Source organism: Choloepus didactylus, chromosome 6 (genome assembly GCF_015220235.1).
Source record: "Choloepus didactylus isolate mChoDid1 chromosome 6, mChoDid1.pri, whole genome shotgun sequence".
NCBI classification, from domain to species: domain Eukaryota; kingdom Metazoa; phylum Chordata; class Mammalia; order Pilosa; family Megalonychidae; genus Choloepus; species Choloepus didactylus.
The window spans coordinates 125,980,726-126,052,814 of NC_051312.1; positions in this window are offsets into that span (position 1 = coordinate 125,980,726).

Here is a 72,089-nt window from a genome sequence, read left to right on the forward strand (position 1 = left end):
TTGCTGTATGGAGAGTATTGGGGAGTGTCTTAGTTTCTAGGCTGCTATGACAAATACTACATGTTGAGTTGGCTTTAAAAATAGGAATTTATTGGCTCATGGTTTTGAAGCTATGAGAAATTCAAAATTGCAATGTCAGCAAGGCAATGATTCTTCCCCAACATCTATAACATGCTTGTATTGGCTACTGGCGATCCTTGAGGTTCTTTGACTTTTATCCCTGCCTGCCGTCACATGGCAATGTCCTGTCCTTTCCCTTCTATATTCCATTGACATTGGACTTCCTGCTCCTCCATATGGCTTTCTCTTTATAAGGGCTTCAATATAGTATTAAGACCCATCCTGATTCAGTTGGCTACACCTTAACTAAAAATAGTATCTTCAAAAGGTCCTATTTATAATGGGTTCACATCACATGGATGGGATTAATATTAAGAACATGTTTTTTTTCTGGGGTACCTAATTCAACCTACCACAGAGAGGGAGAATATGTTTTTGTTTTTAATTAACTGTTTTATTTCTTTACTATTTAATGTTCATATTATTAGAAGGAGTAAGCCATTCCTTCAGTAAACTAGACATTAACTACTTTGCCCTCAATATTGTTCCCTATTAATTTTTACCTTTAGGATAGAAAAAACAGCAAAACATAGGTTACGTTACTTGAGCAAAGAGAAACTTTATATAAATAGAAACTTTAAATATATATATATATTTCCCCCCTCCCCCAATCAAAGGTATGTATGACAGTCACTCAGACTGCAGCATGGGTTTGGAAGGAGGTTGCGTTTTTTTTTCCTTTAAGATGTTAGATGATCAATATTCCAAAGACACAGTAGGTCTGTTACAGCACTGATTAAAGCATATAGATAATTAAAAATTTCTATGAATTGGGGTTGGATGTTTCACTTATAGATCTAGTCCAGGCCTATGACACATCAGACTTTCAGCAATTTTAGTCCTTAATTGCAGAGACTTAATCATCTAACCGCAGGCATCTAGAATCCCACTTTCCAAATTAAGGATTATCATATTATAAAGGCCCCCTCTTTAGAAGACTCTCCCAGAACTGCAATTCTCAACCAGGTCTGTCCTAACCCCAAAGCCCATGCTCTTAACTTCTGTGCTTCACCATCTCCAGACGTTAACAAGTCCAGCCCAGAAGACATAACCGATTCACATGAAACTATTAAAGTGCTCTCTGGCTTCATGTTCCTCTCTGTTCCGATTGTACCCAATGGACCTCATTCTGCTTGACTTTCTGTCAAACTTCCCATATGAATCCCCAGTGCAGGGTCACTCTCTCTATCTGCCTTTGAGCTGACTTCCTGGCTGCTGAGCAGTCCCAAAGAAAGTCTTAGTAGTTTAGGATGCTGCAAATCATGCTTTTTTAGCTCTGCAAATCCTCATTGTGACAGGAATTATTTTGCTCTTTTTGCTGTGGAATATTTAATGGGTATTCTGACTCTTTCCATTCTTTTAAGTTCCCTAAAGCAAGTCTTGTATCCTCTCTCTTTATAATAGAACTAACTTAACAAGGAAAATAAATAAAATTTATCATGCTATTATTAACTTTTTTCTCCATCTAAGGGTTTCTTTATATATTTATTCCTTTTCTCCTCTCTCACTCCCTCCTAGACCTTATTTCTTCAACTCTTTTCTTTCTCTTGCATCTTCAATCTTTACTTCTCTCCTGTTCTTTCCCTGCATTCCATCACTCTGACCTTCTCAAGTAAGCAACTGCCTTAATTTCACCACAGATCCCTCCTGTGTGTTGCACCACTCCCCTCTCCATATCCTCAGCTGCAGTCCCTCCTCAGTTTCTTTACATGTGGCTTCCATTCTACCACCCTGTTAAAACTACTCTCAATGTCTTGAGTGAAGTATTACTCTGAAATCCCATGGCTTCTTCTTAGGCCACATACTGCTTAGCCTCTCTCAATATCTTACACTGTGATCACCATTTCCTTCTTAAACCTTAAATTCCACATTATTCTCTCCTGATTCTTCCTCTATCCTCTCTGACTCCATTCCAGGCCCCTATTATTGCATCTAATCTTCTTCCTTCCTGTGTAAGATACACATCCCCAAAGTGTATTTCTTCCTCCTCTTCTCTCCTCTCTCTACCACTTTCTCCCTCAGTGATTTCATAAAGCTTCTAAATCTTTAACTCTCACCTCTTTGCAGGTAACTAACCAACCTGTACCTTGAGGCCTGGCTGAGCTACCACTGCATTAACTTTAAGCAGTGCTTTTGCCTGGACCCTACTGTTCCTCTATCTCATTCATCATCTCACTCTTTAATGGCCATCACTGACCTATGCTGAAGGGAAAGCTTCACTTATGTTTGGGATGCATCTTCTCGAGTCCTGTAAGAAGAAATTAAAACCATGCTTTCTAAGCAGCAAGAGAACTTCCACCACTGCTATGGTGGAAGGGTTAACTAATTACCAGACTGTTGAAGTTATAGACAGTGGTTAATTTTCACAAAACTGGTCATTTTCCACCTAAGGGATCAAGTTCAATTCCCTCTATAAAAACTAGTCTAACAATATAATATCTTACAATGTTTTACTTGTATTTGCCCCTGCTACCCACCATCAAATCAATTCCCTAAACAGGACTCATACATTTTCCTCTTCCGTATTTACTTATGCTAAGTAAGTTAAATTTTATTATATGCTATTCCTCTCATATAGAATGTTTTTCTCTCAACTACATTTTGTGAAATTCTACTTATTTTTCAAAGCCCAGTTAAAATATTACTTCTTCCATGAATTCTTAAACTCCTTGACAGTGTCCTTAAGATTTCCTTTATTCTTGCTTTATGTATTTGCTTTATGTATTTTTCACATTCTGCCTTGCTTTGCAGTTGTTTACATAAATTTTTCAAACCTGCTGTAAGACTGTATGTCCCTTGGGTGTAAGGTCCATATGTTTTGTTCGTATTTGTGTTTTCTATGACATTAAGCATAGTGCCTTAATAATAAACATAATAAAACTACCCTATAGTTTTTCTGAATTATTATTATTAGCAATATAAAATATTCAAGTCCTATGGGAGAGAAGCAGACACTAATTAATTTGTGACATTTATATCTGTGGCTCTAAACCTTTTTAGGTCACAGACTTTTTGAGAGTCCAGTGAAAGCTATGGACTATACAGATCCCACAAAGCCACACATGAGTTCCAGTATAAGAACTACTGTTTTCGATTGTTGTTTTATTATTGACGTTGTTGTTGCTGTTGTTGTGAAGGTGGCCAGTTGTCTCTATGGAATGAGACATCAAAATGGCCCTATGCCCATGGAGGACTTCTTCCCTTAGGTTGTAGTGGAGCAGAGACCCTTCCTTTGAGAATAAATGTCTATCCCCAGTTACATACTGATCAATACAGGAAAGGAAATAAGTCTATCTGAGTACCAACGTTTAAAAGCAGCAAATGTCCTATGTGATCACCAGTGATAGTTGCTCAAGGCAATGTGGCAAAATAACTCTAAACATAGCTGACTTCACAAAGAAGCAAAGCTAGAAAGTCTAACAACACTCTTTCAAATCTGTGTTCTTACATTTGAATTGTTTGTTCTTCTGATTAAATTGTAACTTTTCATGCTGGTATAATATTTTTCTCTTGTTTTACACAGCACTGTTTATAGTGCCAATACTCAAAATTAATAAATAATAATTAAGGAGATTAAAATGGCAAAGTTGTTAATATTTTGGCATTATTGACATAAATCAGACACAATGCAAGTGGAGGTCTGCTGTGAAAGGGTTTCAGATGTGTTGACTAGGGTTATAGGGTTAGTGACGGTTGTATATTATTATAATAGTAATTTGACATTAGCATGTAGAATGAAATTTAGAAGCATTGAAGGGTGTAACTGTTAGGTATCCTGAAGCTAATTGCTTAGATAAGAACAAATATTTCATTTTCTGTTAAAATAATCGCACATTCACTTATTTAATCTATTTTAGGATATTCTAATAGTAATTGCTATCCCAATTTGCCTAGACTGAGGTGAGATAGTAAAGGGATTTGTCAAACGTCTGTATACAACTCAGAAATCAGAAATATGTCTTTCTATTTATTGTTTATTTCTTCAATATTTTTTATTAATTGTTTTATTAATTAATACCTTCCATTTGTATAGGATTTTACAATTTGCAAAGAACTAAGTGAGGATAATGTAAGAAACTGTTTATCTTGGGATAGAATATATATTAAGTGAAATTAGGAACCCACTACTTAATAAATCAAGCCCTTGACTTGAGGCTTGTTCTTGTGAAATTTAGGGTTGTAAATGGGAGGCTAAGCACTCCTATAATTATGCCTAAGAGGCACCTCCAGGGAACCTCTTTGTTGCTCAGATGTGGCTTTTCTCTCTCTAAGCCCAACTGGGCAAATAAATTCATTAACATCCTCCCATGAAGGACATGACTCCCAGAGGAATGAATCTCCCTGGTAATGTGAAACATGACCCCTAGGAATGAGCCTGGTCCCGGCAGCAAGGGATTGAAAATGCCTACTTGACCAAAAGGGGGAAGAAAGAAAGGCAACAAGCTGACGTCACAGTGGCTGAGAGATCCCAAATAGAGTTGAGAGGCTATCCTGGAGGTTTCTTTTATGCAAGCTCCAGCTAGACATCCCAAATGGCCACAGTATGCTGTGCCCTTACCAAAAGTAGTTCACAAATACCTAGGTCCCTACCTGAGATTCTATAAAAGATTCACTTGCTAAGTTTTATCTCTCAGAAACTTAAATCCACCAGAGTGTTCCTATGCCAGACAAATCCTAAAATCCAGAAGCAACAGCCTCTTTGAGAACAATAATCAGATGCAGCCCCCTTCCTCATACTGCTGACACCCCCTTTCAACATGAACAAGTTAGGGTGCTCACTGCGTAGACACCCCTGAAGATGGAGAAAGAGATTGAGGGGAAAGGGTAGCAACAATAAAAGATAAGATTTAACAAAGGTCTATGAATAGTGAAACTTTATATATATATGTACATAGTTTTGGATGCTGGGGTGTTAGAATAGCTGGAAGGAGGTCAGGTGACATGGTGTAACTGTGACCTGTAGCATCCTGTGAAATTTGCTCTGTAGCTACTCGTTGAATTGTGCTTTAAGTGTCTTCACCTTTCTGTATATACCTTATATTCCATAAGGAGGGGGGTAGACTGTAGCCCATGGCAGTTTTTGAAATTACCTGTATAGCTGCTTGACGGGCTGTTCATTGAGTGCTAACACCTTTTTGAATGTATGATATGTTTTACAATAATGGAAGTGGCTGAGGTTGTGCAACTGTGACCCATGACATTCTTTGAAGCTTGCTCTCTGACTGCTTGTTGAATCGTGCTTTGAAGGTTGTTGCTGTTATGTATATATGTTGAAGTCCATAATAAAAAATATATAAAAATAAATAAAAGAACTGTCATATCCATTGATTATTTCCTTTGATCCTTACCCTTTGAGCTAGGTAAGCTAGATATTATTAAGCATATTTTAAATTAAGAAACTATGCTTTGGTGGTTTATTAATTTTCTTGGGGTATGGTAGGAACATATTGGAAGCAAAGTAGTTATTTTAGGTTATTTGTTTTCCTTAATCCATTGCTTTGTTTGAAATGTCGTGGGGTTTTTTTGGTTGTTGTTTGCCTGTTTGTTTTTAATTTTTTGATAAACAAAGTTAAAAAATTGAAAAAAAATCAGTAGAAAAATGGGAGTAAAAACTAAATGACAAATAGGGTGGGATGGGGGGATGGTTTGGGTATTCTCTTTTCACTTTTATTTTTTATTCTTATTCTGATTCTTTCTGATGTAAGGAAAATGTTCAGAAATAGATTGTGGTGATGAACGCATAACTATATGATCATACTGTGAACAGTTGATTGTATACCATGGATGACTGTATGGTTTATGAATGTATTTCAATAAAACTGAATTAAAAAAAAAAAAAAAAAAAAAAGAAACTATGCTTTGGGAGAATTTGCTCCCAAATCTCTTAAATAGGGACACTGAGTGCAGAACCCTGATCTTACCTCTCCTATTCCAGTCCTGTTCCCACCAAAACATATTGTCTCTGAATAAATCATCTGACAAATTGGGAGTGATTTATATTTGCTCAAAAAGTTAAATAAAGGGCAAGAAAGAAATTTGCACTAGCATGAAAATGAAATCAATGAACAGAAAAGAAAACAATAAATATTTAACTTGATGAAATCCTATGGCCTTTCAAAGATGTTAATCCTCTATTGTGGCTTTCCTTCATCTTAGTCTGTGGTCAAGGGAAGATTATAAAGTGTAACATTCGCTTCTGCCCTGAGATCTCCTGTAGGACCCTCTCTTCTCTGAGATTCCACCCAAGGCAGGCTGCCTTCCTGAAATAACAGCCCTTTCAACCTAATAATAAAAAGGATCTGGAAAGCCTTAGGTGAACCTCTGTTTCTGATACAAAGGGTAAGTAACATATTTTCAGATCAAATATGAGAAGGCATGTTGGATTCAGCAGAAGAATTTTGCAGCACTCAGGCCTATTTTGTACTTAAGAGAAATGCTGAACAGAACTATCTGAAATATGTTGGTTGGAACATAGCCTCTGAGATTGTAAAAATTATTCTCTTATTCATAAATAACCATATTTTGCTTCTGGAGAGGCAAAGGCTATAAACAAAACATGGAGAGGAAGAAGGAGGAAGGGGGTAAAGAGGTAGGAAAAGGAGAAGGGGAAGGAAATTAGACCTTTAAGAAACAAAGAATTTAACTCTGCAGAAATAAAAAGTGTGTTTGTGTAGAATTGATTTGGCAACTCTGGTTATATCCATTTAGTTATGTTTTGCTTTTGTCATTTGTAACTTGATTTTAACAAGTATTTTGAGAGATTAATAAACACAATTGAATCACTTCTATTATGATATAAGATTGTTTCTCTTTGAGCTAATTCAAATTGGTCTAGTATAGTTTGAAATGGATTTAGAAAGATTTCAGAACATCCAGATTATCTGAGAGAAGGATTGTTCCTTTTATTGTTTCTGACTTAAGTGGTTGCAAATCCCTATTCTCAGGATGCCATTGAACAGATCAGAAAGCTTGGTGTTTGAATATTGGCACTCCAATTTTCCATCCCCTCCATTAACTCACTTGCCACTGCCAATGTTAGAAGACTATGGAGGCTACCGGAAATCTTTTTAAAGAAGTGACTAGCCTATAATAACATGGTTGATTTGAGGAGTGTTTAAACCTGCTAGGCAAGACAGAAGGAGGAATAAATAAATGGTTGATGCCATTGTGTAGATGGAGTAATCCAAGAATAATTCTCATGTCTTCTTTCACAGCATCTCCATCTCTGTAAACCTTCTATGATAACTCTGATCATTATTAGAGTCCCCACTTGGTGTCCCTACAGCACTTGTATCCACTTCATCCTAGCGTTCATGTCTTTGGAACAGAGTCTTAAATTTTAATCCAGTTCCACCACTTATTAGTTGTGTGATCTTGAGCAAACTATTTAATCTCTCTAACACTTCACTTCTTTATCTGTAAAATATGAAATGGCACCTACTTCACAAGTTTTTGTGATAATAAAATTATGTGACGTATGAAAACTGATCAGCAAAGTACGTCGCACATAATAGGTCCCCAATAAATGTTAAACTGCTATCATTTTTTGCCCTTATCATGCTATATTTTAATTGTTGGTTTATGTGTATCGTCTACTGTATTTTGAGATCTTCTAAGGCAAAGATCGTGTTCTCTGCATTTTATATATCTGTATCTAGCATACATCCTGGCATACAGAACTAGTTAAATAAGTCAGTCAAAAAGTACCCATTGATCATTATACAAATAAATTTTTCTAGGGACTACAAAAGCCAATCTCAGCTATATCTGAAGGGCTAATTAGAATTTATGATCAATGGTCTCAAAATCTGTTCATTTAACAGTTTTCATGATGTATCTACAACTAGGCATAGGTGGTTAGGAGAAGGTGATGTCTGCCCTGCTCTGGCCACTTGATCCTGTAGGCAGTTGTGATGAATATTTTTGGGTCAACTTGACTAGGCTCTTGTTTTAGTTTCCTAGGCTGCTCGAGCAAATACCATGCAATGGGTTTGCATAAGCAATGGGAATTAAATGACTCATGGTTTTGAAGTTAAGAAAAAATCCAAATCAAGATATCATCAAGGTGATGTTTTCTCCCAGAAGACTGGGGTTCTGGGGCTAGCTGCTGATGCTCCTTGGTCCTTAGCTTTTCACATAGCAAGACACATGGTAGTGTCTCCTGGTCTCTCCCTCCTCATCAAAGTTCCATTAATGTTCAGCTTCTGGCAGCTCCCTCTGTGGCTTCCTCTCTTTCTGTCTGAATTTCATTCTCTGACAAAAGACTCCAGTAATAGGGTTAAGACCCATCCTGACTGAGGTAGGGCACAACCTTAACTGAAGTAACCTCATCAAAAGGTCCTACTTACAATGGGCTCACACCCACGAAAATGGATTGAGTTTCAAAACGTGTTTTTCTGGGGTACATACAGCTCCAAACCATCCCAGCTATAGTGCCAATTATTTATTCAAATTATAGGCTAGATGTTGCTGTAAAGATAGTACAATCAGTTGACTTTAGGTAAAGGAGATTACTGTCAGTGGTGTGGTGGGCCTCATCCAATCACTTAAGGCCTTAAAAGAAAAAAAAAAAAACAAGGTTTCTCAAAGAAGAAGAAATTCTGCCTCAAAATTACATTAACTTCTGTCACGTTTCTAGCCTGCAGGCCTTTCCTTCACATTTCAGATTTAATAGCCCCCACAATTGCATGAGCCAATTCCGTAAAATAAGTCATAGATTCACACACATGTACACAAATACACACATCCTACTGGCTGTTTCTCTGGATACCCCTGACTGATTTGGCTGTGGGCAATCAATGAAAAAGTTTAAGCAAGGGAGTGACATAATCAATGAATGAGGGGGAGGCTGGATTGGAGGTCAAAGAAGCAACACTGGAGTAAGAGAGACTATTCAATAGGCTATTGAAAAAGTTCTGGATTTAGACTAAAGCAGGATTGATGGGAATTAATGGGGAAAAAATTGTGGGAGAAAAATCTAACTCTAAAGACACTCAACAGGCAGAAACAGCCATGATATGACTGGTTGGATGTGGGAAACGAGGGAGAAAACAAATTGAGAGGGCCTCCATTGCATAGCTAAATGAATGATGGAACATTAAAGGGAATGAGTACTTTTCCTGACTGTATTAAATTATTTAAAAAATTTTAAAGATTATAGTGAGGTATTCATTAAATACTAAGACAACCAAGGAGTATTACGGTAAGATCTGGATGGAGGGGTTGAAATCTGGTAACCAATGGACTGTTTCTGAGCCTGGAGACAAGTGTAATTTGACCTGCACAGTATTTTTAAAAATAGTTTTGTTTTTAGTCTTTAGATGGTTCAGGAGCTCTCCAAAGTACACTGTGCCTACTGCCTCCTACTGTCTCATATTTGGCTTTCTTGATTCACTGCTAGGTACTAAAGAAGATTCTTAATTTTCTTTTCCATATTCAAGTATATCCCCCAGGCAATCCAGCTCAGAGCCATTCCTGCTACTTGGACCATATTTAACTGTATATTCAGTTTTGCCTGCATGTATCTATGTATATTTTTTAACTATGTACAGCTCAGATGTGTAAGAAGTATATCTTCCTTCTTTTTTTTTTATAACTAAATGCAGTTTCAATTTATGGCTCCATCCCAGCTGGTAGTAAATTCTGTCAGGTAAGGAGTTTGCCCCTTTACCCTCTTTTCCTTGAAGTTAATTTGAAATTCTGGAAGACCATATAGCATCTGGCATTGTCTGTGCACGTTGGGAGAGAGGTGGGTTTGAGGCTCAGTCACAGTTACCTACCTTGGGAAGCATGTGCTGAGGAACGACCATGTCACCTGGCTTGCAGACATTATGCTTTCTCTACACAGGCATCTACTGGGGCACCAGCTCACACCACATCCTCTCTCCTATCTGTGGGATCCCTTCGGTTGTACCAGCTGTTCACATCCACTAACGTGCCTTCATCACAGCATGAGAAAATTTAGGTATTCCACTGCTCCCATGCTTTGGTGACACAGGACCCAGGTCACATCTGAATTCCCAAGATTGCAGGTCCATTCAGACCGCCACACACAGGAGACTGTCATCATCTATCACTTTCCTCCATTCACCTCTTAGAATTATCCTTTGGTGAAAGACACCTGTCAAGAGCTCTTTCTCTGAATTTTTTGTCTAATCCTCTTCTTGCTCTCCCAGGTTGTATAATCTTTATTTAGTAATCCCAACTCATTGACATGTATTCAATGCCCACTATTTAGGTCAGTAGTCTGCTCTTGATGTTCAAACAATCCAGGCTCTTGCAATTCAACACATTCCTACCCCACCCCCCACCCAAAGTTTTTCTCTCTGCCAGTGGCTTCAGATGTCTATTTTGATACTTAAAGGCTGAACACTGAATCCATAACTTCATTTCTGAATTTTTGCAATAGAGGGCTACATGCAATAAAAGGCCTACCCTAGCTAAGCACCAAGGTTGAGTTAGAAGGGATTGTGAGGGGGCAACAAAGGACTCAGAAACTAATACTGAAAAATGTTATCCTGTCACATGTGCATATTTTGAGAATGAAATTGTCTCATTCTCTTCTTGCCTAGTGTTCTTCTCTAAATACATATTCATGGATACTACCAAAAAAAAAAAAAAAAAACTTTTTGTGCATACTTTATCCTCATCAAAAAGGGAAAGAAAAGGAACTAGTATTTATTAAGTGCCTAGTCTGTGTGCCAGGCTTTTTGCTAGTTTCTTTTATATAAATTACCTCTTTTATTTTGCCAAGGAAGAAAAAGAACTTGCTTTTACATTGTTCCTAAGTGCACTGTGGCTCAATTTTCCCTTCCCCCAAATAGAGAAATTCTAACATTTATCAAGATGTCCCTGCACCAAAACTTTTGTGATTCACCCTCCTTGCTTCTGTTTCCAATGCACTTGTTCAAATATGTTGCTGGAGCTGGTGGCAGGCAGCAGTTATTCCAAGAGGACCATATCTCACTAACCGCTTGACTAAATGATCTGGAAAAGACCCCCCACCCAACATCACACCAGAGATGATCCTGAGGTCAGTTTGGATACAGGTCAGACTCTGAAGCTACCTAAGAACCAAAAAGGCATGAGCATAAATCTTAGTTCAGAGTTAATGTAATCAGTATTAAGCATGTCCTCTGACCCATATGGTTTTTATTCATTCAAAAAATATTTAAACTTCTACTCTGCTCCGTGCTAGGATGCAAAGATCATCACAAACACAGTACCAACTTTTCAGGGGTTCTTAGACCTTTGAAATGGACCCAGGTGTCTCTGTTTCATATAAAAATAAACTATTAAACAAAACCTTTGACCAGTCAAATGATTCCTTGCCTCCCCTCAAGGTATGCCAATTTTTTTTTTCATTTTCTCCCACCAAATTAACTAATTTTCTAATTTAAAAAAAATGGGTGAATCACCAGATATTCTCACATGGTGTAAAAAAGCCTTGGGCTCTATCCCACCCTTGGTCCACTCTAGAAAGACCCAGGATTGACCAAACCCACATCAGGCACCAGGATTAAGAAGGAAAAAGTAGTCAGTAGTCAGCCCACATTTTAACCATCAGAGCTTGAAAGGGCATTGCCCTTGCTGGAGGAGGTTTCATAAGACTTTCAAGAGTTTCTCATTTAGACACTCCCCAGTTAGTTTCTCTAAAATCTTCATAAGTTAATGAATAAATAAACACTAACATTAGTGAAAACGAAAGATAGGGCTGGTGTTTATTACTGCTGCTCATGGCATTTTAATTTTGGGTTTGCAATTACAGACACTTCCTTTTACTTAGAATAAATGTCAATCAATGAAAAGTTATTGATCTTCTTTGAGAATCTTACAGATTCCGTTAATCATGTTTAATGATTTATATCTTTCTTAATGGACCAAGGGAAATAATTTAGAAAACTGTACTATAATTAAAATAGTCTTCTACTCAGGAGCTGAGCGAGTCTAGAAAAAAGTTTTCCTGCTTTCTCATCATCATTAGTTAACTGATATTCTGTTTGCCCAATTGCTTTACTATGGAAAGCCTTACGTTTAAGAGTTTGCTTCTGCTGCCGCTGCTTCCTCTTCCCTTCTTCATAATCTTCAACATAAAAATTTTCAGTGAGTTGGAGCTATGAAATAACGAGACTGACTTTTAATTTTTTCACTTTATCATCTCATTCTCTAAATTGTTTTTATTCTCTTTAATTTAATATGGTACATCAAAAACTTAGAACAGAGAAGTAGGGAGACACAGAATATGAAACCAAAACTGGTCAAACTATGCAAGTTGCAGCCTGGTAAACTGAGAAGACCACAGAGATTTAAAAATAAAAGACCCACATTTGATTTCTGGTTAAGCCTTACACACTTATGACTTTGGGTAAGTTGGTCATGTTGGGGTTTCTTTGCTTGTGAGATGAGAACAATATCCATTTCATAGGGTTCTTTCATGAATAAGAGAGTTCATTAATGGTAAGTGACAATTCCCAGCACCTTCCCAGGTTCATAGAAGGTATGCAAAAATGTTAATTTCCTTCCTTTCTACATCCATTTCTTCCTCTCATCCTTCCATTTCTGACCTATGTGCAAGGTTCAAGAGAAAGAGCAATTTTTTATTTCAATCCAGAGAAACAGACAGTCTTAATAGAATAATAGGGTTCCTAGCAAGTAGCTGGCGTGTAGGAATCAGATATCTAGGGCGAGTGATGGCATTCAGCATGACAGAGGGCTGGGGCTCGGGAACACCTCCAATTCCTGATGCTTAGGAACAAGCTCCAATTCCTATGAGGTCACCTGGCAGTAAACAAGACAGAGCCTCAGTCTAGCAGGACATACGGATACTGAATAGTAACCACAATCATATTGGCAAGAATTAAGACAGAATGCCAGGGATATGTTTTAGAGCACTTGGATTTCTAAAGACAGAGAAAACCCCAGTTAGCAGGACTCCAGAATTGGAGCTTAGGAATGAGATAAGAGCCCAACATGAGAATTTCCCACTAGGGTCAGACTGTCAGTTGGGTGACTCAATGCTAAGCCCCACAATAAGGGCCAGGCTGAGCCTGCAGGTGGGAATTCAATGGCCCTAGCCCGGGAGTGGAACTAGAAAACAGACCAGACCTGATCCTGAAAGCTGTGTGCCCAGATACTACCAAAAGCCTTACAAATAGTCCTATATCTCTAAGACTTTGTTGTGAAAATGAAAGACAACAATGACAGCAGTACTATTGTAGGGAAGATTTATTAGTTATATATTAACAAAACAAGTAAAGAAAAATTTTACTTTTAATGTAAGGACAGAATAAGTTTCATAGTGTTGTGATAGATAAAGAGGGATTCTTGGAGGAAGTGAAGTTTTAGGAGCTATTTAGGTGGCATAAGACAAAGGTATGGAGTGAGCAGTATTTTCTGAACCTGAAATGTAGGTTGAGAGAAAATGCAAGTAAATACAGGAATATTAAGTAAAACAGGCTTTAACTAATTGATATAAGGGACAAGGATCTGAAATAAGTAGGAAAAGATGTAAGAATCAAGGTAATCCAGACACCAAAAGGCATGAAATCTAGTAAATCCAAGACAGTATAATCAGAAAAGGATTCAAATTTAATTATTTTTCTAGGATTGATAACAACCCTGCATTTTTATAGCACCCATAATCCTCAAATTCTTCATAAATTTTGACTCTTTTGAAGGCAGCATATTAGCTGAGGAATGAGGACCATAAATAATGTATTCCATATACACCTGGTCTCAAGATTAGCTCAAATTATATTGCAGTCTAACCCCCTAAGTTATAGAGTGCTCCTTTCATTTCTATAAAAATAGATTTAAGAGCTACATGCATTGTATACTAATTGGTCAGTTCAAAGAAAACATATTCATGAAAATAGTAATCAATTTTGCTGTAGAAGCAGTGTGCCTTTGATGATAAATGATCTCTTTAGAGAAGACATACAGTAGCTATTTAAGAAAGGTAAGCAACTCTTCGTTAAAGACACGGGGTTTTTACTCTATGTACTATTTTAACCAGGTACATGGAATAAATCCTGTCGAAGTCTGCTGGTGCCTTCCCACTTGGGCCCACTAAGCAAGTGTGAAAGCAAAAAGTTCATCCATCTGTGTCAGGAAGAAAGTGCACTAAACTGAGAAATTTGAAAACAAAAGTTTTAAATCCAAGCCTCATAATCGTAAAAGTATGATTTTTGTCAAGTCATTTCACTTTTCCTTTATTCTGTTTTGTTTTGTTTTTTCATCTGTAAAGTCAAGTCTTATCCCTCTGGTACTCCACAAACCCTCTGAATTATACTGTCTTAATTGCCCATTTGACTTTAGCATATGCATGATAGCTTAATTATCTTCTACTGTGAGATTATTAAAATTTCCAGAAAATCCAACTTACATCTTATTGTTGAAAACATAAATTCCACGAAGAGGCAAATTTATTAACTTTTTTACTCTCTATTAAATATATTGCTAATGAATTTGATTATTGTTAGATAGAGTAATGTGAAATTTTGCAAGCAGCTTATGGCTGGAATTAAAGCAAATCCTTGTAACCTCAAGTAACAAAAAAGGGCCACTTACAAAGAATTGGGAATTGGAATGCCACCAAACATCGTATCAGTAACCTTGTAAACTGAAAATCAAAAGAGAAATGCCTTCAAATTTTGAGGAAGGAGAAACTAAGATGGCGGCTCGGTGAGACAGGGCAAAAAAACACCTCCGTGAAAAACACTAGATGGAAACCAGAAAGTGACCCAGAATACCGGTTACAGCGATGCGCCAGCTGGACGAGGTCTGCTAGTTCCACAGGGGCCGTATACTTGGTGAAACCAGGAGCCTGCATTCTGAAACGAGTGAGTAAGCTGGCTGGAAGACCCACAGCTGTGTGGCGGTCTGGGGAAGCCAGGGTTTGGCGTTTGGAGACCAATGAGCTCTTTTGAAAAAAAAAAAAAGGGAAAAACCCAGGAGCGGCTGCAGTGGCACTAGTGGGAACCACACAGTAAAACACAGCAAGAGGGGGCTGGGCCGGCCTCTCGGTGTCTGGCCTGGAAGACAGCCTGCTGCAGATACCCTTGGGGCTGGGGGAATGGAGGGGAGAGCCAGAAGCAGAAAGAAACCCCACAGCTAGCAGCTGGCTCCCCAGAGGGCTGGATAAACTCCTGCCCGGGGCCGCGCCCACAGCCCAGAGCCCCGCCAGTTGTCCCGGAGCTGGGAAGGAGGAACTGTGTGAGGAGTGGGGTGTGGAGACCCCCCGTTCGGCCATCTTTGCATCAGGGTGAAAGCGCTCCGGCATGGCCCGGCGGCCCGGGGCTTCCCTTGAGGGATGGCATGCAGTGGTGATGTAGCATGGCATTCCCTCAGCAGAGGTCCTGGAGGATCACGGCTGGGAGGGGGGACCCGCTCGGAGAACCCAGGGACACTACGCCAAGTCCGGTGGTCTGTAGGACAGTGAGAGAGAGGGTCTGGGGCTGAAATGAAATGAAGGTTTAGACTCTTTCAGTGGCCTTGAATCTCCAGGAACCTGGGGGATTTGAATATTAAAGCTGTCCTTCCTCCCTGGCCATCCGTACACACACCCCACATTCAGGGCGGACAGCTCCAGCAACACACCCAAACTGAGTTCTCCAACTGAACCCCACAAGAATCATTTCCCCACATACCACGGGGACAAGGTGGAGAACTGACTTGAGGGGTATAGGTGACTCACAGACACCATCTGCTGGTTAGAGAAAGTATACGCCACCAAACTGTGTTTCTGAAATATTAGATTGGTATTTTTTTTTTACAATTTGAAAGAACCTTATCAAGCAAAGCAAATGCCAGGAGGCCAAAAACAACAGAAAATCTTAATGCATATGATAAAACCAGACGATATGGAGAATCCGACTCCAAACACACAAATCAAGATAATCGGAAGAGACACAGTACCTCGCACAATTAATCAAAGAACTACAATCATGGAATGAAAACATGGCAAAGGATTTAAAGGACATCAAGAAGACCATGGCCCAGCATATAAGCGACGTAAAGAAGACCCTAGAAGAGCATAAAGAAGACATTGCAAGAGTAAATAAAAAAATAGAAGATCTTATGGAAATAAAAGAAACTGTTGGCCAAATTAAAAAGACTCCGGATATTCACAATACAAGACTAGAGGAAGCTGAACAACATCTCAGTGTCCTAGAAGTCCACAGAACAGAAAATGAAAGAACAAAAGAAAGAATGGAGAAAAGAATTGAAAAAATCGAAATGGATCTCAGGGATACGATACATAAAATAAAACATCCAAACTTGAGACTCATTGGTGTCCCAGAAGGAGAAGAGAAGGGTAAAGGTCTAGAAAGAGTATTCAAAGAAATTGTTGGGGAAAACTTCCCAAACCTTCTACACAATATAAATACACAAAGCATAAATGCCCAGCGAACTCCAAGTAAAATAAATCCAAATAAACCCACTCTGAGACATATTCTGATTAGAATCTCAAATACTGAAGAGAAGGAGCAAGTTCTGAAAGCAGCAAGAGAAAAGCAATTCACCACATACAAAGGAAACAACATAAGACTAAGCAGTGACTACTCAGCGGCCACCATGGATGCAAGAAGGCAGTGGCATGACATATTTAAAATTCTGAAAGAGAAAAATTTCCAACCAAGAATACTTTATCCAGCAAAACTCTCCTTCAAATTTGAGGGAGAGCTTAAATTTTTCACAGACAAACAAATGCTGAGAGACTTTGCCAATAAAAGACCTGCCCTACCTCACATACTAAAGGGAGCCCTACTAACAGAGAAACAAAGAAAGGAGAAAGAGATATAGAGAATTTTAACTGACATATATAGTGCCTTACATCCCAAATAACCAGGACACTCATTTTTCTCCAGTGATCATGGATCTTTCTCCAGAAGGGACCATAAGCTGGGACATAAAACAAGCCTCAAGAAATTTAAAAAAAAAAAAAAATTGAATATACTCAAAGCATATTCTCCAACCACAATGGAATACAAATAGAAGTCAATAATTTTTGAACTGTAACTCCACTGTTTACTTCCTACATGAAATAAAATACACAAACTCTAATGACAAATCAGTGGTTTTGAACTCAATGTAAAATATGTAATTTTAGACAACTATATAAAGGTGGGGGAATGGAGGAGTATAGGAACATAGTTTATGTGTCCTATTGAAGTGAAGGTGGTATCAAAGAAAAACAAGATTGATATGGATTTAAGAGGTTAATTTTAAGCCCCACAGTAAACACAAAGAAATTATCAGAGAATATAACCATAGAGATGAAAAGTAGAGTTTGGGTTAAGAGAAATGGGGGAAGGGGCAATGGGGAGTTAAGAAATGAGTGTAGGGTTGCTGTTTGAGGTGAAGGGAAATTTCTAGTAATGGATAGTGGGAAAGAGCATTACAACATTCTAAATGTGATTAATCCCACTAATGGAAGGCTAGGGAGGGGGTGGAATGGGAAGATTTAGGCTGTATGTATGTTTCCACAATTGAAAAAAAAAAAAAAAGACAGTCTAAATAGATGACAATTGAATGCCAAAGGATGAACTTGGATGGGGTTGGAAGATAGAGAACAGGTGGCTCAAAGTGACACAGTTGAGACATAAGGAAAAGGAAATATAGAATGTAAGCTTCTTATCATTGTTGAATATCTTGTACTTCTTAGCTGCACTTAATGGGATTGCATAAAAAATGTTCTTGTTCATGGGAAGTGTATACGTGAATTATAGTGTATGTTCAAGGCTGTGTGCAGCTAGCTCTCATATGTTCAGAAGACAGAGCAATAGATGATGGATGATAGATAGGGAGGGAGGGAAAGAAATAGCAACGTGACAGCATGTTAAAGTTGGTGGATTGAGCTATTGGGGGAGGGGGTCAGGGTATGGTGGAATTCTGTGTATGGGGTTAGTATTGTTTTTGCAACTGTTCCTATAACTTTGAAATTATTTCAAAATAAAAAAAAATTTTTTTGAGGAAAGTAATATCCAACCTAGAATTTCACACTCAACTAATTTTAATCATATATGCGAGTAGAAAAACTATTTTTTCAGACCTGCAGATTTTCAAAAATTTTCTTCCTTTTTTCCTTTTCTCAAGAAGTTACTATAGCAGAGTCTCAAAGTGTGATCTGGAGACACCTGAGGATCTCTGAGACCCTCTCAGGGGGTCCACAAGGTCAAAACTATTTCATAACAATACTAATATGTTACTTGCCTTTATTGTTCTCATTCTTTCATGAGCGTAGAGTTTCCCTGAGGTTGAAAGATGTGTGATATCACAACAGATTGAATACGGAAGCAGATATGAGAGTCCAGGTGTCTTTTACTAAACCAGACATTAAAGAGCTTTATCAAAATGTAAAACAATTACACTCTCCTCACTCATTTTAAAAAATATTTTGTTAACATATAATGTGTTTATTATTGTTGTATTAAATGAATCAATACATATTTTTAATTTCTAATACATAAAACTCAATAGATATAACCCACTTAAACAAAAGCTTCTTTGGAGTCCTCAATAATTTTTAAGAGTGTAAGAGTCCTGCAACAAATAGTTTAAGAACCACAGTGCTAAATGATGTGCTCCAAAAAACAAGGAAAGAGGAATATGTGAGATCTAGGAAAAGAGGATCCAACAATGAAAAAGAGATGAACAGAATTTTCAGGATGACAGTTATGCAGCTAGCCTAGAAAGCAACCAGTCCAGATCAGAGCAGAGTCCTGAGAGGAACATTAGGAAACAAACATATTGGATATAAAATATATGAGCCTTTGGGAAAGAATAATCACAGGCCTTTAACAATCTAGTGGACGCTTTAACAAATCAGATGGGCCTTTAACAGATCTGATGATAGCTAAAATAAATAATAATAAACAGTTGTGCCAGCATTTGAAGTAAAAAAAATTGTACTTTTGTCCTAACCACAATGTTCCTAGATTTAGTGATTTAGTTTTGGTTTCTTTTTCAGTGTTTTGAGTAACATCCTAAGGTAATTTGTTTAAGAAAGATAACTGGATTGCATATTTTCTGACAATTTGCATGCAAGAGAATTTATATTTGTTTAACGAATATTTACTAAGATTTTAGAAATTCTTTCTTCTCATATACCATTCCCTTGGTGACTCTACAAATTTGCTATTTCTAGATATGTCATATAGTGGAATCAAACGGTATTTGTCCTTATGTGTCTTGCTTATTTCACTCAGCATAATGTTTCAAGATTCGTCCATATTGTAGCATATTCAGAGCTTCATTCCTTTTTAGGCTGAATAATATTTCATTGTATGTTTATACCATATTTTGCATATCCATTCATCTGTGGATGAACATGTGGTTGCTTCCACCTTTTGGCTATTGTGAATAACGCTTCTTTAAACATTCGTATGCAATTATCTGGGTATTTGTCTTCAATATTTTTGAGTAAATACCTAGTAGTGGAATTGCCAGGTCATATTCAACTTTTTGAAGAACTGTCATTCTGCTTTCCATGGTGGTTATACCATTTTGCATTCCCAGTAACAATGGAGGAGGGTTCCGATTTCTCACATCCTCTCCAACACTTTTATTTTCCTTTTTTTTTTTTTCAATAACAGCGAACCTCATGAATATGAAGTAGTATATCATTCTGGTTTTGATTGCAAGTCCCTAATGGCTAATGTTAAGCATCTTTCCATGTGATTATTGGCCATTTGTATATCTTCTTTGGAAAAATGTTTAAGACCTTTGCCCATTTTTAATTAGGTTGTCTTTTTATTGTTTAGTTGCAGATGTTCTTTATATATTCTAGATATTAAGTCCTTATCAGATATATGATTTGCCACTATTTTATCCCATTCTGTAGGTTTTTTCACTTTCTTGATAATGCCCTTTGATACACAAAGTTTTTAATTTTGTTGAAGTCTGATTTCTCTATGTTTTCTTATTACTACTTGTACTTTTGGTGACATATCTATGAATCTATTGCTAAATCCAAAGTCATGAAAAATTTTCCCTATTTTATTGTTTTAGTTTCCTGGCTGCTGTGACAAATACCACACAGTTTTTTGGCTTAAATAATGGGAATTTATTGTCTCATGGTTTGGGGAGCTAGAAGGCTTATTTCCTCCAGGGTTTGGTAGCATTCTGGTGGGCTGGCAATCCTTGGAGTTCCTTGGCTTTCCTGTCATATAGCAATGATTTCCCCTTTCTCTTCCAGCTTCTGTTGACTTCCAGCTTCTTTTTCACATGGCTTTCTCTTCATAAAGCCTCTTGCAATAGGATTAAGGCCTAACCTCATTCAGCTGGGCCACACCTCATCTAAAAACATTTTCAAAAGGTCCTATTTACAAAGGGTTCACCCCCACAGGAATGGATTAAGATTAAGGACATTTTTTTCCCCTGGGGTACATAATTCAACCTACCAAAGTTATCTTCCTGAAATTCTATGGTTTAGCTCTAATATTTAGGTCCTTGATCCATTTTTAGTTAATTTTTGTATATAGTAGGAAATAGAGGTCCAACTTGATTCTTTTGTATGCAGAAATCCAGCTTTCTGAGCATCTTCTGTTGAAGAAACTATTCTTTTCCCATCAAATGTAGTTTGGCACTCATGTCAAAAATCAATTTGCCAAAGATGTATGTGTCTGTTTCTGGTGCTCTCAGTTCTATCCCATTGATCTATTAGTCTTTCCTAATACCATTACCACACTGTTTTAGTGACTGTAGCCTTGTAGTTTTGAAATTGGAGAATGTGAGTCCTTCAACTTTGTTCTTCTTCAAAATGGTTTTGGCTTTTCAAGGTGTCTTGCAATTCCATATGAACTTTAAGATCAGCTTTTCCATTTCTGTTAAAAAGACTGCTGGAATTTTGATAGAGATCATGTTGAATCTGTGGATTGCTTTGGGTAGTATTAACCTCTTAATATGTCTTCGAATCCATGAGCATGGAATACCTTTCCATTTATTTAGGGCTTAATTTCTTTCAGCAGTATTTTATAGGTTTCAGTATACAAATCTTTCACCTCCTTTGTTAAATTAATCCCTAGATGTTTTATTCTTTTAGATGCTATTGTAAATAGAATTGTTTTCTTAATTTCCTTAGGATGGCTCATTGCTAGTGTATAGAAACACAATTGTGCATTGATCTTGTACCCTGCAACTTTGCTGAATTCATTTATTAGCTCTAGTAGCTTTCTTGTGGATTCCTTGGAATGTCCTATATATATGATCATGTCATCTACAAATACAGATAGTTTTACTTCTTCCTTCCCAATTTGGATGGCTATTCTTTCTCTTGCCTAATTGCTCAGTATAGAACTTCTAGTACAGTGTTGAATAGCAGCAGTGAAAGTGGCCATCCTTGTCTTGTTCCTGATCTTAGGGAAAAGCTTTCAGTCTTTGTCATTAAGTATGATGTTAGCTGTGGATTTTCATAAATGGGCTTTATCATGTTGAGAAAGTTCCCTTCTATTTCTAGTTTATTGAATGTTTTAATTATGTGTGCTAAATTTTGTCAAATGCCTTTTCTGTTCCATTGAAATTGTCATGTGTTTTTCTTTCCTTTCTTCTATAATGTGGTTTATTACATTGATTGATTTTTGTATGTTGAACCATCCTTGCATTCCTAGGTTAAATCCCAATTGGTTATGGTGTATAATTCTTTTAATATGCAGGTGGATTCAGTTTGCTAGTATTTTGTGGAGGATATTTCCATCTAATATCCATAAGGGAATTTTGTCTGTAACTTTTTTTTTCTTGTGCTATCTTTATCTGGCTTTGGTATAAGGCGATACTGGCCTCAACGAATGAATAAGAAAGTCTTCTCTTCTTTTTAATTTTGTGGAATAGTTTGAGAAGGATTGGGTTAATTCTTTAGATATTTGATGTAATTCACCAGTGAAATCATTTGGTCCTCAATATTTTCTTGCTGGGAGGTTTTTGATTACTGATTCAATCTCTTTACTTGCTCTGGGTCTGCTGAATTTTTTTTTAATTCTTCATGATCAGTCTAGGTAATTTATGTATTTCTAGAAATTTATCCATTTCATCTAGATTTTCTAATTTGTTGGTGTGCAATTGTTCATAGTATTCTCCTAGATACTTGTTATTTCTGTGATGTCCTTAGTGAAGTCACCATTTTCATTTATTATTTTAGTTATTTGTGCCTTTTCTATATTTTTCTTTGTTAGTCTGGCTAAAGATTTGTCCATTTTACTGATTTTTTCTAAGAGCCAACTTTTAATTTTGTTGATTTCCTCAATTTTGCTGTTCTATTTTCTGTTTCATTTCATTTGGTTCTAATTTTAATTATTTCCTTCTTTCTCCTCACTTTAGGTTTAATTTGCTCTTCTTTTTCTATTTCCTCAATATTTGAAGTTGTTTCTTGATTTGAGACCTTTCTTCTTTTTTAATATAGGTGTTTATAGCTATTTATTTCCCTATGAGTACTGTCTTCACTGCAACCAATAAGACTTGGTATGTTATGGTTTCATTTTCATTCATCTCTTAAGTATTTTCTAATTACCTTTATGATTTTTTTTTATTTGGCCTATTGGTTATTTAAGAGTTTATAATTGATTTCCACATATTTGTGATCTTTCCAGTTTTCCTTCTGTTACTGATTTCTACCTTCATTCCATTGTGATCAGAGAAGATAATTTTTGTGATTTCAATATTTTAAAATTTATTTAGACTTGTCTTGTGCCCTGATATATAGTCCATCCTGGAGAATGGTCCATGTGCACTTGAAAAGAATGTGTATTCTTAACTTCTTGGGCAATATGATCTATATATGTCTATTAGATCTAGTTGGTTTATAGTGTTGTTCAAGTCCTCTATTTCCTTACTGATCTCCTGTCTAGATGTTCTATCCAAGATTGAAAATGGTATATTTAAATATCCCACTATTATTGTAGAGATCTCTATCCCTTCAATTCTGTCCACGTTGCTTCATTTATTTTGGGGCCGTGTTTTAGGTGCATTTAAGTTTATAATTGTCATATCTTCTTATTACGTTGACTCTTTTCTCAATAGATAATGTCCTTCTTTATCTCTTGTGACAGTTTTGGATGTAAATTAGATTGTAATAAGATTACAAAATCTTATCTGTTTTGTTTGATAACAGTATAGCCACCCCAACTCTCTTTGGGGTGCTGTTTGCATGGAATATTTTTCCATTCTTTCACTTTCAACCTATTTGTGTCTTTGGAGCTAAGGTGAGTCTGTTGTAAAACAGTATATAGTGGGATCATGCTTCTCCATTCTTCCAATCTCTGTCTTTTGATTGGAGAGTTTAATTAATTTACATTTAAGATATATACAATAAAGCAAGACTTACCTCTGCCATTTTGCTAATTATTTTTTGTATGTCTTATACATTTTCTATACCTCTTTTTCTCCATTACTGACTTCATTTTTTAGTGAATCACTTTAATCAATTCTCATTTCTTTTTGTGTAATTTTTAAAAATATTTTCTTTGTGGTTACCATGGAAGTTGCATTTAGTATAATAAATCTATTACAATTTATTCATGCCCACTTAACTTTAATAGCCTGAACATGCCCTGCTCCTTTATCCCTTCATGCCACCCTTTTTTATTATTATTGTCGCAAATTACATCTTTATACGTTGTGCGCCCAATAATATAGGTTTTAAAATGCATTTGCATTTTAAACTATGTAAGAAGTAAAAAAGCAGCATTACAAATGAAAAATGTAGTAAAACTGGCATTTATATTTGCCCATATAGTTACCTATACCAGAGGTCTTTATCTCTTCATCCTGCTTCAAGTTACTGTCTAGTGTTCTTTCCTCTAATATAAAGGACTCCTTTTAGCATTTCTTTCAGGGCAGGTCTAATGTCAGTGAACTCTCTCAGCTCTTGTTAATCTGGGATTGCCTTAATCTCTCCATTATTTTTGAAGACATTTTTGCCAGTTACAGAATTCTTAGTTGACAGGTTTATTTTTTTTTCCTATCATCACTAAAATAGCAGTTTTTTTTTTAACTCATTCTCAGGGTCATGCAAGTGCAGGGTCAGCATGGGAAACATGGTCAACCCTGAGAATGAGTGATGCTTTAGTCTGTGCCCTAGATGTATTGCTAGCCTCACCCTGCATCCTGGTTGTGAGAATTAATGAGGCATTGCATGAAAGGTGCTTAACACCAGTATCTACCAAGTGCTTGGTAGGTGTTTGTTATTATAATTATTAAACATTAGGAACTTATAAGGCTCTGGGAAAATAAATATAACAATAATAGCTAAAATACATTGAGTACATGAGTCAGGCCCTATTCCAAACACTTTCTGTGAAGCTTAGTTAATTTGCCTAAGATCACAGATTAGTAGGTGGCATAGCCTTTAAAAAGTACAGGCAGTCTGGCTCCAGAACTACTATACTAAACTGCATTATGGATAAGAATATAACAGTGGACAAGATCCAATTCATTTTAATTAATAATCCAACATGGACCATAAATATGTTCATGGAGGCTATAGTAGCATAACATATGAAGTTTGAAAAATCCCATTGGTCCACAATGAAAAATAATTCTATCTGGATATTTGGGTAAGACTTCAGAAAGAGTTAACTCTCCCTCTGTCAGGTTTGAAGATGAAAAGGAGCTTGCTGGATGGAGAAGATGAAATTTAAGGATGAATAGGCATTCATTGGGTAAAGAAGGTAAAAGAGGACACTCCAGGCAAAATGAAAATAAGCAAAGGCAAAGAGCTGGAATTAACCAGGTAGGTTCATGTAACTGGAAGAAATTTGCTGTAGAGTATATAAAGTGGGAAAGTGCTGGATTGGTGTGAGGGGATTTTTAGATCACACTGAAGAATCTGAGCTTTTCCTAAAAGTCAATTAACTGGAATCTAGCACAGACCCTTGAGCAAGTATACGACATAATCAAATAGGTAGGGAGATCTTTTTAAAATAAATTAGATTTGTTTAGACAACAAAAATAGACAACAGAGTGTTCATCAAACCAAAATTTAAGTTCCTCAAGTATCTTGCCCAGGACTATTCTTTAAGTAATACTCATAGGCATTTCATTGACTCTGAAGCTCCCTCATTAAAGACCCTGGAAGAAGGTCAGATTTTCCTGTTGTATATTCATGACAGCATAAACAGCTAATATAATAATTTATTTTTATTTTAAAATGTAATAGAAACTAAACAAGATGAAAAATTTATCCTTTCATGTGCTTTTTGATTAAGAGTTCCATTTTTACTTCTCCTCCTTACCTCAGACCTTGGTTTCAATTATCACTTAAAATAAAATCAGTTCAGTGTCAACAGCACTCCAGTTTGTTATTTATCTTAAACCTTGCAGGTGAAAGATGGTAGTTGAGTAGGCAAGCTTCCTGGAGAGTGCCTTGGGATGGGACCATTTTTTATTTGATCCGAATTTCTGATGCACACACTTGGCTGCAGGTAATTCAAGAAAGTAACAACTATTTCTGTCAGAAACACTCAAATAGAAAACAGTTCAATCCCAGTATGTGAAAATATCATCTCCTAACAGCATCTGACCTTCTACCATCAGTTTCCTACATTGTTAATGACAGATTCTGCTAGTTCAGACAATGCTCCAGCACTCTGGGCAGCTGGTGCAGAGGTTAATGCAAAACTCAACTCTTTGCATCAAGTATTAGATGGAAATGTGTGGTAGTCATTCTCCTGCTGTTACAGCAGCTGGTACTGTCCCACAAATATCCTTTCTTTGGTTTCATTGTTAAGCCCTCAAGCTCCTTACTTGACACTTGCCTCAATGTTTCTTTTTAGAGTATATCTGAGATACAGAGGGAACTTATGCTATAGAGAGTGATTTATTTCATCCTTATTCATGATGGCTTTTTTTCATCACTTAGGGACTTAAAATATTCTTGTAACAGAAAATATGATGTATTTTCTGGATTGATAGATAATTGGGTTTAAAGGAAACCAAGAGTTTCCTCTAAGGCATCCCCTCTGTGATGAACTTTTCTGGGAGATTGTTCAGTCTTTGCTATAATATTTCTAGTGATAAGTCACTTTCAAAATAACTTGTTCCATTTTTGGATGGATCCAATTATTAGAAAATTATTGTTTACTCTATTCATTGGAATTAAGTCTATCCCCTCATAGACTACTGTTCAGCTATCAAAAGACTTTATATTATCTCCCTTTAGTCTTTCCTTTTTTCTAGGCTAAATTAGGCTCTTAATTGAATCCATAGTCTCTGCAGCATCACTCCTTTATCTTTAAAGTACCAAAACTTCACTTCTTGGTAAAGTATCAGATTTCCTAACTTAAAAAGAAACAGAGGTAGTAATAGTAATACTCTCCATTCTTTGTTATGAGGGCCACATAAAATATTAAAGTAAAACTACTTTAGAAAAAATTTAGCAGTCTACAAATATCATATATATTGTATCATTATTTTTGGAAATACAGCTACCTCTGTAGTATCCCAGTTCAAGACATCCTATCACTTAGAGTAAAACACTGACAAAATAGTTATACAAAGGAAACAGAACTTAAGAAAACAACCCAATCTTTGAGTTGAGGAAAGAAGCAAAACACCCCATACCCTCTGCTACATCAATTCATCCAAGAAATATTTTATTGATCCTCTACTCTGTACCAAGAATGGTTCTAGGAACTAAGGATACAAATACAAGTAAGGCAGACAAAGGCACTGCCCTCTCTCAAGGAATTTATATTTTACATGGTGAGCCTGGTAATAGATAAATAAGCATCTCTTATGATGAGAAATACTATGGAAAAAAATGAAGCAGGGTAAGAGTGTAAGGATTGTCCATTAGCAGGGAGATATTATTTCATATAGATTGGTTCTGGAAGTCCTCATTGATAAGGTAACATTCCAGGCAAAACCAGAAGTATATAAGGGAGTCAATCATGTGGATAGCTGGGAGAAGCATGTTCAGGAGGAAGGTATACATAGTGAGTGCAAAGGGACTGACACAGGAGGAAAAATATGGTGACCAAAGTATCTGAAGCAGAGTGAACTAGAGGGAAAGCAATAGTATATAACAGGCCATTTTAAGGACTCTGGATTTTGTTCTAAGAGAGATGAGAAGACATTGGAGGACATTGAGCAGAGGGGTGATATGATCAGACTTAGTCGGTTTCAAAAGAATCACTATCCTTTCTATTGGTATACAGTACCTGGAAAAGCAGTTATAAAATATTTCAACAATCTATGCAAGATATAATGGTGAATTGGAGAAGGGTGGAATTAGTCAGATTTTGAATAAATTTTTAAGGTAGGGTCATCAGGATTTGCTGATGGATTGTCTGTGCAGTATGAAAGAAAGAAAGTTGTAAAGGATAACTTCAATGATTTTGGCCTGAGCAATGGAAAGATTGAAGTCATCATTTATGAAGACAGGGAAGACCATGGAATGTACAGGCTTGGGGAATGAAAATCAGGACTTCAGCTCCAGACATGTTAGGTTTGAGATAATTACTGATCATTCAAGTGCAGATATCAAGTGGGAAGTTTGCTCTACAGATCTAAAGTTCAGGGAGAAATCCAAGCTGGAAATATAAATTTGGGAGTGTCAGCAAACAGCTGGTGCTAAGGCCATAAATATGGATAAGATCACCTAAACAGTCTCTATAGAGAAGAAAAGAGGAATATCATGTTATGAGAAGCTAGCAAAAGAAGACCGAGAAGTGCTTAGTGATATAAAGAAAAGAACCAAGAGAGAGGGTTATTCAGGAAGTCAAGTAAAGAAAATAATTCAAAATATAAAATGATCATCTTTATCCAATGCTGCTGATAGGTCAAATAAGATATGGGCAAGAAAGAGCATTGGAGGGTCACAGAGACTGGATCTGTTTTGGCAGAAAAGTGAAGGTATACCAAGTGCTAGGAGAGGGGTGGAAAAGTGTTGTTGGAACCCAAACGAAAAGCCAAATGACAGAGATTGGGATGTTGGAAAAGTTTTTGTCAGGGAAGTGATGACTTGGTTGCATCTTGGCAGATAAATGAGCAAAAACCAGCAATGGGGCACATGAAGGGAAAATGACATTTCAGGAGAGACAGCCCATAGGAAAATGAAGAGGGACAAAAAATGTTCTCAAATTGATTGTGGTGATGAAGGCACCAGTCTGTGATTATACCAAGTCACTGAGTGTACACTTTGGATGGATTGTATGGTGTGTGAATAAAACTGTGTGTGTGTGTGTGTGTGTGTGAGAGAGAGAGAGAGAGAGAGAGAGAGAGAGAGAGAGAGAATTGTGTGGATGGTTGGCAATTGCAAGGCATTTGGAAGCATGGAGAAGAGAGGGAGTAGACCTTGAAAAGGTAAGCCATGGTTAGATTGTGAAAGAATTCGCAGTTCATGCTAAAAAGAATTTAGACTTTAACCTGGGACAGCAGCTTTTAGGCATAGAATGTGGTATGATAAACTTTGTATTTTAAAAAAATAACTCTGGAGGCACATACAGGCTGGAATAAAATGAGATAAGACTGAAAGATGCAAGATGACTTAAGACAGTATTGCAAAAATCCAAGTGAGAATAATGGAAGACAGAACAGAGGGTGGGTGACAAGATGATCTTAGTGTCTGCTGGCCTAAGAGTAGGGGTGCTATAGACTCACTGAGGAAAGGCAATAAATGACCTTAAGAATTATTTTAACCAAGTGATGGTGAGCCCCCTTCCAATTCATCCAACATTTCTCCAGGAAGCATTTATTGGGTGTCTACCATTTTTACTTTTCTTGGACTCTGGTTTTTTAAAAAAATATTTTTTTTTTTACTTTGCTTGGACTCTATGGTTTTTTTAAAAAAACTGGGTTGGGATTGGGAATCAAAATAACTGAATGCTAAGTAAGCATCCTTGTTCTGGCTGTGGCTAAATCACATCAGTATTTTGATCCTGGTGTCCTCATCTCAAAAGTGAGAGAATTTGATTAGATGACTCCCTCCCTACCAAGTACCTAGGTTATCTAACACCCCATTGTTGCAAAACAAAAAACATCATTGAGATATTTATTGCTTACCACGCATATGCATTATTGTTCTCACATCCAGGTTTTCATTTAGTGAGCATTTTCAGGCATATGGTATATGTCAAGATGGAACACACTTTGATTTGAACCTTTTGTTTAAGGGTGATGAGGTGGTAAATTGTTTTCATGTTGCTGCTCAATCAGAAATATTTTTTCCTTGCCTTTTGCTGAACAAGTAAAATATCCATTAATCATGCAGGTAATCCTTAATATTTGGTCAGAAGTTTTATAATCACAGGTAAAGACAATGATCAGTATTTTCATGCAGCAAGAATTCTTGGTGTGTTTACAGTTTATATGTATTGACTAGTAACCTTACCTCATCTCTCCTGCAAAAGTCTAGGCCAAAGAGCTCCTTTAATTTTCTGTTTTTTTCTTCTCTTTTCTTTTCTTTTCTTTTATTTTCTATTAAGATCTAAATGGCTTGTTCCAAAATAAATCAGCATATTTTTAATTGGAATTCCACCAAGAAGACCCTTAGCCTAAAACTTCCCATTTATTGATGCCTACAAAGTACAGGATTGGGACCAATAAAGTGATAGAGTACAATGAATTCTCTTTACTAATTATTCTAACTCCAGCATGGTGTATGATTCTGAAGTGGCCAATTCACATTTCCACAAATTGGACTTCACTCACCTTTAATTCAACAAGAGAAATGAGACTTTAATGTTTATCACACCTGCATAAGAGTGAAGTCATAATAATAATTCTATAATAACTCCTTGTGCCAGAAAGAGAGACACAGGCTTCATTCTACACCCAAGTCTGCTGCTATTAACATGATTTGCACTAAGTTTGTTTCCCACACACTATCTTAGTAGCACTCTTTTTCCAGTAGAGCTATGGTGACTCCTAGCCGACTATTTTTCCACAAGAGGATGACCTATAACAAAATAGTTCTGCAATCCAGAATTGACTCCCTCTTACAAATTCCTCCAAAGCTTATACACTCTTGGGGCTAGATTCTAATTTTTCCCCTTTCCCAGGCTGCCCCTTGCATCATATTCTCCCCACTTTCACCATTAAGCATGAAAGTTTCAACAGTCTTTGCCTACGATCCTGAGCACCACCGTCATGATTCAAAGGGTGCAAGAAGACACACTCCAACTCACTATAATTTTCTATTTCTAAATGGTACTATTTTCAGGAAATTAATCCAGTGTTTCTCAACTTTTTACCACAACCCACAAAAAGAGCACAATTTTAGGTGGGGCTTCCGGAATGGCAGTTGAAGAGTTTGGCAGACTCTATTCTAGAGAAAGTCACTTAATTGATAAAATTTATTTAAAAAAAAAAAAAAAACCCTTTAAAGTTTCTGGAAATTGTCCTAAGGGCATAAAACAAATGAAGAAATATATATTCAGAAAAATTAAATCTTGATAAGAACAATGAGAGTCCATGGCGTTTGAGTCACAACCTACTCACATCCTGGATGGTGTGATGGAAACTCTCCTCAGGGCTGGCGCAGCCAAGAAGATGGGGACTCCCTGTCATCTCCTCAACTACGATCTAGGGATATAGTTTAACCCAGGAGGAGCAGTGACTGGCATCTCTTATCCCCCAACTCCATCATGCGGGAGCTCTATTCTAGGCAGGCATGACTGACAATACCGGACCCTTATAGTCCAGTATAGAGAAAGAGGTGTGGGAAGGACTGATGTCTGTGTCTGGTTCCTGCCTTGAAGGACATCACCCTGTGTATTCTCCAGCCTCCTTCTGCTCCTATTTTAATCCAGGTGTATTTAGCGTAATATAAGTGACGAAAGAGCCACATGTAGTGTGATGGGGCTTGGGTGAAAGTTAGAAATGACCACCCTTAGCCAATGCTGATTGTGTGGTAAAGGGGAATTTACAGATCTTCAATGAGGCTAACAGACTGGAAGATTCAGGGAGAGACACCTACATTCTTTAAACTATCCCCAGACTTAGATGACTAGGGAAATAATGTTCTTAGTAAAATGTGCCAACTATAGAGTATTGGGAAGAGGCATTTTTTACACTCCCTGTGCTATGGTATCAATGTGTAGTATATCTTAATTTTTCAGAAGTCTCAGTCTAATGAAACTCCAAGAGTACTTGCTGTGAACAGATGTTTCTTATTCCCTTGGCTTATCAATGCAAGACTGAATAGAAGGCAACAAGGTCATTAAGACAGAAAGAATAAAGGAGCGGGCAGAAACAGTGTAAATTTGAACCAACTAGTATTTTGCTGAGCCAAATTATTTAGAGAACAAATTTGCAAGCTGAGGTAAGCTGCTATAGGAAGAAGGAGTCGTAGTCAATCCAAATTGTACCCACATGGTTAACTACAACATGATCTATGAAACGAGTAGAAAAATGCTCCCCTTCTGTGATTTTATTCTATTGGGTGTTATGAGATGTTCCTAAATGGACAGTCAAACTTCTAAATGACCGTGTAATTCCCCATCTCTGCATGGCATAAAAAAGAAGAGTATAAATATGCAAAAGATGTTCTATTTCATGGTTGCATGGATACCAAGCAGATGGGTAAATGAACATGAAACTGTTTTTTACAAACAGAGAGACCCCTGTCAATCTGAGCTGCATCCATCTGGCTATACAGCTGCAGCACCGCTTTATCCAAGAGAGACAGAGAGGGGGAGAGAGAGAAATTGAGAGAGAAAGTGACTGAGAGAGAAAGCTTTTTGACCTTTTAAATCAGATTAATATTAAAATAATAAAGTAGCTCTCAATTATGAAAACTTTGGATTGTGAACTCCTGTAGATGAACCTTGGAGACTGAAGATCTTCAGTGAAATATTTAAGTGTCCTTTTTTTAATAATCTCACTACTATTTACTAATAATAACTTACATAAAACTCCCCTTCCTTATTGATGAAATGGGGGATGATATTGATACTACCTCATAGGGTCTTTGTGAGGATTAACTGAAATAATATTTGAAAAAATATTTGTGTCTGGCACCTAACTCTTCAATAATTATAAAATATTAATATTTTATTATGATTATTGTCTTCACAACTACCTGCTGTCCCTAAGAAAGAGTTTCTCTCCCTTTTTCCATTCATTTCCATTGCAGTATCTTATCAAACTTAGTGTGTTCTTCATTGCTGTTTGCTTCTCAATCAATAAAAGTGTATTTTTCTTCCATGCAAATTTACCCAGTAGTTGCCCAGTAGGCCCAGAGAAAGAAAACTCGGATGTCAAAAAGAAAGAGAAATCTTTCTCTCACCCTTTCCTCCTCCAGTCTATCAGAAGTTGCTCAGGCTTCAAGAGTCCTTTGGCCATTACTTTTTTCAATAATTTCATTCCATTCATTTAAATAATTAAATAGACATGATAAATCTGATTATGAGGTATTGTCAACTCTTTTAGAATTCAAATGGCTCAATCTAAATGCCCTCCTCCATCTCCCACTCAACTGTCACCCACCCACCAGTCCCAGCCCCCCAGCTTCCATACAGAATCCCTTCTGACAGATGGTTCTCCAGCTGTCATCTGAGAGTCCTCCACCTTACCAGGCAGACCATTTCCTTTTTAGACACCTCTGATTATTACATACTTCTTTTTTAATCTGAACCCAAATCTGACTCCTTCCCAATGGTTTTTCTGACATCTTTTTCATATGCTGATCTTCCAAATATTTGAAAACATTTATTCCGTCTCCAGTTAATACCTCAAGCAGTACCATCCTCTGATCCTTACTCCTATATATGTGGAATAATTACACAACATTTTCCTGTCAGATCCCCCTTCTCCTAAATGTCTTTTTATTTTAGTATATCACTTCTTTTTACAGTGGTATCTAAGGTTTCAAGCAGCATTCTATTTGTTGCTTGATCAGAGAAGAATAGAGTAGAGCTATGCTAGCTTGAAGGAACACTGTGATTCTGTTCATTCAGTCTAAAAAAGACTTGCAGCACTGAGGCAGCTACATCATTTTGTTGATATACATTAACAGGCTGCCAGTGTCCCACACATGAACTGCTTCAGGTCAGCTGAACCTTTCTTATACTGGAATTTTTTCAACTGAATTTCAAGTGTGGTATTCACAGAGACGTCCATTAAGTTTTTGCAAAATGGTGAACAAGTTTTATACATAACTAAGTCTTCATCATTTTTCTGCTTGGAATCTTACAACAGCCTCCAAATTATTTTTTCTCCTTTTATTTTATTCCTATTCTAATCTGTGGTCCACACTACTGTCATTGTTATCTTTCTAAAGAGCAAATCTGATTATATCAGTTTCTCAGTTAAAAATCTCTGTTTTTCTCATCACCTGAACCCATGACAGCTCTAAGGATGGGCTCCAGGAAGAGGTCTGTGAACACCCAAAAGACACAGAAGCAAAATGTTGTGTGGGAAAAAAATCCTTTAGGTTTCAGCTGGTTAAGAGTCAAAGATCTATGAAATAAAATCCAAATACTTAGTGGCCAGAGCCATAAGAGGGGGTTTGGGCCCTGGTGGGAAAAAAATCAGGGAAAGGGGCTTCTGGCAATGGCACTGATTAGAAGTCTTTGTACTGCATTCTTACTGATGAAGCATAGTTGGGCCCTGGGTTGACCAAGCCCTGGTCATTTATACCAGCTTCTCCCCTTTATCGTGTTCTTGAACCTCACTACCTTTCCCATATTACCTCCTGCTCCACCACAACGAACCCTTGATCCACCCACACTGAACCCAAAAATATCTGCTCTTTCAGTATTTTGCCAGAAATCACCTCCTCTGCGACTCATGATCTAATGAGTAGCTAGTCAAAAATTCATGAGTTTGGGAGCCAGAGTTCATTTCCTCGCTTTGCCACTTACTAGATTTGAAGACTAGGGTCAATGTTTTGACCTCATTAGTTATTCATTTTCTCACCTTAAAATGGAACAAAATATAATACCTAATAGGGCAATCAATGAATTAAATGATATAATGCATGTGTTGTTGAGATTTGTCAGATTTTCTTGTTTTGAAGCATATTTTGAACACTCATGCTAAATATGAAGAGTGTCCAGTCTTTTCAGTCCTGTCTACTCAAGAACTAGATTATCCAGCCTCTGTACAGCTAGGACACAGGCATGTGACCTGGGCCCCTCAACCACATTTTTCTCCCACCTAAGACTTCAGTCCTGAAGAAGGTAAATTGAAGGCAACTTGTCAGTCATTTTGTTGGTGATGCAGGCAGCAGAGGCGCCAAATCTCAGGGGCTGAGTGGTTGAATTCCTGATGCAGCAGTGTCAGCCATGGTGATCCAGCTAGTCCTCACTGAAGCCAGTTCCCCAACATGGTTTTAGATATTGTTCCTGGAAACTTAGTCTCTAGCCTGGTTCTCCAGGCTGACAACTATGCAATATCTTTCCAATAAAACCTCTTTATGGAGTAATCAGCTATAGTCTGTCTCTGTTGCTTGCAACTAGGACCTCTGACTGATAAAACAAAGTAAAGCGCTTACAGTGGTGCTAAAGCACAGTCATTCCTCAATGTTTCAGAATGTTTTCACATACTCTCAGTAGATGAATATCACTGTGAAATTGTGATTATTTGCACTCATGTTTGTTCAGCTGTGGACTGGGCCTCTGAAGGCAGAAACCCTGTCTTGCCTGCTTTACATCCTCTGCCAAGCAGAGGATATGGAAAGTCATGAGTGCTCAACAAATATTTGTAACTGAAGGAACCATTTAGCCAACTATTACTCCACCTAACTGTATTTCACCCAGCCCACTGTTCATTATTTATGTAATAAAATGTCATCCTCCATCTCATGTTGGAGCCTAGAGTAGGAAAGTAGATCTGGTGATTCTGTATAGCTCAATGTAATACCCTGATACATTCCATAGTATTTGGGGCAGGTAATAAAAAAGTATTTGCAAATTCCCTTGAGGGACTGGAAAAAAATATGAAACTATTAAACTTGCCCACCTGGGAAATTTCTGATATTCTCTCAGGTATAAGTGATCTTGAGACTGGCCCTTATGAAACTTATTTCTGTAATGGTGAAGCTAAGCCTGCTTATAAACACACCTAAGAGTCACCACCAGAGAACCTCTCTCTAAGCCGAACTCTGCAAATAAAACTCTTTACCCTCCCTCCTATGTGGGACCTGACTTTCAGGGGTGTAAGTTTCCCAGGCAATGTGGGACATGACTTCTAGGGATGAGCCTGGCCCTGGTATCATGGGATTGACAATGCCTTCTTGACCAAAAAGGGGAAAAGAAATGTAACAAAATAAAGTTTCAGTGGCTAAAAAATTTCAACTAGAGTTGAGAGGTCATTCTGGAGGTTACTCTTATGCAAGCTTAAGTCAAATACTGCAGATTGTCACAGTCTGCCAAGCTACAACCAACAGTATTCTTAAAAACCCTAAAGAAAAACCAAGACTCTAAGACTCCGTAAAAGCTTTACTTATTAAGTTTATTTCTCAGAAACTTAAAACCTCCAGATTGTTCCTATGCCAGATAAGCCCAAACATCAACCAGTTGCATTCCCCTACTCCATAATGTTGACACTCCTTTTCAACATGAAGAAGTTAGAATGGTCATTGCCCAAATATCTCTGAAGTTTGAGAGAATGAGAGGGAGGAGTTGTAACAGAGAAGTTGGATTTAACAAATGATTATGACTACTGAATCATTATATAGATTTTTTAGTTTCTAAAGTATTGGAATAGCCAGAAAGAAACTACTGAAATTAAGGAGCTGTAACTCACATACCATACTTTGAAATTTGCTCTATAACTACTTGTACTTTGAAATACATCACTTTTCTGCATATATGTTATATTTCACAATAAAAAATGTTTAAACAAAGTCATAAGAAATTTTGTCAAACGCTGTACTGAAACAAGATTGCAAGGAATTTTAAAGTACTATAGCATTTCTACTAATCCACCCACATTTTTTTTAAATGAGATTCGTTTAAGACAGAATTTAGAAGACACACATAAACACATTTCTTCCTCACATAAAAGCAATACACCCTTCTTGTAAAATTCTTGAGAGATTCAAAAAAGTTTAAAGATGAAACTATAATTAGTCATAAACTTAAATCCCAGATGTATTGGCTATTTTCATTTGTATGTATTTCCTTTCAATATTTTTTCCAGATGTATTTTACATAGCTGGAAATTATATTTATCAATTTGTATTCTATATTTTGCTCAAATTTTTATAATAAACACTTTATCATACTTCCAATTATTCTTTTTAAATACATAATATTCCATTGTATAGATGTACAGTAATTTAATGGGGTGAGTTTTCGAACTGTGGTCTCAAAAATCATAAGGTTCTTCAGCGTCGCCTCTGTAAAATCAACTGCAAAGAGCCAACAAGGGGCTGTGTAGGTGGAAACACTCCAGATTTTGCCATCCCCAGAGCACATATATTATGCGTCTTAATTATTGAGGTTCTAAGTAAGATTTTGTTTGATAAAGAGACTTCATTAGTTTTTTTCAAAAAGTTTGAAAATCACTAATTTAGCATTCTTCTATTTGACATTTAGGTTATTTCTAGGTTTTCGATGATATACATAATTCTGGGATCAACTTAATGGTACTTAAAATTGTATCTGTATTTCTAAGAATTTCTTTAAAACAGAGTCCTAAAATTTGAACTAATGGAGCAAAAGATGGAGCTATCAAGACTCATAGCATATATTTACAATTTACTTTCCAGACAATTATACTGATTCACATTCCTGCCAATTGTGAATCAACACCAAACTTCCCAGCATTACTCTAAATGTTTTCAGTTTTTTACCATTAAATGGCAAAAGCGTCTTAATCATTTTAATCTGAATTTTTTTATTATTAAAAACTTGAAAATTTTTGTAACTTTATTACTCATTTGTATTTCATCTTCTGTGAATCCCTTTCTTATACATGACTGTTCTAGTTTGCTAATGCTGCCAGAATGCAAAACACCAGAGATGTATTGGCTTTTATAAAAGGGGGTTTATTTCATTACACAGTTACAGTCTTAAGGCCATAAAGTGTCCAAGGTAACATATCAGCAATTGGGTACCTTCACTGGAGGATGGCCAGTGGTGTCCAGGAAACCTCTGTTAGCTGGGAAGGCACGTGGCTAGCGTCTGCTCCAAAGTTCTGGTTTCAAAATGTCTTTCTCCCAGGACATTCCTCTCTAGGCTGCAGTTCCTCAGAAATGTCACTCTTAGTTGCTCTTGGGCTGTTTGTCCTCTCTTAGCTTCTCCGGAGCAAGAGTCTGCTTTCAACGGCCGTCTTCAAACTGTCTTTCATCTGCAGCTCCTGTGCTTTCTTCAAAGTGTCCCTCTTGGCTGTAGCAAGCTCGCTCCTTCTGTCTGCTCTTATATAGTGCTCCAGTAGTTTAATTCAGACCCACCCTGAATGGGCGGGCCAACACCTCCATGGAAATCATCCAATCAGAGTCATCACCCACAGTTGGGTGGAGCGCATCTCCATGGAAACACTCAAAGAATTACAATCTAATTAACACTGATAGTCTGCCCACATAAGATTACATCAAAGATAATGGCATTTGGGGGGACATAATACATTCAAACTGGCACAGTGACCTTTCTGTATTCATCTATTGAGTCTTAATGTTTATCTGATCTATCTATCTATATGGTTTTATGTATAAAGACAGAGTAATCCTTTGTCTCTCAAAGTTTTGCCAAAGATTTTTCCCATTTTTGTAATTACATTTATATAAATAAACTTTATTAAGGTTAAATTTACATACTGTAATATGCATTGAATTTAAGGACAGTTTGGTGACTTTTTAAATATATATATATATATTAGTGTAATCATCACAATAATAGAATATTTGTATGACCCAAAAAATCTCTCATGTCCCTTTACTGTAAAATCCCTCCTCAACCCCCAGCCAAAACATCTATTCACTTTCTGTTACTATTATTGGACAGAATTATACAGTGTGTATTATTTTGTATCTGGCTTCTTTTACTCAGCATATTTTTGAGATTCACCCACGTTGTTGCATGTATCCATCGCTCATTTTTTTATTGTTGGGTGGGATCACCAATATACCAAATATACCGGAACTTCTCCATTTTCCTGTTTGATGATATTGGGGTTGTTTTAGTTTGGGGTAACACTAAACTACATGACATTTGTACATGACAACATGTACAAATCTGTCTGTTACCATACGTTTTCATTTCAGGAGGTAAATGCATAAGTTGGAAAGTGTAACTCATATGTTAAGTGTATGTTTAACTTTATAAGAAACTTCCAAACCATTTTCCAAAGTGATTGCACCATTTTACATTCCCACCAGCAATGTATGAGCGTTCCAGTTGCTCCATATTCTGTTCACACTTGGAATTGTCGGTCTTTTTAATTTTAGCCGTTCTACTGGGCCTGTAGTGGTAGAATATTGTGGTTTTCATTTGCATTTCTCTGACAACCAATGATATTGGGTACATTTTTATGTGCTAAATGACTATATATATATATATATATATATTCTTTTATGAAACATTTGTTCAAAATATTTTGTCCATGTTTCTTGATCTTTTAAGTTATTATTATTGAGATGCAAGTTTTCTTTATACACTCTGGATATGAGTCCTTTATCAGATACATGTATTATGAATATTTTCTCCCAGTCTACAACTTGCTTTTTCATTTTTTTAAATGTCTTTCAAAAGTAAAAGCTTTTCATTTTTATAAAGTCCAATTTTCTGTTTTTTCCTTTTATGATTCATGTTTCTGTGTTCTTTCTCAGAAATCTATGTATACCCCCAAGGTTGTGAAAAATGCCGTTTATGTTTCTTTTAAGAGTTCTATAATTTTAGCTTTTACATTTAGCTCTATGATTCATTTTGAATTAACTTATGTAAATGGAATGAGGTAAAGGTTAAAGTTCATTTTTGCAAAGATAAAGAGTTGTTTCAACACTATTTGTTTATAATTCAATGATTTTCCTATTTAAATTACCATGGCACTTTTATAGAAAACCAATTGACCACATACGCATAAGTGTATTTTTTAACTCCCTCTTCTGTTCCTTTGACCTATATGTCTATATTTAGACAAAATCACACTATCTTGATAACTATAGCTCCATACTTAATCTGGAAATCAAGAAGTGGAAGTACTTTAACTTTATTATCCTTTGCTAAATTTGTTAATTTGTTTTAGCTACTCTAGGTCCTTCATGTTTCCATGTATTTTTTTGAATTCGTTTGTCAATTTCTAAAAAAAAAAAAAAAAAAAAAAAAAAACCCGCTGCAATTTTTATTGGGATTGAATTTTCTCTATGGGTCAATTCAGGAAGAATTGACACTTTAACAATATTGAGCTTTCCACTCCATGAACATATCTCCATCTTGGCCTCATAAATGAGTTGTAAACTATTTTCACCTGCTCTCTCTTCTTAACTAATTAAGGTAGGATTGGTGTTATTCATTTCTTAAATATTTTATAGAATTCACCAGTGAAGCCATTTTGGGTGTACATTTCTTTGTGGCAAAGTTTTTAATTATAAATTCATTTTTTAATAGATATAGAGGTATTGAAGTTTTCTAAGTCTTATTCAGTCCACTTTAGTGATTTGTGTCTTTCATGGAATTTTTCATTTTATCAATATTGCCAAATTTATAGTCAAATTTATTCATAATATCTCGTTATTATTTATGTCAATAGGCTCTAAAGTGATTATCTCCTCTTTTATCCTTATTCTGATAATTTATGATTTCCTCTTTTATTCTTGACCATTCCAGCTATAGGTTTCTCAGTTTTATTGATTCGCTTTTATTGATTTTCTCTATTGTCCATTTCTTATTTCATTGATTTATACTATCTTTATTATTTCCTACTTTCCATTTAATTTTAGTTTAACTCAGTTTTTTTAATGTGTTAAGATAGAAACATCTTTGAGAATTTTCTTCTTTTCTAACAGAAGCATTTACATATATAAATGTTTCTCAACACATTAGCTATATCCCACCATCTTTTATGCATTGTTTTTTCATTATTATTTAGTTCTAAATATTTTATAATTTCCCTTGTGATTTCTTCTCTGACTCATGGGTTACTGAAAAGTCTATTGTTTGATTTCAAAATGCTTGGGGATTTAAAGCATTTTGAACACACTCTGCATGATTTCAAATCTTTTAAATGTGTTGTTATTTGACTTACAGCCCAGTATATAACCTACTTTGGTAAATGTTTTATAGGCAATTGAAAAGAATGTGTATTCTATTGCTGAGGGAAGTGTTCTACAGTGATCATTTAGGCTGATAGTTTATTTCTCCTTTCATTTCCATCAATTTTTTGCTAAATGTTTATTAAATCTCATTATAAGGTGCATATATATTTCAGATTGTCTTCATGATAAATTTTTATCATTATTAAATGTTTCTCATTACCTCTGGTAATATTCCTTTTTCTGAAGTCTATTTTGGCTGACATTAATATAACCACTGCTAGTTTCTTTTGATAAGTATTTACATGGTATATCTTTTTCAATCCTTTTACTTTTATACTATCCTTATCTTTATATTTAAAATATGTTTCTTGCTGATAGCACGAAGTTGGATCTTGCTTTTTTATACAAGCTGACATTCTCTGCCTTTTCATAGGAATGTTTTCCTGAAATCCAGTTTGGATTTAATTTGATCCAAATAGAGTAGAACAAGGTGTACTCATGACATCAAAATCTGACCTATTCAGGATTAATAATATCTCTCCAAAAGGATGCAATAATTTTTTAAATTGGCACATCACATTATGTATTTACACAGCTGCATTTCAATAATTTAAGATGGATTCTACCAAAACTCATAGCTACCAAGAACCATCATAGATTTTGCATTCCCTACCTGTTTTTTCCAGTTGCATAACTCACAAGTCACATATCATAATATACATTTCTTCGATTATTACAATGATGTTGTGTTAAAATCAATTGTCGTGTTTAGAATATCTATTATATGAATTCTTCTGGTATTTAAATGCTTGGGTAAATGACACTTAGCTAGTATATTTATGGAATAAATCATTTTTCCCATTAATTTTCCATGACTACACATTTATACATTAATGTTTATTTCTGAGTTCTTCTGACATTCCAGTGATCCAATGTCCAATTTTGTTCTGGTACCATACTATTTCAGTTCTTATAGCCTTATATCTTTGATATTTGGGAAAACAAATCCCTCCCAGTAGTCTCTTACTGTTTTATTTTTTACAAAATTGTTTTTTGATATTCTAATCTGCATGCTCCTGCAGAAGAAGTTAAACTCATTTTTTTCTGCACAAAAAATTGCCATTGAGATTTTCATTGAAATAACTTTAAAATTTTAAATGAATTGTAAAAATTGGCATCTTTTAAATGTTAAGTATTCTCACCCAAGGACATTGTATATTTTTCTAAATACTCACATTATCTTTTATATTATTCATTAATATTTATAGTCTTCCTCCTCTAGGTTCTGATTCATTTCAAGCTTACGCATAGGTTATATTTTGTTGCTATTGTGAAGAACATGGTTTCCATTATAGTTTCCAGATGTTCATTTCTTACATATGGAAAAGCTATTAGCATTTATATATTTATTTCATACCATAAATATTATAAATCTTGTTTAAGTGAAAAGTTTCTTTATGAACCTAAGATTATTCATTCAGTATTTAGGGAGCATCCTTTGGTGCCAGACACTGTAAGTTCTAAACCACATCTCTACACTCTTATCTATCACTGCATTTTTTTCCCTGCACATTTACAACCATGTGCTTTTACAATGTGCTCCAAAATTTTCTACAGGAACAGGCTCCAATCTCTTATTATGACTTCCATGCCTACCCCTCGCTTATCTCAGTTCTAGCCTGCCTTTTCGAGTTCAGTCCACGTCACTCCTACACATCCTCTCATCTGCCTACTCCAGACAGGCATTGTAATTCTTCATGCATTCTTGCCTGGCTATGATACTCTTCTCTACTTGATTTCTGGGAAATTTCTACTCATTATTTAAAGATCAACTCAAATGTCACTTTCTGTTTAGAGGTGCCCCTGACCACATACTCAGACAGAATTAATTTCCCTCTCATCTGCATCACCATACCAGTATATATATACCTTGATTATAACATAGATTAAGTCCTATTACATTTATTTTTTTACATCTCTGTCTCCCTTCAAGAGGTGGTGACTTCCTCCAGAGCAGAATCAACCTTACTCATCTTCATATCCTCATTAGTCAATGTTTTGTTGTTGAATGCATAAATGAAATGAGTAATCAATTAATTTATTATTCTTGCAATTTAACTAACAATTTATAATTTATTGTTTCTGGAATATACCTTTTTTTGCTATTTAGAATTGTGACATTCTCTCATTTCCATTCATTTGGGATATCTGACATTCTTGAGAATCTCTAAGAGATTATCACTCATAATTATGAGATCACATCTAAAGTCTTTACAGTAGCTTATAAAGTAATGTATCTGAAAGTAGAACTTCAATTAATTCACATTAGATTTCTAAGAGTCTGCTAATCCTCTCATGCCTATATCTTTGGCTTAAGTTTCTTGGCTTAGAACATTGAATTTTTCCTTTCTTGATTGAAGGACCATCTATTTGCTGTAAAATGGGACAAAGATGGGAGTTAAATCAATTAACTCAAATATTTATTGAGTATCTTCTATGAACAAATTGATCTTTTGGAAGAATACAAAAATAATCAGTCCCATTCTTCTGCCTTTCTGCCTTTAAGAGAACTATAGTTAAGATAGGGCAATAGTATAAACACTAAAGTAGAGGCAGATTTTGACAATAGCCTTAGGAGAACAGAGGAAGAACATATTTCTAGCTGGGAAAATGGAAGAAGATTTCTTACAGAAGACAGTTTTGACTTGAGTTTATATGAAGAGAAAAAACAGGAAGAAAAATACTCCAGGCCAAAGAGCACAGCCTTTCAGAGCTGCAATTTAAAAATATAAAAGAAATTCTTTTAACAAGGATCTCTGTTGCTTAATCAAATAGTGTTCAAATAACATTTCTGTAAATATTAGACATTCTTCCAATATTTTCTGCTTTAGTAATGGAACCACACAGGTACCCATCCTGAAATTCATCCTTGACACACACACACATCCTTTCTTTTAGCCCCTGGGTCCAGTCAGTTCCCAAAACTGTTCTTCCTAACTCCTGAATGTCTTTCAAATCTGCCCTGTCTTCTCCATGTCCATCGCCACCACCCAATCTCCTGAACCACTGACAGAGCCACCTAGCCCACGTCCCCACATCTACTCTTGCTGCCTCCAATCCGCTTCTCACATTGTAACCAGAGTCATATCTTATAAAATACTAACTGTGTCATCCTTGGCCTAAAGTTCTGCAGTGGCTTCCCATTCACCTTATGATAAAGTTCTATTCCACAGTTTACAAAGCCCTCCACAATCTGGCCCCTGCCTACTTCCAGGGGCCACCCACAGTGAGCTATTGTCTTTTTCTTCTTTATACATCTCTTTTTTTTTTTATTTTGGTAAGTGAGCATAATTTTTAAATATGGTAATTGTTTGCGAGTCAGTAAGTAATAGTGGAAAGATCCTATGGTAGAGTCAAAGAACCATGGCTTATGTCAAAGTTCTGTCACTTAAAATGTGTATGACTTTCGGCAAATTACTTAGCCTTTCTGAACCTCTTTTTTTGTCATTAGTAAAATGGGGGTAATAATCATCCCTATGTAACATTGTTGTAAATATTAGATGAGATAATGATTGTGAAAAAAACGTGTTGTAAACTATAAAACATTACGCAAATGATAGGTGATAACACATAATAAGAAACATCCGCCATGAGGTGAATAAATACAATATTACTTTGGACATTAAAGAGTCAGCATGAGCTAATACTTGGAAAGAGCCCAAATTCAAGTACAGGAAAAAATGTAATGACTTGTGTTTGATACAGAGTTTAAAAGGAGATAAGGCAGTTCAATGCAATGGCACTCTTGAGCCAAAGACTTAAGGAATGAAAAACATGAAAAGTTGATCACTTACTTCTAAAGAACACAGTGTTGTACTATATTTTCCTCCTTAATAGTTTCTAGTTTATGGTTTATTGGGGATATAGCACAATGTTACTGATACTTTGGAAATACTTGTAAATATTTTAGTATTATTGTCAGTGTTTTGGGCAGCTGATTATTATTTTCCTTTAAATGGGCTATTTTTTAAAGATTTGCTGCATTCCTAACGGTGATTTTATAATATCTGAGGGCAGTTCTTTATTCTAGAGGAGTAGAGAACCCATATAATAATACAATTCAGTGAGGAAAAATTAGGTTTAATTTAATAGGAATTGATTCCATGGCTTAAAAAGAAAACAGAAATGCATTTACTTCATTAAACAAGAGACAAGTGTACTTGGAAAACCTTTTCTCCACATGACATGAATGCCAAGCAGAGCTGATGAAACAGCATTTAACTAACTGTGTCACTTCTTTTATATTCTTTCTGCCTTTAATTCAGGTAACAGTGGGAAGCTGGAACTTGATTTCCTACACATTCCCCTGTGCACAAGTCTTTTTCAACAGCAGTGAAAGAGTTCCTGTACTGCCATCTAGTGCATTTGATAAAAGGATCCGTCAGTTTTAGTCAGGTAAGCTTGTTTATATTTAGTTCAAAATATGTGATGGAGGGATATAGGGGTGGGGTGACAGGAAGCTAAATCTTTTTTTTTTTTTTTTTTTTTTTTGAGACCATTTTTTAGATGCATTACATCAATTAGTAAGAGGTGCTGAGTCATTGAAAATATATTATGGGTTTATGAGCTAGGTGTTTCAGTGAATGTTGCAGGAAATCAGATATCTAAGACATTTCAGCTTAATTGAAGTCACCAAACTTGTGAAGGAAGATTGCCTTTGTGATGTAAAAGAGCTCAGTTGTGAACAAAGGGGAGTGGATTTGAACTGCAGTTACGCATTTGCCAAGTTGATTTCTGTGGACACAGTATGACATTTCCCCTTTAAGAACTCCCCACTCTTGAACCATATTATCACAGCATCCACAAGAAAGACCTGCCCCTAATGCCCTCTTCTTGTTTCCCAGTCCTCCATTTCCCCATCTCACAACCTACTCTAAAGTACACCTCCACCCCCACCCCAGACAAGTCCCATTCATTCAAGGTTACACTTTTTTTCCTAGAAGTTGGTGTCCCAATAAGTTAGTGTCCCTACCAAAAAATGCTTCAAAAGGTTACCTATCACCCCCATTTTCAGGGTCATTTGCCTTTGTAGAGACTCTTAAATACCCTATAAAGACCTAATAGAATTTCACATTCAAAAGACTGATGGGAGGGTAGGGTTGGCAGCCTACCATTTCTTAAATGTTTCCGTCTAAGCATTTTAAAATGTACTGTCATGCACAAAGTTGCTCAGTCCAGAAACCTGGGAGTCATATGTGACACTTTCCTCTCCCTCATGCTTCCACCATTTATCCAATACAGTCTCACAAACACACACACACACACACACACACACACACACACACACACAGGCACGTGCATGTTTCAATTAATCTCTAAATACTATGGATTCTAGCTACTAAAAGTCTCTCAAATCTATCCACTTATCTCGATCACCACTGACACCACACGTCTGTAAACTACAATCCTCATTCACCCTCTTAACTGACCTCCCCACATCCAACATTCATCCAGCAGCCAGACAGAATAATCCTTTTTTAAGTCAAATCTGATCACGTTGCAGTCCTGTGTAATACCACTCAGATTTTCCTTTGATTTCAAAATAAATTCCAAAAAATCTAGCATGACCTAAAAGCCCCTACATGATCTCCCCTCTCACTAGCAACCCAAACTTATCTCTTGCCAGCCTCCTCCTTGTATTGCTGATTCAATAACACCGATCCTCTCTCAGTTTCTCCAAAGGACCAAGCTCCTTTTCACCTCAGGGCCTTTGCACATGCTATTCCCTGTTTCTGTTTTGTTTTCTGTCTCCTCTTTGCACCCTGTACTACTTACTACTTCATTTTGTGCTAACCACAAATCATCTGTGTATGTATTTGTTTAATTTCTATTACTAAGCCCGTATTTTAAATTCTATGAAGCCTGTACCATCTGCCTTATTCGTACTATAACCAGACCAAAACAGATAATCAGTAAAAATTGGTTGAATGAATGAATTAATGTCTCCTATAATTTCGGGTTGTTTTAAATATGTTTTCAACTTCACAGTAAGCTCTTTGAAGGCAAAGACTCATCAAATTTTTAATTCAGTCACAGTTAATGAGACCTTATGTGGCGAGAACTGCAGAGATGACTCAAATATGATCTTATAACCTAGTGAAGAGAGAGCATGTAACCAAATAAGTACAACACAACATTAAAAGTTCCATAATATGCAATATGAACAAAGTCTTTGAAAGCACAGGGAGGAAGGGGTTTAAGTCAAGTAGGCTAAATCTGGGTAGACATGTCAGAAAAAAACAAATTCAAATTGAGTTTTGAAGGACAAGTAGGAGTTCACAAGTGGCAAAGTCAAGGAAAGGAGATCAAGGGAGAAGGGTTAGTACTTGGGAAGGCACAGAGATAAGAGAAAGAATGCAATGGTTGCAGTGTAGGAAAAGATAGAGCCATATCTATTACTCCAGTGTAATCTCCATCATAGTTAATCACATCCACACAGTAGAGATTTAATGAACACTTGTGATTTTACTTTCAGAGTATGGTAAGAAATGTGGAAATAACTATATGTATGGTATCCTGGCAAAGTCAGAATAAGAGACTAAACCAAATGAGTCTTACTCTATCTCCTGATCCTGCTTCAAAGAAACACCAATCAGAATGCCAATCCTTGGGCTCCCCACATACTTGATCAAACTAATTTGCATTTGAAACCTTTCTGAAAGAAGGTGTTGAGTTCCAGCTGAGGGTTTATTTGCCAAATTAAAACTAAATTCCAACTCCCCCCCCCCCCGAAAAAACACCATTATTTAGAAACATCTTCAAGGTGAGACTGCTTTTTTTCCTCTATATTCTCTTTATTTCTGGCTAAGAGAATGGAAGGGTGACATTCTCTTGGCTCTGTGAAAAAACTCTACACCAATCCTCCATCACCCTCCTTTGAAAGTTAAGCCATGCAATTTTATCACACCTTTTACCATTCCTTGGCATGCTTTTATTGAAGAATAATCCAACATCAGATTTCTCTGCTTTTGGCTATTATTTCCTGAATTGAAGCACAAATATAAATATAATAAATTAATTGCCCTTTATGGAATCCTGTTCCATTCTATATCCCTTTTATAACTTAGAATTAAGTTCCAGGGAGTCAATTCCTCTTTATTTCCTCATTTTTTTTGAGAATTGAAAATGCTAGTAAAGGAAGTCAAGTTATTTATATTTCAAGCAAAAGAGTAATGTGTAATATTACACATGATTTCTCAATTGTCTAAGTAAAATGCAAGAAATATCACTAAATTGTTGCTCTTGGAAAAAAATAATTGGAGGAAGGGAGCATGTTTAAACAAATTTCTCTCTCTAGGGTAGTAGATTAAACTTCTAGGACCAGGCAAAGATCAGAAGCAAATTATGGAAATTTGATAATTTGCTTATGTAATGATCATAAGAAAACAGAAAATAATTGAAAGCCCGTAATTATGGGTATCTTAGGTAAAGAACTTCTACTGTTTTAATATTTCCGGCTCACCATTCTTTTGTATGGTTTGGTTCTTGCTTCAGAGTTTCCTGTAAATATTATTAAGTTTTATTGCAGAAAGCATGACGCACACTACACTAAAAAGACTATCCCATTTATATTTTGTTTTTGTCTATGTTTGAGAATTTTGTGGCATTTCTGCACCTAAGAACCTTAGGGTAGGATTCATCATTCCTGCTTGATATTAACCATACTGCCTTTCAATAGAAATGCATCTTTTACAATACCAAATGGATCTCAAAGGAGATTTTGGGGAAAACTGGAGCCTTCCAACACTGAAGGAACAACTTAAAAAAAGGGATGGGGCTGGATTGAGTGCCAAGGGCTTGGGTTCCGGTGGTACCTGGGCCAACTAGCTGTGGGGCTCTAAGCAAGTCCCTTGAGAAATGGAGGAGAGACTTAGAAGGATAGGAAAGCTTCCAGCCTTAAAGTGCCAGGCTTTGCTTCTAATATTTAGTATAGATAGTCAAGATTTACCCTACAGCTGGAACCAATGGCTAAAATGGAGGAACACGTTAATGATTTAAGAAGCTATTCAGTTGTCATAAAAAAGTAATTTGTTTCTTCCAAACCTCCAGGTTATTATGGATATTTTTATGCTGATTCTTATATTAAAAGGCATTATGTTCATCAAGACTGACATAGCCATAAGGAATTATAGAAAATTTAATATTTGTTGATGTGGATGAGAAACTAAAATTTCCATATTTAAAATTGTCAGATGACTTTTAAATGGATAACATTAAATTACTGTTCAGAATGTTCAATATTTTCTCATATATTTACAATTATTTCTTAGTAGATGAAAGCTGCAATCTTGTTTCTTATGCTAAAAGGCCATTTTTCTACTTTATCCCCAAGTTTCCTACCAAGCTTGTTCCAAAAGCAGAAGGCTGAGATTAAATGATTTCTTAAATGGGAGGAAGGGTATAGCAGAAAGGTAAGAAGATAGCTCTGAGAGTAATGTTTTAAAAATAAGATTATTTCCCAAAAACTATGAGGTTTTTTTTTAAGATGTATTTAAAGAGGAGATTTAGAATGAGAAGCTCAAAACAAATAATCTTTTGTTCATTTTTCATTTATTTATAATGTAGCATCAGGGAGTCCAAATGTCAGGATTGATTTTATTTTATTTTTTTATCCAACAGCATGAAATAAAATGAGAAATACATAATCCTAACTCATCTCACTTAGGTCATATATGTAAGAAAAGAAAAAACACAAATTGGAACATTGTGATGAAATCAGTTAAAACCTTTCTAATTTCAGATCAGAATGTAATGTTCTGTGAAAGAGATGCAGAGCTTAGGTGGGGGAATATCATTTCTGAGAGAACTCTAGAGATAATTTATAAGGCAAACCAGTTGCTACTAACACTTAGTCTCTAATATTCTTTGTTACCATCCTTTTCTCCAACAGAACCAAACACTTTTCCTGGCACATATTAGGTCTAAATATTTCTTGATTGAAATCTTGCTAAAAGTAATAAATATGCAAGGTTTATTAGCAATAACTAGTCTATCTAAGTAGGTTCTAATTATACTCAGAGAAAGAATAGAGGAGGAGGTAATTCTTAGAAGGCACAAAGGTGGCTGAGTGCATCTGAAGACCAACAGAAAGAGAAGCTCAATATTTTAAGACACTCTCCCAACACACTAGGAAGTGGGCAGGAGCAGAGATGTCCCCATGCATCCACAAGCCTGGAGGGGGAAAAGAAGCACTGAGATTATTTAAGCCATTTTTTCCTCATGAAATCTTTGGTTTTAATTGGCCTAAGTGCAGCAAATGCTTCAGTGTTTTCATTTCAAAGTATTTGGACTCCTTAATTTTGATAGATCTTTCCATGCCTTCACATACAGTAACTTAGCTGATGGTCTCATACTGGTCTTCTCTTTGTTTCTGTAAACATAGCAAGTCTTTCTCACTGTCTGGCTTTTGCTCATGCTGTCCCTCCTAGAGCACTCTGTGTCTCCATCCTCTCCAGTGTTTCCCCATGACCAATTCTCAGTCAATCTTCAGGTTTCAACTTACATGTTACCTCCTTTGAGTTTTTGCTCATCACCCTACTCCCCTATTTAAAGGAGCTGCAGGCCACACCACTAACCACCACCATCACCACCCCCCTGTCCAATCTCACCTCTGCATTACTGCCTTCACAGCACTTAGCACAATTTGTAATTATTCCGTTTATCTGTTTGTTTGTTTCTATCTCCCTCATTAGAATATGAAGTCCTTGAAGACAAGAATATATCTGTTTCACAGTTGTGTCTCCGGTGGGCAGGGCCTGGTATATGGTTGGCACTCAATAAATATTTAGGACATTAATGAATGGTTTCACAGCAACCTAGTGTATGAAATAGAGCAGGAATTATCGTCCCCCTTTCATAGGTAAGGAAATCTCAGAGGTGCTCGGTGACTGATCCTAGATCACACACAATCAGGACAATAACTTAGGTCTTTTTATTCAAATCAAAGACTCAAATTGGACTGCCTTCTAGCAAGGTGACACCGGGCACCTTACATAAACTCCATGCCTCTGTTTCTCCTTTGTAAAATGAGGAATATGATAGTAGCCTACCTCACAGTTATTGTGAAGATCAAATAAGTTGATGTACAAAAGCTCTTAGGCTAAATACTGTCTCGGTGTCCTTCTTTCGCAATGCCCCCTTTTCAAAAAGCATAAATGCCTCACGTGTCCTTTAATGGAACTTAAAACTTTAAAGTAAAGATTGTGATAAAACCCTCATGAAAATCATAGTACTTTCGAAATGTACATTCTCAAGCTATACATAAATCTCACCCCACAGGTCAGGGCTGCCACCACTTTCCCTCCCCTCCCCTCCTGCCTGGGCCACACGAGAATCACTTCTCTGAGGACACAGGACGCCTTTACCTGACAGAGTGAATTTCAAAATGTCAGAGCAGTGGCACCCCCCCCCCGCCCTCAAATAGTGTCATAACCTAGATAGGTTATCCAGTTTCAGAGAAATTTATCAAAAGAATGACACTTCTGAAGTAAAGGGTATTTGAGGAAAGAAAGCCTCCAGACCAGGGAACTATCATGAATAGGACTTGGAGAGTTGATAGAGACTACTAGAACCCTGATAAAGCTATAAAAGTCATGGTGGTCACTGCCTCCCCAGTGCCACCCTCCCCCCCGACCAATACGGAGACAAGGATGCTAAAACATGAGCTGAGGTGGGCTGAGCTGGGCTGGGCTAACTGCCCTAACCAATTTGAACTTCTCCCTGACGCTTGAAGTTGGGTGGCATTTAAGTCCCTATGTAAAGAACAGCTCTAAGAATATGTTTCCATTGGGAAAGGGAAGCTATTGACTTAATTTCACAAAAACGTATAAGAGTCTGATACTAGATCACAGATCTTGATGGAGGCAATGGCACAGAATTCTTAATGGGTATGTGATGGGCTGTGTTCAGGAAAGGGGAGAGGTTTTTACAGCAGAGAGGATAAAGAAGTGCTAATGGGGAGGCTGTTTACCATCCATAACCTAGGTCCCCTTCTTGATGCCTGCAGAGGTTGGCTTGCTTTATGAGTCTTGAAACTTGCATTCATGAACATCAGATGCTGCCAGTTACGGCAACTAAGAGAAGGTTCTATTTTCTTTCGCCTTAATTTCTGGAATTACAACACGCCCTTGCTCTTCATTTGGCAACACAGGCTCCAACCACTAGAGGGAGCTGCTCTGTCAGCTGTATGATAAATTGACTCGAGGTCCAGCATTGATTTTCCTGTGACTGTGGAATGTTGTTTTGCATCAGTTCCCTCCAAAGCATAAATTGATATTTAGTCCAAAAATCTCTCCTTCATGACTTGCAAAATATACTCTTCTGCCCTCAGAGTTGTAAGGATGGTGTGGTGGTTTGAAGCTCTATGTACCCCAGAAAAACCTGTTCTGAAATCTGATCCATTCCTATGGGTGTAAATCCATTATAAGTAGGATCTTCTGATGAGGCTACTTCAGTTAAGGTATGACTCACCTCATTCAGGGTGGGTCTTAATCCTCTTACTGGAGTCCTTTATAAGAGAATGAAATTCAGACAAAAAGAGAGAAAGCCTCAGAAGTAAGGAGTTGAAAGCAACGAAACCTGAAACCTGGAAGAGAAGAGAGACATCAGCAGATACCTCCATTTCTTTGCCGTGTGGCAGAGGAACCAAGATTGCTGGCAGCTGGTCTTCAGGAAGAAAATATCGCCATGACGATGCCTTGATTTGGACACGTTCTTGGCCTCACACTGTAAACTAATAAATTCCCATTGTTAAAGCTATCCCTTTTCATGATATCTGCTTTTAAGCAGCCTAGGAAACTAAAACAGATGGGAATACTGTTTTTCACTGGAATGAGTTCTTTGAGACCTGGTTTCCTTTTGGCACCTCTCCTTTGACTCTGCCTCCTAGGCGTCTGAGATTGTTCGCCTACTGAGGGTGAGTGATAAACTGTAATTCTACAGGTAATTCCATCCATGAGCAGGGCAAATGTACTCCTACCCACCACCAAAATAAAACTCATATCCAAAAGACTCACTGGGTGCTAGATTACATGAAACAGGAAACTGGGATGTGGTTGTCTGGTAGTTTACAGTGGGGTTTAAATGGCAGCTTGTGCCTTGTGTTAACTGAAGTGGGAAGGATTTCTTGAAACTGGTGCTCCCCACTGAGTAAGGAAGAGCACAACTGAATAAGCTACCTTTGGTAACGTGTAAAATTTTCAGCCAGCTTCTGAGAGTATTTTGTGCTCTAAAACATACACTGATTCCTTCCGTCCAGATAACTTTGTCCTTCAAAGTTCTGTCCACGTACTTAGAAGAATGAACCGATTTTTCAAGGGGAGCAGGGTGGGAAGGGAACACTTGAAATATTTAGTTGATGACATTTCCGTGATTCAAACTCATCTCATTCATTCAACAACATTAAGCATCATCTATCTGACAGGAACTGCGCTAGGTACCAGGTTCTAGGTACTAGAAAGGATCATTGTTGGTTTTTTTTGTTGTTGATGTGTTTGTTTTTAATTTTGTTTTGTTTGTTTGTTTGTTTGTTTTGTAGCCACACTTCGCTCCCTCTCTAAATCCCTCCTTAAACCCTGGCAACAACTAATCTGTTCTCCATCTCTGTAATTTTGTCATTTTGAGAGTATTATATAAGTGAAATCATGCAGTATGTGACCTTTTGGGATTGACTTTTTGTATTCATCGTAACTTTCTGGAGATTCATCTAAGTTGTTGCATGAATCAATATTTCATTCATTTTTATTGCTGAATATTCCATTGTACACTTTGTTTTACCATCCATCCATTGAAAGACATTGGTGTTCTTTCCAGTTTTTGTCTATTACAAATAAATCTCCTATGAACATTCACATACAACTTTTTATGTGAACATAAGTCTTCAATTCTCTGGACTCTAAGCCCAAGAATGCAATTGCTCAGTCCTTTGGTAGCTGCATGTTTAGCTTTTCAGAAACTGGAAAACTATTTTCTGGAGAGTCTGTATCATTTTCATTCTCACCAGCAATGTATAAGTTATCCAGTTTCTCTGCATCCTCTGCATTTTTTGGTTGTCACTTTTTTTTTTTTTTTTAATTTTTGCTATTCTGATAAGCCTATAGTGATAATTTACATTTCCCCAATGGCTAATGATGTTGAACATCTTTTCATATACTTATTTGCCACCTATATTACCTTCTTCAGTGAAATCTCTCTTTGTGTCTTTAGCCCATTTTCTAATTGGATTGTTTGATTTTTTTAATTGGTGAGTTTTGAGAGTTCTTTATATATTCTATATACTAGAATTTTATTGATTATGTGGTTTACAAATATTTTATCTCAGTCTTCACATTGTCTTTTTATTCCCTTTTACAGGGTATTTTGCAGAGCAAAATTTTTATTTTGATGAAATCCAAATTATCAATTTTTCCTTTTATGGATCTTGATTTTGGCGTCAAGTCTAACAATTATTTGCCTAACCCTAGATCTTGAAGGTTTTCTCCTCTTTTTTCTAAAAATCTAATAATTTTGTTGTACATTTGAGTCCATGATTCATTTTGAGTTAACTTTAGTGTAAGGTGTTTGGTTTGAGATTGAGGTTCATTTTCTTGCCTATGTTATAGCATATATGCTATAACCAGTTGTTATAGCACCATTTGTTGAAAAGGCTTTCCTCCCTCCATTTTATTACTTTTGCTCCTTTATCAAAATCAGTTGCACGTATTCGTACAGATCTATTTCTGGGGGTCTCTAATCTGTTCCACTGATCAATTTTTTGTCTCCAACAATATCATATGTTCTTGATTACTGTAGCTATATAGTAAGGCTTGGAACCAAGTAGAATGAAACCTCCTATGTTACTATTGTTATTCAAAAATTTTTTCACTATCCTAATTCCTTTGCCTTTCCAAATAAATTTTAGAATAATCAAACCTATAATTACAAAAGCTTTTGATGGGAATGTGATAGGAATTATGTTAAACCTGCATATCAATTTGGGGATAATTGTCATCTTTACAATGTTGAGCTTTCCAGTCCATGAACACAGAATAACTATCCATTTATTTAGGTCTTTTAAAAATTTCTTTCATCAGTGTTTTGTAGTTTTCATACAAGTCCTGTGATGATTTGTTAGATGTACACCTAAATATTTCATCTTTTTGAGTAGTTGTAAATGGTATTTTATTTTTAATCTTTGTATCATTATTAAAGCCCTTCACTATCTCAGGTAATTTTCTTTGCTCTAAAATCTACTTTATCCAATACTAATATAGCCACTCCTACTTTCTTTTGGTTAATGTATGCATGATATATCTTTTTCCATTCTTTTACTTTCAATCTGCCTATATCATCATATTTGAAGATTCTTTCTTATTGAAAGCCTATAGTTGTGTCAAGTTCTTTCATACAATATGCCAACTTGTGTCATTTCATTTGTATATTTTACCTCTAATGGTTTATATGTTAGGGCTTAAGTCTTCCATTTTATTTTTGTTTACTGTTTGTATTGTTTTCCATATCTTTCTTTTTTCTGCCTTCCTGTGGGTTACTGAATATGTTTTAGAATTCCATTTTAATTTCTCTCTTTGTATAGCTTTTTTAATGGTTGAAATAGGTGCTATATTATGTATACATAACTTCTCACAGTCTATGGTGTTGACATTTTACCAGTTTGAGTGGCATATAGAAACCTTACCCCATTTTACATCCCTTTACCTCTCCCATTTATAATATAATTGCCCTAATTATTTCCTCTACATACATTTAGAACCACACTAGGCAGTTTTATAATGTTTGCTTCAACTCTAAAACATACTCTAGAAATCTCAGGAGGAAAAGTAAAATATACTTCTCATATTTTTACTCTTTCAATTGTTCTTTCTTCCCTCCTTAGGTTCCAAGATTCCCTTTTTTTTAAATCATTTCTTTTATGTTTAGAAAACTTCCTTAACCATTCTTTTATGGTGTCTGCTGCTGACAAGTTCTTTTAGTTTACTTTATCTGAAAATGTATTTGTTTCTCCTTCATTCCTGAAGGATATTTCTGCTGGATATAGAATTCTAGGTTGGCAGGTCTTTTCTTTCAGCACTTGAAAAATTTTGCTTCTGGCCTCCATGGTTTCTGATGAAAAATCCACTATCATTTAAATTGTTTTTCCTCTGTAGGTAAGATGTGGTTTCTCTTGCTGATTTCAAGATTTTTTCTTTTTCTTTAGTTTTCAGAAATTTGATCGTGCTGTGTGTTAGTATGGATTTGGGGGAGGAGGATTTTAGGATTCACTCAGTTTCTGTAAGTTTATGTCTTTTGCAAATTTGGGGAGTTTTTGGTCATTATTTCTTCTAGTATTCTTTCAGTCCTGTCCTCTTTCTTCTCTTCTGGAACTCAGATGATACAAATATTAGGTTATTTGTTATATTCCCACAGGTCTCTAAGGCTCTGTTCTTTTTTTTTTTTCACTGATTATTTTTTTTTTTTTAATCATCATTTTATTGAGATATATTCACATACCACGCAGTCATACAAAACAAATTGTACTTTCGATTGTTTACAGTACCATTACATAGTTGTACATTCATCACCTAAATCAATCCCTGACACCTTCATTAGCACACACACAAAAATAACAAGAATAATAATTAGAGTGAAAAAGAGCAATTGAAGTAAAAAAGAACACTGGGTACCTTTGTCTGTTTGTTTCCTTCCCCTACTTTTCTACACATCCATCCATAAACTAGACAAAGTGGTGTTTGGTCCTTATGGCTTTCCCAATCCCATTGTCACCCCTCATAAGCTACATTTTTATACAACTGTCTTCGAGATTCATGGGTTCTGGGTTGTAGTTTGATAGTTTCAGGTATCCACCACCAGCTACCCCAATTCTTTAGAACCTAAAAAGGGTTGTCTAAAGTGTGAATAAGAGTGCCCACCAGAGTGACCTCTCGGCTCCTTTTGGAATCTCTCTGCCACTGAAGCTTATTTCATTTCCTTTCACATCCCCCTTTTGGTCAAGAAGATGTTCTCCGTCCCACGGTGCCAGGTCTACATTCCTCCCTGGGAGTCATATTCCACGTTGCCAGGGAGATTCACTTCCCTGGGTGTCTGATCCCACGTAGGGGGGAGGGCAGTGATTTCACCTTTCAAGTTGGCTTAGCCAGAGAGAGAGGGCCCCATCTGAGCAACAAAGAGGCATTCAGGAGGAGACTCTTAGGCACAAATACAGGGAGGCCTAGCCTCTCCTTTGCAGCAACCGTCTTCCCAAGGGTAAAACTTATGGTAGAGGGCTCAACCCATCAAACCACCAGTCCCCTATGTCTGTGGTCATGTTAGCAACCATGGAGGTGGGGTAGGCGAATACCCCTGCATTCTCCACAGGCTCCTCAAGGGGGCACTACATCTTTTTTTTTTTTTTTTCCCTTGTTTGTCTTTTTTTCTTTTTTCTTTTTTTTTTTTTTAACTTTCCCTTCTTTTTTCAAATCACCTGTATGAAAAAAAAAGTTAAAAAGAAAACAAACATACAATAAAAGAGCATTTCAAAGAGACCATAGCAAGGGAGTAAGAAAAAGACAACTAACCTAAAATAACTGCTTAACTTCCAACATGTTCCTACTTTACCCCAAGAAAGTTACATAATATAGCAACATTTCAGTGAACTTGTTCCTACTACAACCATCAGAAATTAACAGACCATAGTCATTTCTGGGCATCCCCAGAACGTTAAATAGCTTATCTGTTCTTCTTGGATTATTGTTCCCCCTTCCTTAATTGCTCTCTACTGCTAGTTCCCCTACATTCTACATTATAAACCATTTGTTTTACATTTTTCAAAGTTCACATTAGTGGTAGCATATAATATTTCTCTTTTTGTGCCTGGCTTATTTCGCTCAGCATTATGTCTTCAAGGTTCATCCATGTTGTCATATGTTTCACCAGATCGTTCCTTCTTACTGCCGCGTAGTATTCCATCGTGTGTATATACCACATTTTATTTATCCACTCATCTGTTGAAGGACATTTGGGTTGTTTCCATCTCTTGGCAATTGTGAATAATGCTGCTATGAACATTGGCGTGCAGATATCTGTTCGTGTCACTGCTTTCCGATCTTCCGGGTATATACCGAGGAGTGCAATCGCTGGATCGAATGGTAGCTCTATATCTAGTTTTCTAAGGAACTGCCAGACTGACTTCCAGAGTGGCTGAACCATTATACAGTCCCACCAACAATGAATAAGAGTTCCAATTTCTCCACATCCCCTCCAGCATTTGTAGTTTCCTGTTTGTTTAATGGCAGCCATTCTAACCGGTGTTAGATGGTATCTCATTGTGGTCTTAATTTGCATCTCTCTAATAGCTAGTGAAGCTGAACATTTTTTCATGTGTTTCTTGGCCATTTGTATTTCCTCTTCAGAGAACTGTCTTTTCATATCTTTTGCCCATTTTATAATTGGGCTGTCTGTACTATTGTCATTGAGTTGTAGGATTTCTTTGTATATGCAAGATATCAGTCTTTTGTCAGATACATGGTTTCCAAAAATTTTTTCCCATTGAGTTGGCTGCCTCTTTACCTTTTTGAGAAATTCCTTTGAGGTGCAGAAACTTCTAAGCTTGAGGAGTTCCCATTTATCTATTTTCTCTTTTGTTGCTTGTGCTTTGGGTGTAAAGTCTAGGAAGTGGCCTCCTAATACAAGGTCTTGAAGATGTTTTCCTACATTATCTTCTAGGAGTTTTATGGTACTTTCTTTTATATTGAGATCTTTGGTCCATTTTGAGTTAATTTTTGTGTAGGGGGTGAGGTAGGGGTCCTCTTTCATTCTTTTGGATATGGATATCCAACTCTCCCAGCCCCATTTGTTGAAAAGACCATTATGGCTCAGTTCGGTGACTTTGGGGGCCTTATCAAAGATCAGTCGGCCATAGATCTGAGGGTCTATCTCTGAATTCTCAATTCGATTCCATTGATCTATATGTCTATCTTTGTGCCAGTACCATGCTGTTTTGGCAACTGTGGCTTTATAATAAGCTTCAAAGTCAGGGAGTGTAAGTCCTCCCACTTCGTTTTTCTTTTTTAGAGTGTCTTTAGCAATTCGAGGCATCTTCCCTTTCCAAATAAATTTGATAACTAGCTTTTCCAAGTCTGCAAAGTAGGTTGTTGGAATTTTGATTGGGATTGCATTGAATCTGTAGATGAGTTTGGGTAGAATTGACATCTTAATGACATTTAGCCTTCCTATCCATGAACATGGAATATTTTTCCATCTTTTAAGGTCCCCTTCTATTTCTTTTAGTAGAGTTATGTAGTTTTCTTTGTATAGGTCTTTTACATCTTTGGTTAAGTTGATTCCTAGGTACTTGATTTTTTTAGTTGCTATTGAAAATGGTATCTTTTTCTTGAGTGTCTCTTCAGTTTGTTCATTTCTAGCATATAGAAACATTACTGACTTATGTGCATTAATCTTGTATCCCGCTACTTTGCTAAATTTGTTTATTAGCTCTAGTAGGTGTATCGTTGATTTCTCAGGGTTTTCTAGATATAAGATCATATCATCTGCAAACAATGACAGTTTTACTTCTTCTTTTCCAATTTGGATGCCTTTTATTTCTTTGTCTTGCCGGATTGCCCTGGCTAGCACTTCCAGCACAATGTTGAATAACAGTGGTGACAGCGGGCATCCTTGTCTTGTTCCTGATCTTAGAGGGAAGGCTTTCAGTCTCTCACCATTGAGTACTATGCTGGCTGTGGGTTTTTCATATATGCTCTTTATCATGTTGAGGAAGTTTCCTTCAATTCCTACCTTTTGAAGTGTTTTTATCAAAAAGGGATGTTGGATTTTGTCAAATGCTTTTTCAGCATCTATTGAGATGATCAATTGATTTTTCCCTTTCGAGTTTTTAATGTGTTGTAATACATTGATTGTTTTTCTGATGTTGAACCATCCTTGCATGCCTGGAATGAACCCCACTTGGTCATGGTGTATGATTTTTTTAATGTGTCTTTGGATTCGATTTGCAAGTATTTTGTTGAGGATTTTTGCATCTATATTCATTAGGGAGATTGGCCGGTAGTTTTCCTTTTTTGTAGCATCTTTGCCTGGTTTTGGTATTAGATTGATGTTAGCTTCATAAAATGAGTTAGGTAGTGTTCCATTTTTTTCAATGTTTTGAAAGAGTTTGAGTAACATTGGTGTCAGTTCTTTCTGGAAAGTTTGGTAGAATTCCCCTGTGAAGCCATCTGGCCCTGGGCATTTATTTGTGGGAAGATTTTTGATGACTGATTGGATCTCTTTGCTTGTGATGGGTTGGTTGAGGTCTTCTATTTCTTCTCTGGTCAGTCTAGGTTGTTCATATGTTTCCAGGAAATTGTCCATTTCTTCTACATTATCCAGTTTGTTGCCATACAGTTGTTCATAATATCCTCTTATAATTTTTTTAATTTCTTCAGGATCTGCAGTTATGTCACCTTTTTCATTCATTATTTTGTTTATATGGGTCTTCTCTCTTTTTGATTTTGTCAGTCTAGCTAGGGGCTTGTCAATCTTGTTGATCTTCTCAAAGAACCAACTTTGGTGATATTTATCCTTTCTATTGTTTTTTTGTTCTCTATGTCATTTATTTCTGCTTTAATCCTTGTTATTTCTTTTCTTCTACTTGGTTTAGGATTGGTTTGCTGTTCATTTTCTAGCTTCTTCAGTTGATCCATTAGTTCTTTGATTTTGGCTCTTTCTTCCTTTTTAATATATGCGTTTAGTGCTATAAATTTCCCCCTTAGCACTGCTTTTGCTGCATCCCATAGGTTTTGGTATGTTGTGTTCTCATTTTCATTCGTCTCTATATATTTAGCAATTTCTCTTGCTATTTCTTCTTTAACCCACTGATTGTTTAGGAGTGTGTTGTTTAACCTCCAGGTATTTGTGAATTTTCTAAGTCTCTGATGGTTATTGACTTCTAATTGTATTCCATTGTGGTCAGAGAATGTGCTTTGAATAATTTCAATCTTTTTAAATTTATTGAGGCTTGTTTTATGTCCCAGCATATGATCTATTCTGGAGAAAGTTCCATGAGCACTAGAAAAGTATGTGTATCCTGGTGATTTGGGATGTAATGTCCTGTAGATGTCTGTTAAATCTAATTCATTTATCAGATTGTTTAGGTTTTCAATTTCCTTATTGGTCTTCTGTCTGGTTGATCTATCTATAGGAGAGAGTGATGTGTTGAAGTCTCCCACAATTATTGTGGAAACATCAATTGCTTCCTTTAGTTTTGCCAATGTTTCTCTCATGTATTTTGTGGCACCTTGATTGGGTGCATAGACATTTACGATTGTTATTTCTTCTTGCTGAATTGCCCCTTTTATTAGTATGTAGTGGCCTTCTTTGTCTCTCAAAACATCCCTGCATTTGAAGTCTATTTTATCTGAGATTAATATTGCTACACCTGCTTTCTTTTGGCTGTAGCTTGCATGAAATATTTTTTTCCATCCTTTCACTTTCAGTTTCTTTGTGTCCCTGTGTCTAAGATGAGTCTCTTGTATGCAACATATTGATGGTTCATTTCTTTTGATCCATTCTGCGAATCTATATCTTTTAATTGGGGAGTTTAATCCATTTACATTCAACGTTAAAACCGTGAAGGCATTTCTTGAATCGGCCATCTTATCCTTTGGATTATGTTTGCCATATTTTTCCCTCTCTCTATTAATATCCTTTATTGTACCCATACCGAATCTCTTTAGTACTGAACCTTTCTCCTAGTCTCTCTGTCCTGTCTTTGTTTCTCTGTCTGTAGGGCTCCCTTTAGTATCTCCAGTAGGGCAGGTCTCTTGTTAGCAAATTCTCTCAGCATTTCTTTGTCTGTGAAAAATTTAAGCTCTCCCTCAAATTTGAAGGAGAGCTTTGCTGGATAAAGTATTCTTGGCTGGAAATTCCTCTCTCTCAGAATTTTAAATATATCGTGCCACTGCCTTCTTGCCTCCATGGTGGCTGCTGAGTAGTCACTACTTAGTCTTATGCTGTTTCCTTTGTATGTGGTGAATTGCTTTTCTCTTGCTGCTTTCAGAACTTGCTCCTTCTCTTCTATGTTTGACAGTGTGATCAGTATATGTCTCGGAGTGGGTTTTTTTGGATTTATTCTATTTGGAGTTCGCTGAGCATTTATGATTTGTGTATTTATGTTGTTTAGAAGATTTGGGAAGTTTTCCCCAACAATTTCTTTGAATACTCTTCCTAGACCTTTACCCTTTTCTTCCCCTTCTGGGACACCAATGAGTCTTATATTCGGACGTTTCATATTATCTATCATATCCCTGAGGTCCATTTCGAGTTTTTCAATTTTTTTCCCCATTCTTTCTTTTATGCTTTCATTTTCCATTCTGTCATCTTCCAGGTCACTGATTCGTTGTTCAACTTCCTCTAGTCTTGTACTATGAGTGTCCAGAATCTTTTTAATTTGGTCAACAGTTTCTTTAATTTCCATAAGATCATCCATTTTTTTATTTAGTCTTGCAATGTCTTCTTTATGCTCTTCTAGGGTCTTCTTGATTTCCTTCATATCCCGTACTAGGGTCTCATTGTTCATCTTTAGTTCTTTGAGTAGCTGCTCTAGGTGTGTCTCTTCTGGTCTTTTGATTTGGGTGCTTGGGCTTGGGTTATCCATATCGTCTGGTTTTTTCATATGCTTTATAATTTTCTGTTGTTTTTGGCCTCGTGGCATTTGCTGACCTTGATAGGGTTCTTTTAGGGTTTGTAGACCAGTTGAAGTCCTTATCTCTAATTTATCAGATCTACAGCTTCGTGGAGTACACTTTCTCTAACTAACCAGCAGGTGGCGTCCACGAGCCACCTGTTCTCCACAAGCCAGTTCTCCCCTGCTTAGCCTTTTTGGTGAGTGGGGGAGTGAGTCTTGTGGGGCCCAATTGGTGTCCCAAGCTTGCGTGTGTAGTTGGTGTTGCCTGCCCTGTATGTGGGGCGTGTTTCTGGGCAGTCGGGGAGGGGGGGTGGCCCTAACAATCAAATCTCCCTGATGATCCTAGAGTTTTTAAAGCTACTGCAATAGTCTAATCCTTCAGTTCAGTCCTGCCACAGTTTGTCTCTGCCACTGACCCACAAGTCTTTGGTATTGGCGTATGGCTCCAGAGACTTGCAAGTGGGCCCCTCTTCCAGGCTGTGCACCCCGGGTCCTCTGTTGAGGGATGACTGTGCTATGTCACAGGTGAGTGCCGTCCCCCCAGGGCAGTTCTGGGCTGCTGGGCTGTGTTGGGAGGCTCCCAGTCTGCTCAAATGATGGCTGAATGGGGCTCTGTTAATTCACACTGCTCCCCCTTCCCAGCTCTGGGACATTCAGCTGAGGTTGCAGGGAAGGCTAATGTCCACACCCAGTTTTGTGGTGTGTGCCTGTTATTTGAAGCACTTCCGTCACACTGGGTTGTCTGGGGCAGCTCTGGGCTATGGGGCTGGCGATAGGCAGGAGTGTTTCCTGTCCACCAGGATGGTGGCTGTGAGCGGACACCCCCCTTTTCTTGGGAAGTTGTGTTGTTTAGTGAATTTTCTCAGCCACTGGATTATTGCCTTTTGTCTCAGAGCTCTCTTAGTTCTGCTCTTGACTTGACGTGCCCAAATTTCAATTCTTTGAAGCTTTCTGTATTGAGCTTCTTAGAGTAATTGTTTTAGAAAAAGCAAAAAGGATTTTAAAAAAAAAAAAAAAAAAAAAAAAAAAAAAAAAAAAAAAAACGGCCCTCCTCAGAGATCTAATGGGTTATTGAAATGCTAATAGACAAAGCAACCAGGGCCATTAAGGAAAGGTGCCCAGGGCAGAGAGATCAGCCTTGCTTCGGGATTTGCATATGCGCCTCAAGGCCTGATCTCCGCCCTTCCCCTTTCTGTGTTCACCAGAACTCCAAAAATCCTCTGCTTTTACTTTGGAGCTTCTCGTGTTGTTTTCCTTCTATGCCCGTCTCCTCTCTGCTGGGCTGGCTGCTCTCAGAGTCTCTGGTGTCTGGCCTCAGTCTATCTATGGTTGGAGTTTGAATCAGTAGAATGAGTTTCCGATAAGAGCAGCCACTGCAATTCTCCCTTCTCCTTCCTGGAGCTGACAGCCCCTCCTCCCCCGGGACTGAGCCTGGCAGGGAGGGGCGCGGGTCCCCTGGCCGCAAAAACTTACAGATTTCGCTGATCTCAGCAGTTCCACGTTTTCATGAGTGTTGTATGAAGTATGCCCAAAGACAGATTGCTCTGTGGTGTCCAGTCCACGCAGTTCCTGGCTTTTTACCTACTTTCCTGGAGGAGTAACTAAAACATACAGCTCACCAGTCTGCCATCTTGCCCCGCCTCTCACACTGATTATTTTTTGTGTGTCCCTTGCAGTCAACTGTTGAGCACATCTGTTGAGTTCTTTTATATCAGTGATTGCATTTTTCAAGTTCTAAACTTTCCATTTGGTTCTTCGCTATATCTTCTCTTTCTTTGCTGAAACTTTCTATTTTTCATTCATTCCAAAAAGCATGTTCATAGTTACTTGTGGAAGCATTTTGATCATGGATACTTTAAAATCTTTGTCATATAATTCTAACCCTCTGCCATCTTGATTTAGCAACTATTGACTATCTTTATTTATTTTGTTCAGTTTGTTATCTTCCTGATTCTTGCTCTAAGTGATTTTCTGTTGAAACTTGGACAATTGGGGTATTATGTTATGTGACTCTGTATCTTATTTAATCTTCTGTTTTAGCTGACTTCCTGTGAGACTGCTCTCTTATTAGTATTCCCTTGCCCTGACTTCTATACCTATTTCAAAATTCTGTTTTACTTATTGATTTCATTTTGTAATCCAGCTTGACAAGAAGGCAAGGATATTGCTTAATCAATTTGCTCATTCTCATATGGGCTTCAGCCAACTTTTAATTTATCTCTCTTCAGGTTATTTACCCAAATTATATCTACAAAGCAAAATTGAGTGAAGGGCAAATAACAAACAAGGGAAAAATCCTGCTACTGAGGATAAAAGGCACCTTTCATATAATAACTAGTAAGTTTTATGTACTGGCTGGCAACATGGATGATAGCATCAAATGGATATTTCTGTGGTGCACTTTTACTTTGTTCACATGGATATGACTTCAATTTAAGGTTATGACAGGACTTGATACAGTGAAACAAGAGAGAGATTTTAACTCTTAAAGATCATGGAGCCCGTCTTTTTTATAAGTATTTGAAGCCTCTTTTCATGGAAACTCACCCAGGTTAAACAAATCACAGACTAATTCGAAGCAGAATACATTAATATGTTACATACTCTAAACACAAGTAAGAACCTTAAGGATCTGAATAATAATATTCACTTGAAATACTACTAGTTACTTGAAACTAGTCAAATTTAAGATCAGATTTTGTACAGCCACTATTCTTTTGGTAAAATATAAAATAAATAGACCCCTTCTTTTGTGCCATATATACTATTTAGGGGCTTGCTTAGACAGTACCTGTACTGACATAAATAACATCATCTAGAATGTGTCAGAATACTAAACAGTTTCGTCTCTTGTGGTTCTTCACTTTAAAATTACAAGTTTCAATTTATTTTAGATTTTAGCTGATCTGAACTTAATTTATCTCTTTTTTTATAAAAGCTATATTCTTCAGCTTTCCCTAATCATGATTGTGAATAGTTCTCTTAGCAAGAGAGGTCCTGAGGAAGATTGCAAGCTTTATACTATACTTGTTGAGTGAATTCAGAATAGCTTACAATATATTATCATAAAAACAGATTGACATCAATAGCATAATTGCTGCACAAATAATCTTAGAACAAGTGAGACCTTTCAAGGCTTTTTTATTGTAAGCAATCATTATGCTCACTACATAAAACAAATGCCTTCTGGGAATTATTGTTTTTGCAAGCTACAGCTTTCTCTGGTTTATATTTCTTGGTTTCAAAATCAGATATCTAAAAGATGAAAGAAGATGGCTGTTCTGGCTATAGGGATAATATTGTATATAGCCGTTAGTGATTTATGCAATAAGTTATTGAAAAAGTTGCAAGTTTAATGAGAAACTGTTCGTGAGCTAGTCCTCATTACCATCATAATATTTGGCACTGAAACTTAATAACTGTTTCTGCATTGAACATGCCAAAGAGCATTTTAATATTAATTAAAACCCCACAGTGGTATTGGATGAAGGAGATAATATTACCCCAGTTTTGCATATGAGAAACAGAGTTATAGAGATTAAGAAAGTGACCCAACAGATTTTTTAAAATTATTTATAATGTTACAGTATGTCAGTGGTAAAAATGGAAATGGGCATACATTCCCACAGCTACTGTTGTACTTGTTTTCGTTTCCTAGGCTGCGCCAGCAAATACCATGAAATGGATGGACTTAAATAGTGGTAATTTATTCACTCACGGTTTGAGGCCAGGAAAATGTACAAATCAAGGCATCATTAAGGCAGTGCTTTCCTCCTGAAGACCAGCTGCCAGTGATCCTTGGCTCCCCTGTCACATGGCAAGGCACATGGCAGCATCTGCTGGTCTCTCCCTTCTCTTTCGGGTTTTGTTGATTTCAGCTTCTTGCTTCTGAGGCTTTCTCTCTCTCTCTGTATTCATTCCATTTATAAAGGACTCCAGTAATTGGATTAAGGCATCCACAGGAATAGATTAAATTTAAGAACATGTTTTTCTGGGGTACATACAGCTTCAAACCACTACAGTACTCAACATGGCTTTGTACTGGAGGAGAAGCCTGGGAATTGGGGCTTATGGTTTCCACAGATGTTCTCAACTCATTTTTCTACCCTGCATTCCGTCAGCACTGATAAATTCAGGATTAGTTTGCAGTAGACAGAGAATTCAAAGCTTTTGTCAACTCTGTTAGGGCAGACGCTATGTTTAAAATTTTCTCCGTATTTCTCTACCTCACTTTTATGAGATGTACAAGAACAAAAGAGTTCCTGGGTTGGGCAAAATTAAACAGGCTTCTTTAATCCAAAAACTCTCAGAGCCTTCACTATGCTGATGTACAGTGTAAAACTCCAAGAAGGAAATACTATTTGCAGACTTATCTGACAACCAAATCTCTATCTTGTAAGTGTGGCATGCTGAATAATGGCCTCCCCAAAATATCCACATCCTAATAATGAAACGCATGAATATGCTCCCTTACATGGCAAAGGGGAATTAAGGCAGCAGATAGAATTAAGGTCGCTAATCAGTTGACCTTAAAATAGGGAGATTATCCTGGATTACCTGGTTGGGCCCAACGTAATCATAAGGGTCCTTAAAAGTGAAATCAGGAAACGGAAGTGTCTGTTAGAGTGGTGCAGCATGAGATTTAACAGGCCATTGCTGGCTTTAAAGTTTGAAGGGGACCAAGAAATGCAGGCAGCCCCTAGAAGCTGGAAAAAAGCAAGGGAACAGATTGTCTCCTGTTGCCTCCAGAAGGAATCCAGTTGCTGGGACCTTGATCATAGCCTGGTGAGACCCATTTCAGTCATCTCACCTCCAGAATTGTAAGCTAATAACTTTGTAATAAGCCACCAAGTTTGTGGTAAATTGTTCTAGCAGCCATAGGAAGCTAATATAGTTCTGTTACAATTTGGGAGGAAATACATCAGAGTGGAAATTAATAAATATTATTGACTGCATAATTCATTTTCATTTTGTGAACCCTTTTGGTCCTTGGTCATTAGGCCAGCCTATCTGTTTGCCTGTCTATCTCACTATCTGCCTATTTTTGCATTTTATAATAATAATTCCTGACAACCATTTTGAATCATGCAGTAAAAATGCATTTGTTTTTTAAATGATTTTAAATATACAGTATGGGATAGATCAGAGATTCTCACACTTTAATGTGATGCAAACCACCTGGAGCATCCTCTTAAAATGCGGATTCTGATTCAGTGAGTTTGGGGTGAGGACTGAGATTCTGCATCTCTAATGAGTACCCAGGTGATGCTGATGCTAGTGATCCATAGACCACATTTTGAAGAGCAAAGAAAAAGAGGACAAGCCATGTCAGAACCTGCAGCATTCCCTGCTCTGGAAGTGTGTTCTCATAAGTGGAACCAACAGCAAATCCTCCTTACCCATGCTTTTAAAACCATTACTTATCATAAGCAGAAGATATTTAAGCAATTTTAATTTAACACATAGAAGACTCCACTTAAGATAATATAGTACATTTTAAACTATACAGTGAATATATTTTCATGAAAGACAATTTGTAAAATAGTGGAAGAAAGTGTATTTTTATCATCCACAGTCTCATCACCCAAAATATGTCTTTCCTTCAAGCTTTCTTTCTCTGCAGACTCTGTTTTACATATTTGAAGCTATATTACATATCTTAATTTTTATCTATCATATATATACATATACACACATATACAGTGTGGCAGACTGAATTATTGGTCCCAATTCTTTACCCCCAATAATAAACTTATGGTGGGCAGAGTGTTTCAATTCTTCACTGCCTTCTAATAGAAATATACATTCATTATTGCCATGCTGATGGGAAAAAGAGTACTTCCCCACACCTTGACATTGGACTCAGCCAAGTGACTTCATTTGGTCACAGGGATATTACTGGATGTTCTAGTTTGCTAATGCTGCCGAGATGCAAAACACCAGAAACAGATTGGCTTTTATAAAGGGGGTTTATTTGGTTACACAGTTACAATCTTAAGGCCATAAAGTGTCCAAGGTAACACATCAACAATCGGGTACCTTCACTGGAGGTTGGCCAATGGCGTCCGGAAAACCTCTGTTAGCTGAGAAGGCACGTGGCTGGCATCTGCTCCAGAGTTCTGGTTTCAAAATGGCTTTCTCCCAGGATGTTCCTCTCTAGGCTGCAGTTCCTCAAAAATGTCACTCTTTGTTGCTCTTGGGGCGTTTTTCCTCTCTTGGCTTCTCCAGAGCAAAAGTCTGCTTTCAACCGCCATCTTCAAACTGTCTCTCAGCTGCAGCTACTCTCTCAGCTCCTGTGCATTCTTCAAAGTGTCCCTCTTGGCTGTAGCAAGCTCACTCCTTCTATCTGAGCTTATACAGTGCTCCAGTAAACTAATCAAGGCCCATGCTGAATGGGTGGGGCCACACCTCCATGGAAATTATCCAATCAGAGTTGTCACCCACAGTTGTGTGGGGTGCATTTCCGTGGAAACAACCTAATCCAAATGTTCCAACTTAATCCCCACTAATAAGTTTGCCCCCACAAGATTGCATCAAAGAACATGGCTTTTTCTGAGGAATATAATATATACAAACTGGTACAGTGGACATGATGCAAGCAGAGGCTTGGAATATGCTAATGTGGTTGGGCTTGTTCTCTTGCAATGTGGTTGTCTATAATGAGAAGAGCTGCCCCAGCAGCTGCCTCCTCCCTATCTAGCAGAGGCTCCAGAAGGACCACTTGTGGAGCAGAATTAAGCCCAACTCAAAGCCCAGAGGAACGCCCAGCTGATGCTCAGTCTGAAGCCAAGCCAAACCCCAGCCAGTACACCTATATGTGAGAAACAAATGCTTACTGCTGCATGCCCCTGAGGATTTGCAGTGGTTTGTTTCACCACATTATTGTGGCAATAGCTGAGTAAGACAGAAGTTGGTACTAGAAGTGGGGTGCTGCTATAACAAATCTCAAAATGTATGGCACTGGCTTTGAGGCTGAGAGAAAACAGCAAGGAAATTGTCATAGGAGACTGGAAGATGTTGACCCATGATATTTAGTGGTGAAGCATTCAGTATAACTGTTATTTATAGTCAAGTGGAGGACAGAAAATGGACCTGATAAACTTGGGTTGGGGGAGCAAGGTTCAACACACAATGCTGATAGGGTAAGTGGGATGTTGCTAATTGTACCTGAAAGGGTACTCTAAGAGACCAATTCAGAGAAAAACATGACTGGTTTGAAAACAATTGAGAATGAGTAAATAAAGCCCAGAAATTCTAAGATTTGGAGGGGGGGGGGAATGAAACTATATTGAGAACATTTCTTTCAGCTTGGACTAAAAGTGATTGTGTCTCTGAGCTGTAGAAATATCTCTGGACTCCCCTTTCCCCAATTTTCTATAGGCAAGAAGCAGACTGAGAAAGCTTCTCAGCCACCAAATTGGACATATTCTCTAAGACCATCAGAAGTAGCCAAGGGAGATTTTGGCAAAGGATCTCTCAAGGGAGGAGCTAAGATCCAATGGGGGGAAAAATGGACTGTGGTCTGGGGAGCTACAACCAGGAAACAATAGTGGGGCCTAACTGAGGTCTACCTGGTCTAATCCCCAGGGTAGGGGACTGTTCCAGTTTGCGAAAGCCGCCAAAATGCAGTATACCAGAAATGGATTGGCTTTTACAATGGGTATTTATTAGTTCACAGATTTACAGCTCTAAGGCCACAAAAATGTCCCAATTAAGGCATCCCCAAGACGATACCTTCTCTGAAGAAAGGCCAATGGCATCTGGGGTTCCTCTGTCATATGGGAAGGTACATGGCCAGAGTCTGCTGGTTCTCTCCCGGGTTAGCTTCTGGTTTCTGTGGCTTTCTCCAAAATGTCTCTGGGCTTCTCTCTTAGCTTCTCCCCAGGGCAAACTCTGGATTATGTATCTTAGCTTCTTTCCAAAATGTCTCTCTCAGCTTCTCTGAGCTCTCTCTCTCCATGAGCTCTCTTAAAGGACTCCAGTAAAGGATTAAGACCCACCTTGAATGTTCGGGGTCACATCTTCAAGAAAACAATCTAATCAAAAGATCCCACCCACAATAGGTCTGCCCCCACAAGATTGGACCAAAATAACATGGCTTTTCTGGGGTATGTAACAGATTCAAACCAGCACAGGAACCCTGGCAACATTTGCCTACCAAGATTTCAGAAATGCCATAAACTGCGACTGCTGTATGTTTCTCATTCTTCCTCAATTAGAAGGGGGTGTTTGCTGTGGTTAACTTGTTCCTGTTCCACTATTGAATGTTGGGTGTGGGAGGGGGGAGATAACATGTCTTTTTGGTTCATAGGTCTTTAGACCAAGAGGAATCACCTCTGGAGCTGACAAAGATCATGAACTACTCTCTTTCTAGTCTGATGTCATCATGGAGTGAAATATTTTGGGGTTTTAGAATGGGGGAAAGTGTATGTGGGAGGTACATGAATAATAGTTATGAAGAGAGGAGATTGCACAGTAAATTGAATTAATGGTTCCAATTCTTTATTCCCCTGTAGTAGAATCATACATACACATTCATGTCACTTTTTCAGAAAAAGTGGAGGGTACTTTCTTACCCTTTGGTTTAGGCTTGGCTATGTGACTTGCTTTGGCCAATGAAAAGTTAGCAGACATGAAGTAGAAACAGATGTTTAAAATGTGCTCACATGATTGATTTGCCCTCTTGCACTCCAGCCATCTGCCATGAGAAAAGTTTCTCCTTCGCAGATTCTCTTCAACATGGGCACAAAAATGAATACAGTATAGTGTACCTGAGACTGAACTTGCAGCCTACAACCAAGAACAGATTACCTGAAGTCAAAAGCAAAGCCAAACTCCAGCAAACCTACAAACATGTGCTTGAGAAACAAGTGCTTATTGTTTATTTCACCCAGATTTAGTGATTGTTATGCACCTTTAGCAAGGCACTAGGAAGTTAACACCTGTGTGTTTCCAAGTCATTACATATTCTTTAAGGACAGTCTAGTAAATGTATTCATTCCATTGAATTTCACAAGTAAGTTTCACTTATTTGACCATAGCCTGATTTTTTGACATTTAGGTTGTTTCTAATTTTTTTGGCTTCAATGTTTTGCTTCTTTTAGTAATGCTATAATAACATATTGTTGTATACATTTTTTCCATACTTTGTCTTATTTTTCCAGGGTTAAAATTGGATAACAACTCCTTCTAAAAGAGTTGTGCCAATTTACACTGCTTACAATAACAAATGAGTTTCGGCACACCTTCAGAGAGCATATTTTTTTAACCTTGGCTATATTAGCATGTGAGGAATAGTATTACACTGATAATTTAATTTGCATAGCTTTGTTGACAGGTGAGGTCGAAATTTCTTTATGAATCTTCTAACCAGTTACATTTTCTCTTCTCTGTATTATCAATTAGCATATCAATTTCCACCCAATCATCATCTTGCTAGTCTCGCTCTAACCTGATTAACTTCCCTGGTGCCAAAAGTCTGATAGATTACATGCCGATATGATAATATTTTGGACATACTGGGTTAAATAAAATATATTGTTACAATTTATTTTACCTTTTTCTTTTCACTTTTTTATATGTGGCTACTAGAAAATTTGGAATTTCCTGTTTCTATGAGGCAGTGCGCTTGGTCTGAGATGCCTTATGGCCAAATCTCTCCCGGCCGTCTCCCCCGCGTGAGTTCTCCTGATGCTGCCTATTGCACGGTCTATTGCCTGTGGCCTGTTGTCATAACTTCTAGACAATCCCCACGCTGAGACTAAATCCCTCGCCTCCGAGTCATTGCTCCATTTCATTCTCCAAATCCCACCCCCTCCTAATTCAGTTCCAGCCTTCTATGTTTAATAATTCTATATAATATAATAATTCTATGGTTAATGTCTGGCAGCACATCTCAATTGGGCTCTCTTACATATTCCTAGATGAAATGGCAAATTTGATAAGGGTTTTAAGCCCTTCAATGTTGTTTAAAAAGATTGTATTCACTATTGCCTGTATACTTCTATTCTATTTCTATCACTGAAGCATATGATTTTGAAAATGCTGAGTTCTTTTTATATTTCGCTTTTGAAAGGTCTCAAATATTCAAGACAAACAATTTCATGTTTTCAGAATCCTCCTGCC